Below are 72,089 nucleotides of genomic sequence, written 5' to 3'. Positions count from 1 at the left end.
ACCCGCTGGAAGGTTTGGCACCCTGAGCCTGCTGTCGTCCCATTGGACACCTGTTTCTGATCGAACTTAGAAGGTCTGCAAATGTGCTTCAACCCTTTGGAATAGTGGGACTAACTGTTGTCGGCACCTACACCTTAACCTGAAAGCAAGCCTTCTCGGAAGTGTTCCTGGGCCAACCAGTGAACTGACCAGCTTGCACGGGACCTTTGCCCTGGAACCGCTGCTGTCTTGAGTTGACAGCTGAGCATTTGGAGACTGTAAACTCTGGGTAAAAGGCACTCTCCTGCCGAGTTTCGAATACCTAGCATTCCTAGGTATGGAATTAGGAGAGTACACCTGAACCCGAGCATACGCGGTCGCTGTGTCACCCAGCTGTGGTGACAAACTTTGTAGTTGCCTTGCTGCTGTGCCCCCCCTGTGCACTCAGACCCGCTGCAGTGGATTTGGCCTGATCCCTGCATCAGGAGCAGAGTAATCCCCACTGTCCCGCAACAGATTCATCCCTGGAACGCAGCCCCTGAAAGCCGCGGAGCCGCCCAATTGCAGAATTCGAACCTACAACCAAAGTCAACTCGACTGCCGAAGCTTGGTCCGGAGTGCGCCGAGGGTTGGTGAGTACTTGCAACCCTTACGGGTGGCCCCTGGTGCATCCATCCATTTTTACGCATAAGTGTCCCCTCAGGGCCTCCCTCCTTTATTGAGGTAGCCTGTGCTAACGAGCTAGTCCAACTCTTGGATCCTGTTATGCCCTCTTGGGGAGACCCTCCTCGAAATAGTGGGAACTTATTCTTCACTGCCTCACACACATTCCTGAGCTGCTACAGCCCCTGTAAGAGGCCCCGTTTTAGGCCCAACCGCACGATCGTGTGCATCAGCACCGAAAGTACTTTGTAGCACAAGGCTCCTCTCCTCATAGGGATTGGACTGCCTCTCAGTTAGGGTATGATAAGTGAAGGACTGCCTAAATGTTATTTGCACTGTATGCTCCCTTTGTTCACAGGTTCTGGACCCTTACTGTGCACTATTCCTTTAGGCCATTGGTAACTGTATATATGTTTGATAGTAGTGTTGTGTTGGTTTAGTTATTACTGCTGATATTTGCTTTGTAGTTGATTTAAAAGGCCTTTAATACCTATATATGTATTTTTGATATATACACCTGACTGAGAGTAATTTGTAGTGTTATTTACTGTGTGTGCTCATTGTGGGCTTTCGATCACTCTCACCCCTCGTGAGACCTAGTCTTGACCACTGCTAATACTACCCTCATTGGTATGGCTTATCCAGAAGGTTACCCTGTTCCAAGAAACAAGGCTGGCCTTCTGTACCTCTGCCCACCAGGTCAGAGTTCAGAAATCCATCTTAACACACATTGACAAAATGTGGCTCATTTTCAGATCTTAGCACTTCACACACACCCCACCTCGGGAAAACTATGCATATTAAAAACTTTGCTGCACAAGTGGCATCAGGGTGTGCACACTGATCTGCTTTGATACACCTGGAGAAGGGGCACGCAACCACTAATAGATACTTATATCCATTACATGTCAGCAGCATATCGACATAATCGATATATAAATGCTGAAATGGACCATTTGGTCAAGGTATTGCTCCTCAAATCATTCTCAGTGCATGTCCAGCAGTAAACTTTTAACACACAATGCAATTCACTGTAAATAGTGCAACATGCTCCAATAAATTAGGAATGAACCAGTCTTCTGAAATATTAGCATCAAGACTTTCTCTAGTTACATGCGCAGGGTAATGCAGCATTTCAAGCACGTCTTTTCACAAAGTTGCTGGAATCACTGGCTTTCCCAGTGCTTTCCTGTTGCCATAAAGCTTCCGTGGGGGATAAAGAACACCCCCTTCACTGCCACAGTTCTTGCTCTTCCTGTGTTGCACTTCCCTGAATCTCTATTAGTTGGGTTATTGACAGCATATTAAACCCCTCTTGTACTAACATGATTGTAGCCAAATTTTCTTTAATATCCCCAGTATCAAAACTTGAAATTTCTGGAGAATATGCAACCCTTTGGGCTTCGATATCTGTGGCTTCATTCCAGCCAGAGATAAAGTCAGTTTGTATGGGGTGTGCAGTGCATTTTACGACCGCTCTGGCTACTGGGAGTTGTAGTGCCTTAATGGGCCTATCCAATAAGAATGCATACTGAACTGGAGAACCGTCTGCGTAGAGATAGCCCCTCCTATTACAACATGCCAACCCTCCGTGTATGGTTGACGTTTTACATTTTACAATTTTAATCGTTGGTTTAGGAATCATTACTTCTTACGCTGAAGCTCTTTGGGATGTCCATGTGCCCTTGGGCTTCTCTAAAATGGCAAGCAGAGCATTCTCCTCGTAAAGAGTCAAAGAGCAGCCCATGACAATACTTGTGGTCTTCTCAATTGCAAATGCGACAGCTGCCAAAGATTGTTTGCAGGGGAATTGTTATCTCATTACTGGGTCTAAAATGCCACTGTAATATGCTAAAGATTTGTACACCAAGGTAATCCTTTGGGTAAGCACCCCTGTCATTACTAACCCATTCGTATGTGAGAAGAAAGCAAATTCTTCACTATAGTTGAGAATCCCTAAAACTGGAGCAGTACAAATTGCTCTTTTCAACTCCTCAAATCCTACCTCCATTTCTTCAGTCCATTCTAGTTTTGTTTTACCAACTTGTGCTTTCTTTAATGCTTACAGAAGTGGCCTTGTATACATGCTGTAATCAAACACCCAGGCTCCAACATAATTGCACAAATCCAAAAACTGTTGCATTTGTCTCACTGTGCTCCATTTTGGTGTTTTCATGATTGCCTTAGTTCTCTCAGGTGTTACTTTATTTCCTTCATGCGAGATTAACTGACCTATGTACAACACCTCGTCCTGGCAATACTGTAATTTCTTCTTGTCAACTTTATATCCTTTGCCTGCAGAACTAGTCATTAGTTGGGTAGAGTCCTGCCTGCACTCATCCTCTGTGGTACTGCAAATTAATAGGTCATCTACGTACTGTATCACTGCACTCTTAAGATCCATATTATTGCCTAGATCCATCTGTAGGACTCTATTAAAGATCGATAGGGACTCACAGTACCCTTGAGGCAAACCAGTATGTTTTAGTCTCCTTTGTCTAAACATAAAGGAAGTCAAGTCTTGTGAGTCCTTGTGCAACAGTATCAAGAAAAACGCATTTGTCAAATCGATCACTGTGAAGTACTGAACATCTACTGGGATACTACGCAATAGTGTCACAGGATTAGGAACTAACGGAAGCATCTACAATCTGGTTAAGAGGTCTCAAATCCTGGCTAAATCTCCATGACCCTCCTTTAGATTTTTTAATTGGATAAACTGCAGTATTGCACGATGCCTCTGATGGCAACAGAATCCCCTGATTCATCAGTGCTGAAATAGTCTGAAATATATCTTTATCAGCTTCTCAAGACATGGGGTACTGTTTTGCTTGTGGTAAAATTGCTCCTGGCTTAAGTTTCATTGAACCTCCCCTATACCCTTCAATAAACCTACGTCAGAGGGGCTTGTGGTCCGTAGGGTACTCGGCACCTTTTCAAGATCCTCCGGAAAGAATGCTGGTCATTTCTGCATTATCGCCATTCTTTGTGGGACTTCCCTTTTTTCTATCCTAATCGAGTATATAATACTCATGAAGAACACCACTTGGTCATCGCTTTGGTCTTCCGTGAACATGTTGCCAGTGCAAGAGAATGTTAACCTACTGAGACAGGATGTTAAGAAAATATCGGAGTGCACTGGCGAACTGGAGAAAGATGTAAACTCAAATACAGCTGCCTGAAGCAACAAGTGAGCAACCTGGAAAACAGAGCAGAGGAAGCGGAAGGATGGGCCCGTAGAAACCACATACACATCGTGGTGCTCCCGGAAGGAGAAGAAGGACCGAACCCCACAGAGTACTTTGAGACCATGCTGCTACAAGAAATCGGGGGAGGGGCGCTTACTCAAGGGTTTGCGGTGGAGAGTGCACACAGAGCCCTGACAAGAAAACCCCCGCCAGGAGTCCTCCCCACCCCCCGAGGCCGATAATTGCCAACATTTTGAGCTACCGAGATAGGGAGAAGATCCTGGAATTCTTCCGGAAAGGGGGCACAATACAAAGGACATCCGTGTCTCTTAGGGCGTACCCGGACTATACACTCCTGACTCCTGGTGCAAAGGTGGCGACTGCACTAACAGTGAAGAAGAGGCTGAGAGAGGCAGGCTTCAAGTACATGTTGATGTACCCAGCAAAACTGAAAGTGCTCCACAAGAACAGGGCACTGTTTTTCGAAACCCCAGAAGATGCGACGGAGTGCCTGGATGCACAGAATTGCCTGTCGGAGCCCAACAAAAAGGTGGAGGACGGAACATAGAAGTGGAGCAGTGGATCCAAGGGCCGAGGTGCTGTATAAATTGGGATATTGGGACTTGAATATAAGATAGAGCAAACATAAGCTAAGAGACAAGCTAAGTGCTGCATAGAAGAATACTGGCGTGCATAGCATATTGTGGCATGATAGCGGGACATACAGCGGATCTAATCCCATACCCCTATAGATAGTTCAGATATGTTACCTGTAGTGAGGTAACCCCCTGCTGAGCTCCTAGTACCGGCTTGCTGAGAAAGGACTAAATGTGGGATCGCCTGAGATCCAGGGATGGAGCTGGGCAACAGTTGAGGACGGGAAGGGTGGAGGGAGGGAGGGGAGTTGGGGGTTTTGTTGTGTTATTAGTTAGAGAACGAGCCTACACACACACGCTGCTGTGCTTGAAGCGGAATATGAGGAGGGTCAGAGGGGGACTGGGTATAGCTGAAACATGGGAGACCTTAGGATAATGACCAGGAATTTCAGGGGGCTCAACAGTTACTTGAAGAGAAACACGATCATGATGTACTTAAAGAGACAGAAAATAGATATTGCCCTAATACAGGAAACACATCTCACGAAAGAGAAACTAGAGGTAATAAAAAGGAAATGGAAAGGAACCCTCATAGGTGCAACGTGCTCAGTTTATACCAGAGGGGTGATCACCTGGGTGGCACCACATGTCCCCTTCCAGCTACTACAGTCCACGGCTGAGGCGGACGGGAGGATAGTAGTAATACGGGGATTGATAGAAAATAGAGAAATATGCATTGTTAATACATATGCCCCGAACCAAGATACAGTGGCCTATTTTAGGACCCTATATAGTAGAATGAGCCCGTACCTGGGGGCCGCGGTTATATGGGGTGGCGATTTTAACTGCACCCTGGACCCAAGGGTAGATAGGTCGGACAGGAAATTTGAAAAACCCACCCCCACTGCCAGAGCCCTCAGGACCCTGCTGGGAGACCTTCGACTGGAGGATACTTGGAGGCTACATCACACACATGATAGACATTACTCACATTACTCAGCCCCACAAAACTTGTACACACAGCTAGATTATATGTTCACCTCACAGGAGATGATGGGAGAAATAGTGTGATCAGAATATAAAGCGAGGGTCCTCTCGGACCACTCGCCATTGGTCTTAACATGGCAATATGTGCCTCCGAGGGCTAATGGTGGCTTAGAGCCGAAGTATTGAAAGACACGATGTTCAGGGAGGACCGCAGAGGAGAAATTATAGAATACTTTGGAAATAACACTGGGACTTTAGAGTTAGCTGGAACCCTATGGGAAGTATTTAAGTTGGTGGTGAGAGGAGCAGCTATAGCCAAATCTAAAGTGCTGCAGGGAGGCATACTACGGAGGCTACAGAAGGCAGAGGCGGAACTAGAGACAATCCTAGGTAGAGGAGGAAACTCCCGGGAGGAGGCTGAAACCATCAATCAATTGCAGCAGGAATGTGTGAGGCACTGGAAGAGATTATGCAATTTAAACTATAAGAAATACATAGAAAGGCAACACACTGGGGGAGACAAGTCGGGGAGATTGCTCACATGGCTGTATAAAAGTGAGACCCCCCAGACCAACAATCAGAGCTGTACTGGGGGAGAGTGGACACATATTAGATACCCAAGAGAGTGTGAACGGAGAGTTCCTTGAATTCTATAAATGATTGTACAGGGACGTAGGAGGTGGTGGAGGGAGCGAGATAACGGAAACACTAGAGGATATCGGCTTACCAAAAATAAGTGCTGAAGAGCGAGAAAACCTAGAAGCCCCAATTACACTGGAAGAACTAGAGGCGGTGGTCGAGCAACTACCTACCAGTAAGACCCCGGGAGCGGATGGACTCCCCAGTGAATTTTACAAAATGTATACGAAGGAAGTGCTCCCCCCACTAATGGCAATGTTAAATGAAGCATTTGAAACAGGGATATTGCCAGAATCCCTTAGAGAAGCGATCATTATCCCACTCCTCAAACCTAATAAGCCAAGCATGGACTGCGGGTTGTAAAGAGCGCTATCTATGCTGAAAAAGGACAGCAAGATACTCATGGCTGTATTAGCAAACATAATGAAACAGGTAATAGGCAGACTAATACATCCTGATCAGACTGGTTATGTTCCACACAGAAGCATATCCGACAACCTCAGACGGCTCCACCGTGTCATAGAGCAAACAGAAGGATATTCGTGCGAGATGGCAATTGTATCACTAGACGCAGTGAAGGCCTTTGACTCTGTCAAATGGCCTTGGCTGCTGGCAGCCCTAAAAGAATATGGGATGGGACCCGGGTACCTGAGGTGGGTGAAATTACTATACAGTTCACCATTAGCCAGAGTCAGGATGGGAGCGATCATTTTGGAGAGGTGGCAACTCAGTAGGGGCACTAGACAGGGATGCCCATGGTCCCCGATGCTGTACATTCTCGCACTGGAACCCCTAGCGATATACCTGAGACAACAATACGAGGAAGTTTGTATCTATACAAAAGTGGGACCACGCCTAGTATCGTTATATGCAGATAACATGTTGTTATACTTGAGGTACCCTGAAGAAAATCTGAAATACATTCTAGAAGTGATAGAGCGATTTGCATTGCTCTGCAGCATTGCAGTCAATCCTAAGAAGTTGTGCATATTCTCCCTGGGAAGGTATATAGGGGTCCCGCGAGAACAACTGCCAGTATTGCAAATATCCTGGGAGACCAGTACCTTTAAATACCTGGGGATTGACATCTATCACACGGTGGAAGCAGAATATAAATATAATACTGAGAAAGCAGTGACAAATATCGAGAATAGCATGAAGTTCTGTGCTAGGCTCCCCCTGGCCATGATAGGGAGGGGGGCGCTGCTGAAGATGGTCGCATTACCCAGGCTACTACACTTTTTTGGGAACATAACATACAAGATACCCAAGCGATTCTTCGTTAAACTTCAAGGCATATGCAGGAGCTTCCTCTGGGCTGGAACCAGGAATAGGATAGCCCTATGGAAACTATGGAACACATATGACAAAGGGGGTATTAAGCTACCTAACTTTGAGATCTATTATTTGGCCAGTCAACTGCAATACGTGACTAAGTGGTTAGCGGAAGACTCAACATCAGAATCCAGACTATTGAGATCTGAATGTGCCTTGTTCTTCTTGAAAGAATGGATATGGCTGCCTAAACAAGGGATAAAAGGGTGCCCGGGATCCTGGAACTAGGATGGAAAATATGGCGTAAGGCTTGCCAGACCATAGAGAACCCGACCCCATGTTGCCCGCAAGTACCGCTAGTGGCATTGACCGGAGGAGATGCGCAACTGAGGAAGACGATTCGTAAGGCATTGGGAACTGGTGGGAATTGCAACAGTGGGAGACATATGGCAAGAGGGAGAAATAAAGGAATTTAATGTGCTGATGAAAGAAACGGGTTTACACCTGGGGAAGTATATCACGTATACCAGACTGGGATGGCGGGTAAGAGAGACATGGACGGAAATAATGCTAGAAGAACAACCAGACACGGCCATCAAAACATTATATGATGTCGCAGAGGGAGGGCACAAGGTTTCCTGAATTTAGAATTGCTGATGTCCAGGGTTGGAAAGGAAGCGACCCAGCTCAGGCGGGACTGGGAGGAAGAAGCAGGGGAACTTATGACTGATGGGTTGTGAGAGCGAGTTCAAGGGTATCATAAAAAGATTTCTAGGAACACGAGGCTACAACAAATACAGCTATATATAACCCACAGCGCATATATGACCCCCCTATAGAATTGCCCAATTTAAAAGCGCAGAACGACAAACATGCGCCAAGTGTGGCAAAGAAAACACTGTGATGATACACATGTTTTGGGCATGCCCGGAAATTAGGAAGTTCTGGGGAGAAGCAGCCCACCGATTAAACGAGAAAGGGATCAATTTAAACGTGGAATCAGTGTGGGCATGCATGGTAGGGGGGGTTTCCTAGACCGCGTCAATTGAAACATGTCAGTAAACTCAAAGATTTGGTTTACATACTTGCCAAGCGCAGAATTGCCATGGGGTGGAAAGCATATAAAAGACCTAAGATAGAGGTCTGGTGGAATGTTCTCCATAAATGGACTGAAGCAGAAACAGTAGTAAGGAAAGAAGCGGCCAATAGGGGAGAGGAGGAAGAAGCGGAAACCCTGATGGCCTGGAAACATCTAGTGGCCACACTGTCGGGGTCCACCCAGGACAGCTCAAGCAATGATACCTCTGAGAATACAGATGAGGAGGTACCCCCAGAAGAAAAAGAGGCAGAGGCCGAAGTGGAGTACGCTCGAGTTGGAGAGCAGGTTAAGGGAAAGCAGCAGATACTTAATGATATTTTCATGATTTTTAATATGTTATGACGAAGCACTGCTGGGGTTCTTTATTGTTGTGGTCACATCGACCCTTGGTTCCTCTTGAGGGTCTCGTGTCACAGATAGTACTGAACACATCAGGTCACCCGGACAGCTGTCCTATTGCTGGTACAAGCTCATCCCCGTCCCTGTGAAAGGATCTCCTCCTACCACAGTGACACCTTCTATTCTAGGCGTCAATACTTGTCCTGTATTTGAATACTGCTGTGTCTGCATTGGGGCTTGTTGCGTCTGCCCCTGTGGTGGATGCATTTGAGCTTGTCCCTGCAGTGGCACCCGTTGTACTTGCGGGGCTTGCATCTGATAAGATGTGTGATTTTGGGCAAAGCCCTCCCTTGTCTGTGTGTTGTATGGCGGAGGATAGGCTGTCCCCGCTCTGGTAAACTGGTAATTTTGTACATTCCCTAGGCTGTCGCATATGCGTGCAATATGTGTCCTGTCATTCTACAATTCCAACATACTGGGGAGCCCTTCTGAAAATCCCTCATTGGTTATATCCTCCCTGAGCACTCTGATTCTCGTTCTGTGCATTGGTAAACCCACCTTGGTTATTCTGAAATCTGCCTCCTCTTCCCCTATAACCCATACCTCTGCCTCATGGCCTAAACCCATACCAGCCTTGGTCCATCGGGTGAAGATTATTTTCCATTGACGTACCCATTGCTTCCTGCATTCCCATTCCTTCTCAGCTTGTCAATACCACCCCTTCTATGGCAAATGTTGACAGCTTTTTCTGAACCAACTTGGCTTCCTCAATTTTTCTATTTTCATCTTTCTTTTTGTTGTTCTCTTGTAATAACCAGCAGTGGTGTACTATTCTCAACTGTATCTCAGCCCATGGCTTCGCTTCCATCCCCACTTGTTTTTTTCATTCTGGCTCTGTACTTGTTCTGGCAACCCCTGACATAAAATATAGTATACAAATGCCACTGTCTTTTCCCCCGTCTCGCGAGTTTCATGCTGCCATTTCTCCTGATTATCTTGAATGTAAGCAAAAGGCTCTTCATCTTCTTTCATTTTACGTGTCATAATTGCACCCACATCCCATGTGTCAGTATACTGTACGCTGAGAGCCCTCCAAACATCTGCCCTACAATTATTGAATGGCGCTCCATCATGCGCTGTGTTTTGTGCAGTTATAATTGAATATCCTACTCTCCTCCATATGTCATCAGCCCTCTCTACAATAATGGCTGCAAGGAGATCTTTTATGCACCCTATGGCTGGCGGATTTCCTCCTGTCATTTTTTCTAATTCATATATCCATTTCCCAGACCCCGAAGTCAAACTAGGGAGCTTACATTTTAAGTTATCCTTGTCCATCTTTGCCCATGGAACATATTGTGGTCTTGCTCCCCATTCTATAAAAAGGGGAACTGTGTGAACCCCATTCCATATTCGGATGCCACTATTAGTCTATCCATAGCAGGGATAATCATCCCTGTCTGTCTACTTGCCGGCAATGACCTTAACCTGCTTACATATGGTGGAGACTCACTCTTCTCACTATATGATCATCCATGGGAACGCTCAGGATATGCTATGGGATCTGGCATTCCTTTTTTTTAGGATGTTCCAGTTCCTACCATCTCACTTCCTCATCCATTTGTTGGCTTCCTTCAGGGGTGCACGTTATCCGTCCTTCTGCCCCTAGACCGAACTCTCTGTCCTCGTCTGACATTTCCAGACCCCAACTACTATGAATTTCATCCTCCTCTCCTTTGTCTAGGCTTAATCTGCTCAAAGACAATGCTCGACGTTCATCACTAAACAGGTTTCCTTCCTCACTTTGTGATTAAGGTACTGGGGATCACTCATCGTTCCCTCGAGCTCCATACTCGCTATCTCATCTTAATTGCTGATAGACCCTATTCATCCTTTCTCCAATGCTTTCTGCATCATCTCTTTCTTCTTCTAGCGCTACTCTAGATGCTGCTGGTTTTACTTCCTTTATCGGGAAAATCTCTCCCACTCTGTCCCATCAAATTTCTGGGCACGGCCTCATTTGTTCTTTATGAATAAGACTAGTTTCAGAACCTCGCTGTCTACTTTTCCGCTCTATTTCTTCATCTACTTCCCTTTGCTTTCTCGCATCTCTTCTAACACTTTCTTCCTCCTGCCTTCATTCTTCCTTACTCCTTCCCATCTTTCCTCTTCTTCTTTCCTCTTCGTCCCTTCGTCTCTGTAATCTTGTAGCCCTCACCTCTTGCATCCCTCACCCTTCCTCTTCTTTGTTTCCTTTCTATCCTTCACTTCTACCATTCTTTGTCTTTTGTCGTATTTTCTTTGTTCCTCTGCCCATTTTGTTTCTTTCTCTTGCTCCTCGGATATATCTGTTCTCGTCGATTCTTACTTTTCCTTCTTTTCTCATCCTCCTTTAATCTCCTATCTTGTTCCTTATCCTTCCTCTCTTGTTCATCCTTATCTTCTCTTTGCCTAACTTCTTCAATACTTTCCCCATCTATTTTAAGTAATATCTGTCCTTCCATCTATTTGTTTTGCATGAGTGCTACCTCGTCAGCCTTATCTTTTTCTCCTTTCTATGTCTTGATTTCTCTGTCTATTTCTGTTGACAAATTCGACCGTTCGCTTCTATCTTCCTTGTCTTGAATACTTTTTAAAATATCGTGCTTTCTTTTATTCTCTTCTGGACTATCATCACTACTGTAAGCAGGGGGGTTCATATATTGGATTACTATACCCAGTTGCTGCTCTTAATTCCTTTAAAGGAGACACCCCGTAGCAGCACTCTTTGCTTCAGGCAAGAAAGGGGAGCTGAGGGCTCAATGCCTTCCCTTTTATGCTGATTAAGCATCCACTCCTCAGGTGGCGGGTCTTCTCTTTCTTCTTGGTATATCTTCCAAAGTTCTAAAATTGCTAATATTTTCTCTGATTTCTTCCCTGTGTGCGCGGCTTGTAAGTATGTGTTCATGTGTTGCAATACTGCTTTTGCCAATGATCCCCCTTGTGGCCATGGCATGAACATTTTATCTGCTCTGCCCATTACCCATTCTGGACGGTACTGTTTGAGCTTGGGTGCATGTTTTGGCAGTGTCTTGCATAGGTGCATCAGAGGAGTCTCCTCCATAACGCCAAGTCTCAATTGACTGGCAATACTGTAATAAAGCACTGTCCACTCTGCTTTAGGTTGCTTCTTGATAAGTTTACTTCAGTTCTTTAGTTACATGTTACAAGTTCTAGATATCAGGTATAAGACATATTAACACCGGCACCCATCACCCAGGAAGGGAGGGACCAACCGACTTCACATAAAACACTTACCACAGCATTCTCCCACTCATACATCAACATTCCACAGGCACTCACATGACATCATCAATCACATGACCAGCTACATCAGACTCAAACAAGTACTTCACAACACATCTCCCTCCTTACCGAGCACACACACAGACAAAGCATGTAATCACATAAACACTGACAAGCACAACACCCAGTCCAAACTACCGTGCATATTCTACAAGAAAATCCCACAGCTATGAGATTCCAAAACTACCCCTCAACCTCTCCAAACACAATCATTATAAATACTAATCTCCTTCCATCTGCCCCTGCCACGGACAGACTCTAGACTCACACTCTAGGCACATAACAGCCCAGATCCAAGGCTATACCTACCCAACAATCCAATAACCTACAAAATAAAACTTTTGTCCTTCCACCCGCCCCCGCCAGAGGTGAGCCATCAGGCTGCCACCCTGAAGCACCACCTGCCATCCTGACGCAATACTAGACATCCAGGATGACAACGTAATCACCATAACCAGACAGAAAAACTCTGTAAAACACTACAACTACCATTAGAAAAAACCCATCACTATGCATGCCACACATACTCAAATACAAAGATGGACTAAGCCAATCGAGCAAAACCCAACCACGCCATGATATACAGACCCTCTAACAACTTGAAAATGCTGGCCAGTCATCTTCAAGTCCACCTACAAAACATGGGGTTGACCTAACCACTCATCTCAATGGCAGAACTATCCACTCCCATAATCAAACCCTGACCATAAGAACAATAGCCAGGATTGACACATAACACATAAAGATAAATAAATCACCATGCGACTCTTCATCTTGAACAGCATCTTTAACTTTCGCCATTGTATTTACCAGAGGGAGTCCCTTACCAGCAACACACTTCATCTAAACTCAACCAACTGTCCCTTAATATAAGAGTCGACTTCTCCTAACAGTGCAGTACTGCCATACCTAAAGTCACTCGACTTACAACTCCCATTCTCCTTAGTGCAGTTCTCCCATACCGCTCACTAACATTCCTGACAAGGGCGGTACCCCCAGGAATTACCTTACTCACAAATATACTTTAAAAAATGCTACCTTACAATAGTTACTTTTCCAAAACGCTACCTCCATACTCGAGTAGTGCATACCACACTAAAACCTACAAATTACTAAAGGAGGACACTACTATCGGGGCGCTACCAACTAACACTACTCAACATCAATACAGAGGCAACAACCTCATGTCAACTCCAACGGAGGCGCTATCTCCCTAATCACTGTAGAAAATACCACATGATAACCCATCCATGCTGTAGGAAAGGTTACAATCCAGCAACATTCATAAACGGAGGCGCTACCTCCTGTCAACTTCAATGGAGGTGCTACCTCCAGCACTTACCACAAACCATAATGCACAACCAGAAAAGGTGCTACCTCATCATGGTTTACTTCCACAGAGGCGCTACGTCCCTAAGCCTAATGATGCATACCGCACATTAACCCAAAATTTCAATAATAGTCGCTACCTCCAGCAATATTATTAAACTATGTCAGAGGCGCTACCTCCTAAATTGAGAGGTGCCATCCACTCTCACATACATACATACCTCAGTATTATTCACTCCCATACTTCTTGACATATGTGAATAATAAAACACATCACTCCTCCAAAATATTTTAACATTCCATACTGAACATTTTCTCCAGCACAAAATGCGAAATTTCTTTAACATTAACATTTTAAACTAAATGACGTCACCATTCTCCATACGGTAACGAAAGACGAAAGAAGTCTTACTCTGCTTAGTGACCCAACGGTCTCTTCGCTGGCATAGCCATACTAACTTAGCACTTTCCATCATTTGAACGCAGGCCGCTTCTGGAGCTTGTAATGTGTTCATAAAATAAAACGGTGCAACCACAATCTGACTTCTGCGCCCAAAAGTAACTTCTCAACGTGACCATACAAAAGGTACTTCTCAGGGTCACCCTACCACTGGATCGTCTGACACTGCGCTGCTAATCTTAACACATATTTAGCTCGCTCTGGGTCAGCTTCTATGCCGAGCTCCTTTAAGCTCCTTTAACCATTTCATCCTCTAGGGTCCCTTTGAATGCAGCACTCCCACCTTCCTACGGGCTGCTGATCCACACTACTAAGGACCCTTTAACCTCTTCCCTATTACGCCCTGGGTGATGGGGTTTCTTACTTGGGGGGGGGGTTTAGTCCATTTCTTGCTTTCTGGTCCTGATGTCTCCTGCACCCCCCGCAGCAGTCCCCGTCTTTTCACCTTTGCTGCACCAGGGTTCTTCTTTCCAGAGATCCTCGTCGCCAATGTAATAAAGCACTGTCCACTCTGCTTTAGGTTGCTTCTTGATAAGTTTACTTCAGTTCTTAAGTTACATGTTACAAGTTCTAGATATTAGGTATAAGACATATTAACACCGGCACCCATCACCCAGAAAGGGAGGGACCAACTGACTTCACATAGAACATTCTCCCAATCATAAATCAACATTCCACAGGCTCTCACATGACATCATCAATCACATGACCAGCTACATCAGACTTAAACAATTACTTCACAACACATCTCACTCATTACCGAACACACACACAAACAAGTACTTCACAACAAATACTTACCAGATTGTTAAATAAAACCTTTTACTTTGACTTAAATCACCACTTTTAACTATTTAAAACAACAATTATGAGCTGCTCAATCCTCTTATTTCAATGACCTATCTATTCTTTTGATTGACGACAATCGTTTCCCTCTACTTTATACTTAATCACTGTTATTTTTCAATTCTACACAATTCTATCACTCCTCCATACTTTATTCAACAAACAACATTTAGACTAGTCACACATTACGCATTATAAAACACTGTGATCAACTTTCCACTTATGTATCTCATTTATAAATATGAGGTACTCTTCTCTCACTTTTACTTTACCATATGCAGGGTTTCAGACATCACCTTACACGGTCCTGACTCTTGCGTTTTTCTCTATTTCTATTCCCGTTGGAGTTTGAATTGTCTCCTTCTAATTCCTTTGAATTAGACTCATAGGCGGTATCCCTTAGCTTCACAATATTTCCAGTTACTCAAGATTATCACAATCCCGTCCCCCTATTGCCATTCCCCTTAGTCTACTTACCATTCATTAAACAACTCGAGGCCTTGTTATCGACACCTCCTTCAATCCACCACTTCGCTTTTCGTCCGCAGATCTTCCAGCTAATGGTGGAGGATGCTCAATTGTCCGAAACTGGAAGGAGATCATGGAAGGGATCATACATAGTAATTCTGAGTCCAAATAACTGAACCAACTCAGGAAGAAGGAAAAGTACTGTTTTATTAACAATTATCTAAAATAGGGTGTTTACGATGAACAACAAAGGATGTACGTACGCTCAGTCTCGCAGCAATCTTCACCCAAATCATAGCTTTTATATCAAAAATACATCAGAGGTGACGTCCTACTACGTGGCAATACTGAACAACCTATCAAGTGTCGAGATTGGCTAAGGGGAACATCTAAGACTGCTTTTCTATAGGGACCAGGATTGTGATTGGCTGCCCACTATCAGGTGGACAACATATGCCTACCTCTAAAACATGTCATATTCAGAAACATTAGATACACAGTTTCTCATTGGTCTTCAAACTATAAGGTCCTTTGTTATATGGACTAATACAATTGGTTGGCACGCTTGTGCCAAGTCTGGAACATTCGGTTCACTTAGCAGCACGTATGCCCGGACCCAGTTGCAAGGAGATGGAGCATGACGCTACTCTACCACCCAATTAGCCCAACATCTCTCATCAACCATGCCTTCTTCCACGAAGATTGTCTTTGAACTTGGCCTCGCAAAGTATCATTGTCTTTTACAATACATGGGAGTGAGAGCACTCACTATCGTGTTCTGGGACACCAAGTTCAAACTCTATTTTCATCCTTGGCTCATGTGAGACCATGATTCGGTCCATTTTGCAGCTGTTAAATGCTTTAAATGAATTATACTTAGCACTCTTTGTGTTATTTCTTTGCACCTTAACAAGGGATGATTCATTCATCACATGTTTGCTCATTTCCAGAATAGATAGCTGACCTTGGCTGCTTCAGTCTTGACTCCAGGCCGGACAGCCATGTCTTGCAACTTCATGAGTCTGCTTATTCTTGCTGTAACACAGTTTTCCCTTCCCGCTTCATGGTCCATGGCTTACTAAATGCATGATACCGATGTCTAGCTTCAATATAATGGCGGATTTGCCTGCGTCTATTCACTACACATAGCCAGCTTCTATGATGACTTGGTCTACCTTGCATTTCAGCGCCTGTACATTTATAAAACGGTTGATTTCCAGCAGCACTTTGTGCACTTGTAATCTTCTTTTTGGTATTTAAAAGTTCACTTGATTCTTTACTTCGCCATTAGTTTCTTTAGGATCCATACATCCTCTTCAGCCAGTATTTTATGGATGTCGTTCATACTTTTTGTGACGTGACTAGCTTCTTTTCTTTGTTCCTGCTCATATGCCTTCAGGGAGTTTCTCCCTTAGGTTGTCATCGCTTTGGGGATACATTCGATAGGGTTGTCTCAACGGGTATCTTCTCTCAAACACACATTGCGCTATTGGCACAACAGCTGGTGTCAAACAGGCACGGTCTCATGTCTCCAATATATGGGAGGAAAGGGGCAAAACCTGCAGAGGTATGCAGCTGCTCCTCTACACCACTATGGTGGAGTGGGGTACAGTGTCTTTGCTCTTCCCTTGCCCCTCACTGTTCACATTGATCTGCTGCCTACATATGTAAAACAAGTAGTGGAAGGTGGGGAGACTGCCAGATAGGGGAGGGGAGGTAATGAGCATCTCTGCTATTCCCAAGCACCTGTCCAGCTCCTGCCACTGGTACCTGAGCGTAGGATGCCCATACCTTGAACATAGTGTTCATTCATCACCATAGGCTGTTCGTAGGTGGGGAAAGTTGTACTTGGGCATATGGGACCAAAAGATGCCAAATTCCATGTGTACATGAGCATATGATGCCAATACATGAAACATTATGGTATTCCATGGGCATTAGATGGTAATAGCTGAGAAATGGTTTCAGCACCTGGGGAGGTAATGGCAATATCTGGCAAATGACAGCGATGTTTAGCTGGGCATTTGTTGGCAAAAACCAGTAAATGTTGTGAATGCTTAGCTCTAAATGATGCCAATACCCTGCAATAGTGGAAGTGCCTAGCCTTATGATACCAATACCTGGGTTAGTAATGGCACAATCTCTCGGGATCTACTTGAACCTATCATGGCAATACCTGGCATATGATGTCAATGGTTCTAGGTCCAAAGACCGCAATCATAAGACCCACTTTACAGAAGGCAGGTTGTAGCTTGTGAAGGCCGCCTGATCCCCCAAAGCCCAGTAACTTCAGTCTCTTGCCTCTACATTTGCCCACTTATGTGTACCGGCACCACTGCCCTCTCCGTCCACTCTCCAGGCCGCTTTGCCCGAGCCTTGGTGCACTGTGCTTTGTGCAACGTGACAGTCTTTTGTGCATCGGGCTTCCAGGGAAGCGGCCTAGAGACCACAACCGGATGTCAACACCTGTCAAATCGGAAAACATTTTCACTATTCAAAAGGCCAAACCAATTGCTTTGCTAATGCTTGTTTATTTTTCACTTAATTTCTGGCCATATTTCAGGATGCCGTTTCCAACATTTAGGCAAATGAGACTGAGATTAAAATGAACACGTGTATGCGTGCTCTCTTTTGTAATCAAATTCCTGAAATGCTCAGCTGTTTCCCAGTAGCATAGGGCGCATGCTGTGTATGTGTGTTTTCGACTCCACCCTTCCGTTGCCAAGCAGATGCTCCATGTTAGAAGACTTGTCACTTCTGAACAGCTACAGTACGAAGGTCCACTGCAAACAGCCTGATTCGGAGGCATGTCTCGTGTGCTTATAGCTCTTTAGAGGAAGAGTGAAAAACTGCATGAGTACTGATGATAGCCAAAACGCATTACTTAACAAAATCCAATCTCAAAACTGTGCATGCCTGTGCCTCTGGTGCACGTTAAGTGTTCCTCTGTGTGAACTGTTCAGTCTTTTCTCTCGATGTGATCTTTCAACGTTAACACAAGGGCTTTTCCCTGACATTGACAGGTATGTAAGGGTACAAGCAGCAGCTGTGTCTAGCTCTCGCTTCTGACCCGTTTCCATGTGCTTATTTGATTTTTTCTGGTTTCGCATGGAGCAAGGGCCAGTGTTTGGTGAAGCACATCACACAACATGCTGTTCAGTTTAGCTACAACCACTCACAACTTTTGAAAGACCAATGCCAGATGGAGAGGAAAATGAACACTGCATGCATAGCCTAACGCCTGTGCAGCTCTCCACCGTTTCCTGTGCACTTTTGTCCTGCATCCAGACTAGAACCCAAATCACTCCTACAATTGGGGCAGAGTCTGAGTCTCAGCTTTTTTTTCTTCTAAATTAATTTTCTTGTGCCATATAGGGTTCTTTGTTCCCTACACAACAGCTCATGTTTTTCTTTATATTCATAGCCGACTGTCGCAATTAACGTTTCATTGACATGAAGGTATGTAAGGTTTTTGAAAATAACTCAGCTATCCTAAGATCACCGTCACAGTGTCGCTATTTAGAGCATTTCCAACTGGTTATCTCCTGCGCTCTGCGTGTAGCGATAGCTTGTACTGTCTGAAGCAAATGGGAAACAAAGGCAAACCTTCTCAAGAATATTTGACACCTGTAATGAACTGTGAGTGACTCCCCATAAACAGAAGTGATTTGGCACCGGGCTTCACGTTGCTGCTGTGCTCGGTCCGCATAATGGCAAGCAAGGGCCCTCCCCCTTCATAGTAGCCAATGGATCCTTTAAGTCTTGGAAAAGGTGTTAAAACCTGCTTGGTGCTACCTGTACCTGCCTTTCTTTAAAGCTTCCCACCCACCTGTTCAGACCCCATGAACGGCATCTGCTTAACAGCTCCTTCGTGTATTTCTATGATCCCTCCAAGAAGTACAGGTTACATATTTCAACATTCAGCGAAAATCCAAACGAGGAACATTCTAAACTCAGCGTGGATAACAGGGCGAGGCTTTTTGCCATGTTATCGATTGTCTTTTTGCCTAAGAGGCCTGCGTCAGACATGAAGAATCTTATTTTTTTATTTTCATGATCACTTCTTAACCTGTAAGAGATTCATATTATGTACCTACTGAACAAGAGCGGTATTGCAGATGTGATAGTGGGGCCTGGTCTGAGCCTCATGGTGAAAGGTCCTTGAAACAAAGGGAAGCAGCAGACATGTGCAGTGATACCCGTGCCTGGTCTGACACCTCAGATTCTCTGGCACATCTGAAACAGCAACAGGATCCATTTATGAGATCGGTTTAATATGTTGTCTAGATAAGGACCACAGCCCCTTGAGGGGATTTGGTTTTAGCACATAGGAAACATAGAATCCTTTCTGCAAGACATGTTCATCATGTTGCCAGTGGCCAAGGTAACATCAGCCAGTTTTGCACGCTTTAAGAAGGCTCATTGCATGTGCTATCCTTCTAACCCCAAGTTTGTTAAGTCAGGGACTAACCATTTATTCGTCAAAACCCTGCAGAAAGGCCATACAAACTTAACAAAAACATCAGATCCACCTTGTGAATGCAGACCAGGCATTTGGAAGACTGGGTGGAGTGCCACAAAGCATAGGGAAACCATACATGCACAGTCGACAGGGGAGTTGCTAGGGCTGCAAAAGGCCCGGGGCTACGCTGATATCGGAAATGTTGGGACTGGGGGCTAGCTAGTCTTTTGGCTGTAGCTCCTGAGATTCTATCCGGGGCTACAACCAAAAGATCAGGGGCTATAGCCCCCTTAGACCCCCCCTTAGCCCCCCCCTGACAGGCGATATCACTGTTTACCACAACACAATGATAACGTATCTCTGCCATACAGTGATGGCATGTAAGCAGAAAAAAATGAATGTCATTGCACAAGAGCAGGAACACACAGACCATGTAAATGCACAATAACAGCCTTACCGCCCACAGGTGCAAGTTCATAACTGCACAGCATTGGAACTAGCATCCTCAACTGCTTACACCTGCAAGCTGATCCGGGCTTGCAGTCCATTTCTCTCCGAAACCAGCGGCATCACTTTGGCTAATGCCCTTATAATGTCCAGACTGAACTATTGTAACGCCTTGTACTTAGGCGCTAACAAATACATCACTGACAAAATCCAAAGGTTGCAAAACAATGCCCTAAGAGCAGCCCTAAATATCCCGAACAGAGAGCACATCTCCAAATTCAGAAGAGATGTCCATTGGTTAAAAATAAATGATAGGATCCTTCTTAAAACAGCTTTACTTACGTCCAAGTGCCTGAACAACGCAGCACCATCATATCTCTCAGAAAGAATAAACAGGAGAACCTCAACACGACCAACTAGATCTGCCAATGCCCACCTCCTAGAGATTCCTAGATTCAAACTAACCACAGCTGGTGGTCAAGGGTGGACTGGCCCATAGGGAACTCTGGAGATTTCCCGTTAGGCCTCTGCACCCTGGGCCTCTTTTGTGTGGTAACTTCTTTTATTTCCACATTTTCTCATAGGAAGCTGTTGAAAATGTGTAATATGGGGCCACTTTGATAATTATTTCCAGGGCCTCCTTTTGTTCCCAGTCCACCCTGCTGGTGATTCCAGCTTCCCGGTCAAAGCAGCCCTATCCTGGAATACACTGCCTTTAGACATTAGAACTGAACAGCCTTACCCTAAATTCAGATGCAACATGTTAAATTGGTTACGTACAAATGACTGCTAACACCCACCCTACCTCACTAGTACTGCACCTGATACTTGCTACCCTATCTCTGTTCCACTGCTATCTTGCTGCCTCATGGCAGTCTCGGCCTATGGTTCTGCCACACTTACTGTACCTGTTATGTACTGTAGTACTTGACTGTATTATGTAATATGTGACCTACAGCACCATGCCCTCATTGTAACCTGCAAGTGGAAGCATGCTATATCTCTGTATGCCTGTACTCACTGCATCTGCTGTAACTAAGCTTTAAGTATACTTGTCCTGTTGCACCCAGCTACCTAAGGGTTGGTGCGCATTACCAAATAAATAAACAAACAAACAAACAAAACAAACAACAAAGTCGGCATGTACATTGCAAATTACCGTCACACGGTATGAATGTCACAACTGTCAGATGAGAGATGTGCAAAAGGGGCATCCCAAAGTGATATTACATATGTACCGCCCGGGAACAAGATGCTTTAAGTAGGTAGAGTGAAATACAACCCTGTTATTCAACTATGCACCCTAAAGTCATCTACATAGTGCAGAGGAACATGCCATAGACAAATGTAGCACAGCCTCATGGTACTGTTACTGACACCTGTGCCCTCTGCCCGTGCCAGTGACGCTGGATACCCACAGTTCCCATGGCTCATGACACTTGTGCGCAATCCACGCACACCACAGGAGGTGGCCTACAACGAGGCCCACATCCAGACCAGGCTGTGCATCGAGCATACCTTTGGCCTATTGAAGGGACGTTTCAGGTGTCTTCACATGACTGCAGGGACCCTCATCGACAGCCAAGAGAAGGTGGGGAAAATATTTGTTGTCTGTACCATGCTGCCTAACGTGCATCAGGCGACATGTCCTCCTGCCCCCAGATGTGGCCATGCCTCCCCTAGATGACAACACACATGCAGATGACAAAGTGCTGCCATGCAGTCAGCGTGATGAAGGCAGGGACTGCCGTCTGGTATGGCAAGAACTCATAGACAATTATTTTTAGTCATATTTCTTTGCACCTGCTTCACTCTTTTGAATCTAGCCACCAATCAAATGGTACACTATAACTCAATAAGCATTGTCCTCGCCTGTGTTAAGGTGAACAAGTGGCAAAACACCCATGCCCTCCCCATACCCACATCCAAAACACCGTACTTTCCCCACACCCTTATTCCCAACACCATACCATCCCAAACCCTCCTCCCCAATGCAATATCTTCCCCACACCCTCATACCCAACGCCATACCCTCCCCACACTAGTGATCTACAGTCAGTCACAATGAGTCCATTACCTCCTTCTCTTGCCACGTTTTTGTGTTGGAATGGTGGGGTAACTGGTGTGGCGCTGCTAGTGCCTTGGTGGCATGCTCTCCACAGATCTCTCATTTGCGGTGGACGACACAGAACTAGATAGTTCACTGCCCTGGACGTACTGCGGGTGAGGGTTATGGCTCCAAAAACGTTCCCGTTGCTGGCAGACATATTCTCTGCTAACTCCTGCACCCTTCAGCTCATTAGAGTGTTGCTTCCTGCCCCATCAGCAGCTGACCGACAGACACAGTATAGGGCAGTGGCCACCCACCTAGAGGTACCCTGCCCAGCATACCACATTGCCTGGGAGTGGCCCAGTTGTTCCTAGGCAATCCTCTCCATCCTCTCCTTGCACTGCTCTATCTGAGAGAGTCTCTTCCAGGTAGAATCAAGGGTGTGTTGTTGTATTAGGCCAGATGTATGAAGGTGGCACCTTCCTTGACTGCTAGACACCATGTCTCATTGTGCTCCTCATCCTCAGGAGGGCATTCTGTTTCCTCCGGGTAGTGCCAACTGAGGGCACTGCAAGCTGATAAGGGGCAGGGACTGGTGTGAATGGACGAGATGCTGGACAGGGGGATGAATCCAAGGACATCTGCCTCACACAGGCATCTGGAATGGTGGAGTCAGTGGTACCTAACACTGATGCTGCTATGTCAGCAGGTAAGGTGCTTGTGTCCTGTGCAGTGACCTGCTCCACAGCTGCATTGATATCTGCAGTAGTGTCAGTGGATTGCACCCTGGACACAGTGCCAATAGTGGGGGAAGGTGGCTGGGTGGTTGGTAGCCTGCAGGCTCTGTAATGGCCGGAGTTAGGGCCATGACAGTGGCAGTTGTGCCTGTGCCCCCAGAGGTGCCCGCAGAGGTGCCCTCGGACTAAAGGTTTCTGGAGGTCTCCTTCTTCCCAAATCCCTTCCTGGGTGCAGCAGTCCTGGGCCGTGCAGCAGGACTGGGCCGTGCAGCAAGTCCACATGCCTTTTTTGCATTTCTACGGGCAGGTGTGCCAGAACCGCTGGTGTATTCCATGGGTTTCTGGCTGTGTTGTGTGCCTGTTGGGATACAGAAACCATTCCATTGTTAGGCTTGTAGACAAGTAGCAGGGTGTGATTTCATGAGGCATGCTATGTGCTCTGGGATCCCAGGGTGCTACAGCCCCATGGGTGCCTTGTTCAAAAGGCAGCCAGTATCATGGTTTACTGGCTTGATGATTGGGTGTCATTCTTTGCTGTTGGGAATGTGTACCGAGCCTGGACTGTGGTCCCATGTGCAAGGTCATGGGTGCCCATGTAGGGCAGGCCCTAAGGTGTATATGTAACCTGTACTATTGTCACCTGAGGGGTGCCCTGCTAGGCATAGTGGTGCGAGTGCCACATTTGGTGGAACACACTCTTCATTGATGCCTTGCAGCTACTGTTCTGTTGCCCTAGTTTTCTTGTCTCTTTCTCGATGGTAGGTCTTTTAGGAGGTTCACACCTGCTGTGCCTCCTGGTGCTCACTCCTGAGAGGTTTCATGTGTTGCTTGTGCATTGGCTGGGGAATTATGTGCTAGGTAACTGCCAGTGTGTACTTTGAGATTCTATTAGTGTTGTTGTGAAATCGGCCCATGATTCACTCATCTACTCACCGGGGTCTTCTTGGCTGCTGGCTTAGACCTCTGCTACTCCCACACCCTCAAGGCCCGCCATGTGAAGGATGCTCCTCTCCGTCTCCTCCCAGAGTGTGAGCTGCAGTGGATCTACAGAACCTCCCTTAGTTCTGTCTCCCGACGATGGTTGGTGATGAGGCGGCAGACCCTGTTCTTGAGGTTGTTCCACCTTTTTCGGATGTCCTTGCAGTCCCATGGGGCATTCCTGATTGCCACCACTTTGTCAAGGATGTCACTCCAGTTGGTGTTCATCCACTGCTATGAGGTCTTCCTATTTTGTGACCCATGCAGCTCCTCTGAATGGGCCCCCACCTGCTCTGCAAGGCCACTGAGCTCCTGCTGAATGAAGTTAGGCTTTCTAAGGCGCATTTTGGGCACCTTGCCTTTGCCTCCAGACATTTTTCGGATGTGTTCCAGGGTTTAATGGAACTTCCAGAATGTTGATTTTGAGAAGATTGAGTTTTTAAAGATGGCCACCACTGAACTTCCACTCTAGATTCATTCAAAATCAATTTTCTCAGACATCTGCGATGCCAGCGATAAAGGCCCTTGATCAACTTAGAATAAACATAGAGATGATAATCAAGAATGTCAATGGGGTGGGGGTCCGGGCATTGTAGCAGTGGACAGACCAAAATACATGAATGAGTTCCTGAACCTGTTGGATGTTAGATCCAGCTATGAATCTCTCGAAATAGACCGTACACTGACGCAGAGCATGGTGTAGTGTGTGGCACAGTGTGTCTTGTGGTTACCTGTAGCTGGAAGTCTGTTCACCCTATTCATTGCAAGCAGGAGGAGGAGCTAACCTATTTAATCTCTACAATGAATAGAGTGTGACTACAGTGTGTCTTGTGTCTGCTGCCTGCTGACTGCGGTGGGATACAGTACGACCGGTAACACCAGACCCAAGTATTTGCGGCTTGAGGACTGCAAGGAAAGTTTCCAACTGGTAACGCTATTGTAATTGTTACCACGCTGCTTTGAATACCAGGGGCTAACTTCTTTGACTGTCTTGAAGCTGGCGGCGACCTCCCCTGTTAAACTAACTGTGCCCTGCGAGTGATAGACGCCGCTTTGAACGGTTTTGAACCACTTAACATCAAAACATGCATTCATTCACTCTTTCCGAGTTTTCTGAGTTTTAGCAACGACCAGTATATCACCAAAATAATACAGATGACAAGCCTCTGGGGTTGGAATAAGCCAGTGTGCCTGAACTGGGGAAATATACTTAAAATCTTTGGGGAAATTTCGAACCTAAGCATTTTATCCTCTTGCGATCTTAACAGGATACAATTCCCAGAAGGTGACCAATGCGAGAAATTAAACATCTTCTTCAACCCCCAAATGGTACTGAATCTGGCTATGGCAGAAATTGATTCCTTGGGAAAATTGTGTTTTGAGGTTAAACTAATTGAGAGTGAACAACATAATGCAAAAGACGATTCAAAATATGATGGGAATCTGAAAGTGGTGTTCCATCCAGATAGGCATAACTTGTGGCAAGCGAGGCAACCCTATAGAGGCCTTTATCGACAGAATGAAGATTGTGCCCAAATTAAAGAAGCCCTTTGGAACTAACACTCACGTAATACATTTTGATGCTAAACGGCTGATCGAGGAGGATTTAAAATTGAAATTGCTGTCCTGGAATACAAGGGGGAATCTCCACTTGCTAGCTAATATCAAAACCACTGCCATGCAAATAGAGAGTAATTGTATCTTTCTTCAAGAAACATGGCTTGTGGACAATCTGTCTATTGATGCTTTTGACATGTTCTCCCAATTTGCAAAACATAATGAGGTGGGGAGCCTTTCGGTGGGTTTTTTGATAGTAATTAAGGGGACATTAGGCATTACATCTAGATCTGTGTCTGATCACCCAGTGGGGATTATGGCAGTTAAAGTATCTTCCATGACAGTTGACCTTGAAATTCTACTTGTTAATGTCTACTGGCATAAGGGTATTGCCGAACCTAACAGCTTTCTGGAAACAACTACGACCCTCATTTGGGATTGGCAGAGGGATGTTCCTAATGGTAAGGTTATACTGGCTGGGGATTTAAACTCAGATTGTTGTACATCAATTAATGACAATGACCCATGGGAGACTTTACCAGATATGGTTAAGGGAAATCCAAAGATTTATCACTTGAGTCTATGGGTTTGGTCTGCCTGAATGGGGGATTGGATGCCTCGGACTCCATAATACCTACATGGAAAAGAGGAGATAGCTCATCAACTATAGATAAAATATTTGTCAACGCCTTTCTATACAACTTGAATTCAGGCATTAGAGTTCTCCTGAATGCATTGACCGATCATAGTGCTGAGAAAGCAGGCTTTGATATATTGGTAATCAGGGCGGTCAAAGGGGACATAACCGGCCTTAGTACAGTGGGACAGGGTAAAGGAATTAGGTGGTCCGCTCAAAATATAGGAATCCTCAATTCCAAATTAGTTTCGCTAATGGGAACTAGTACCCTAGAATGGGAACTTCAGGTCTTCAACCCTACTAGGTTTTACTCCTTTTTGGGCTGCCTGATTGATAAGGCAAGATCCAATCCTAGTATGAGGTTGGGTACATCATGCCGTAGACATAGGCATATTTTTAACCAGGAGTTGGCAAGTGCAAGAGCTTTTATGCATCGATCCTTGAGTTCAATCTGCTGCTCTAATTAGGACCAATTCCCAAAAAATAACAGATCTAGACAGGTTAAACAAAGGTATAAAAACGACTGTAGGTCCAGGAAAGCAGCGTGATGCAAAGGGATGCCAAAACTATGTTATGTACCCTAATTAAAAGAGATTTAATGACTTTCTGGGCCCTGATTAATGGTCAAGAGTTTTCTACCATTGTTGGACAACTTAATGCGGTCTCAGAAACTCAATGGGTTGACTTTTCTCTAATTTGTACGGGGGACATGGATGAGGATATCAGCTGTTAGATCATGAACTGTGTTGAGTGTGGCAGCCCATTATCGGTTATGAAGTGGTGATGGGTCTCATTAAAAGTGCAAAAACCTCCTGGGCTGCGGTCTGACCAATAACACCTTTAAGAGTCAGATGTTTGTTTGGGCACATGTTCTCACCATGCTCTTTAAAAGTATTGTGAAAAATTGAGTCCTTCCCCACAGATGAGGGACTATACCTTTTCTTCATCAGTACACGGCATATCGTCCGCATCGATATGGTTTTAATATCCAGCTTACTCGCGGGAAAGTACTTGACACCGATATTAAGCCTCACACATTGTCTGATCACTCCCCGGTGACACTTTCAATGAAATTGGGCAGGAACAGCTTGAGGGGTGCTTGGAGATTTAAGTCAGAGGCTTTGAAAGATGTAGTGTTCCAGGCGGAAATTAAGGCTGACATTGAGCCTTTTTTGCCTGTAACGCGGTATTAGATGGCAGGCCTTCAAAGTCTACATTAGGGGTATGGCGATGTCGAGAGAAGCCAGAGTCCTCAAAAGCATTAGGAAGGACGTGGGGGAGTCTGAGGCCACACTTAAAAAGCTTGAGATTTAATACTCCAGTTCCCCAGATCCCTGGCTGCTACTACAAATGTGGACAGATTTGGAAAAATTTGAAGCACACTCTCAGAGGGAAATCCATTATTTCTGCCGCCCGCAGGGGGCTAGAAGATACGGGGAGGGCAACAGACCAGCTGAAACTCTGGTGAGACTAGTACAGGCAGAGAGAGGGCAGACTCAGGTGGACTGTATTCTGGATGAACGTGGTAACACTAAATGGACAGATACTGAGGTGGTCGGGACATTCTGTGACTTATACAAAACACTATACACTGCAGGCACGTTAAGTGGGGAACAAGCTATTCAGTCATTGCTAGAAGATATCCAATGTCACACCTTAATGCTCAGACAAGAGCGTAACTTGAGGCCCCCATTACACTTGAGGAGATCATGGCGGTAATCACCAAGTTGCCCAAAGGGAAACTCCAGTCCTGGATGGTCTCACTACAGAGTTTTATGAAGAATATATGACAGTGTTGGCCCCCAACCTCCTCCAGGTTTGGCAGGAATCACTTTGTGACTCTATTCTGGCTGAGTCGCTCCGTGAGGCCGCTTAAAAGGTAATGCACACTCTCCATTTGCTCGAAGAAGGGGGCCCAAATCCAAGCCTGCATGTCTGGGGCCACTAACAACACAGCAAACTGTTTAAAATCTGCAAGGAACTTGCCAATCCTTTTGCAGTCTCCACTTCTCCCCTGCCATCTCTGACCCTCTGTACTTCACTGGCCTCCAACCTCATAACCAAAATTCAGGACATCCTGTCCTCACTATCCTCTACTACCTTTCCTGGCTCCTTTCTGCTACCCCTCAAGCACTCCTTTCTTCATCCTCTCCTCAAAAAGCCCTCAGTCGACCCCTCCTACCCTGTTAACTACCGCCCTTTCTCCATTTACCCCTTCCTGGGCAAACCCCTGGAGAAGCTGGTCCTCTCCCAACTGATCCATCAAACTGAAAATGTTGTTTATCTCCATGACCACCAGTCTGGCTTCAGAGCAGACAGAGGCACGGAAACTGCTCTACTGAACACCCATGAAGACTTGCTCTCAAATCCTGATTCCAAATCTCCATCCGTTCTTATCCTTCTGGATCTTTCCTCTGCCTTCGACACAGTCAATCATACCACCCTGACTAATCGGCTCAGTGACACCCTTGGCATCAAGGGCCTGGCACTTGACTGGTAGACCTCATTCCTCTCTGACCATCCTTCCCAGGTTCTACTGGGCCCTTTTCTCACCCCTATCTCACTCTCCACCTGCGGCATCCCTCAAGGCTCTGTCCTCTCGTCATGGCTCTTCAACATCTACCTTGCCCCTCTGGCCAACCTGATCGCCTCCTTCTCTCCTCACTTCCAGTGTTATACAAACACAGCTCTCCTTAAACCTTCCCTCTACTGCCTCCTCTTCCTCCTCTTCCTCCTCTCTCATCCCTGACTGTCTGACTGCTATTCAGGCATGGTGCACTGCCAATAATCTCTGCCTTAATGCCATTTAGACTGAGATCCTTCTCATTGGAACTCCCGCTCCCCCCTTCCCTCCTACCCTCTGGCCGCCCTCTATGCGTCCCCTCCACTCACACGCTTGTGTGGCAAAAACAACCTTGGTGTCATCTTTGACTCCTCTCTCTCCTTCTTTCCTCACATTGCGGACCTTGCCAAGAAGGCCCACTATCAGCTACACCTCCTCAGATGCATTCTCCCTTTCCTCACCTTCCCCCAGAAACTCAATGTCTCCAGAGCTCTGGTCCTCTCTAGGCTGGACTACTGCAACAGCCCCTTCCCCAATCTTCTTTTTTCCTCCCTCTGGACCCTTCAACTAATACAGAATAGAACTCCAAGACTTATCCTTGGCCTCAAGCCCAGGGACCGCATCTCCCCATCCCTAAAATCTCTCCACTGGCTCCTGGTTGCTGCTAGGATCAAATTCAAGACCCTCTGCATCATCCACAAGGCTTTCTGGGACCTGGGACTCCAGCTACATCCAACGCTCTCTCTATAAATACCTCCCTACTAGAGCCTTTCGGTCTTCTACCTCAAACTCTCTGCAAATTAGATGCTTCTCTAAGCAGAGAGTGGAGGGTAGATCTCTCCACTCCACAGGAGCCTCCCTCTGGAATGGTCTCTGGGCCCCTTCTCAGGCTTGAGTTGGATCTCCTTAAGTTCCGGAAACTCCTTGAGGTCCCCCTTTTCTCTTCTTCCTTCCCTCTCCCCTGCTAACACCCCCTTCTGCCACAGTGACCAGTTGTCTGGTTCCCTATGAGTTCTACAGGGTACTGGGGACCCCCTGCCCAGTCAACCACCCTCCACCCACTTAGCATGTGGACCCTCACCCCTCCACCCCATACAATTCCCTGGCACTTGCCCTCCTGAGCTCCCCTTAGCACTCGCCTAGCCCCTGTTGCCCTCCACCCCCTTTCACTTGCACCCTCTCCTCTCTACCCTTCACTTCCCGTGACATAAAACAGAACCACATTGAAAAGAACATCACAAATACAATCACAGAAATGTGGGCCATACATCCACTACTGGATAACACCCATGTAGGATGTTTTAAATTCACAAAAAATACATTAAAGGTAGACATTGGGCTACTGTGGGCCTGGACACAAAGTGAATATACCCACTGTAATTTAGGAAATTGGTGCATATGTAAACAGCTTTACATTGTCAAAACGAAAAGGAAAGTAAAAAGGTGCATATGTGAATTGCAGCTGCTTTTGTAACCAAATCGTCACAGCTCCATTAGTGCCACTATTATGTTGATAAACATCATACAGCAAGAGTTGTATAATAAAATGTAATAAAACTAATTTGCACCTGGGAAAGGGTGCTCAGCCAATATGGTGGCTGGAAGAGCAGGTGAAAATGCACTGTGTACTGCCCGCTCTTTTCAGCCACCTGAAACCTTATGACGGGTGGTGGCATCTCCACCCCCTCCTTGCCCCCAATGACATCTGAACCCTTTCCCCACCCCTCTCCTCCTTCCTCACTTACTTGCTGGATCAGATGCTCCAGTCACAGGGCTCCACCCGTCCTCAGCTACCATGGAAATGGAAAAAGGACAACCCATCTCCTGCAAAAAGTAAAATATTAAACCATTTGCACCCCAGATGAACCCCGGGTTGTGCCCCGGGTTACGAATGGCTTTGACCCCCATGTCGGACCTGCCTAGTCTCAGGCTGGTGGGTCATTATCAGCCATGTACCTCCTCCCCCCGATGCAGGGGTTATTACTATATGCACAATGCAGATGCAAAGATAGCAGAAAGAATTATGGGGCATATGAAAAAAAAATATCTTCCTGACTAAAGGTCTTGTGAATTGGCTTAAGAACTTTATCAAACACAACACATATAGCTGCCTAGCCTGCAAATCTCCTTCTTGCAGACCATTAATGTGCAGGTTTGACAGATTAGACTGTACACTTTTTCAGTATACATCCTTGGACTATCCAAGCCACGATCTGCTTATAAATATGTGTAATTCGTAGATAGAGTAGTGTGAGGTGCCAGAAATGTGAGGCGGACAACTTTTGGATGATTTGTCAAAATACGCCATTTTATTAAATCATAAAAGTTATCAAACGCCTGACTATCCCTACTCAGACAAGGATTTCCCTGCCTATCAAAACTAAAGAAAACACTCTAACATAGGATATCTGGCCTGCACGCTTAAACATTAAATACATAATGAAATAAATGGCAATTCATAGTAACATCAACAATGATATACACAGTATCTCTTGGTAACCTGGGTGAACTCCCCTTCCCCAGGTTTCAAGGTGAGTCAGTTCAATTTTCAACAAGAAGGAAACACAGAAATCCATGTTTGTAATACAGTCTCAGTTCAGTTCTTGGCTCCTTCAATGTCAAAGTAAAGTTCTGTTAACCAAAGTTCAAACAACAGAAAAGCTTCTCTTCTTGGTGAAATAAAGACTTTCCACTTCCTCAAAATAGCATCAATGTCATTCCCAGACGCAATGCGTTGCCACAACTTCCAGTTGTCTAAGACGAAATACCACAGTTCTTTGTTAGATTAAAGTGAATTACAGCTTCTGCCAATATTAATGGAACAAAGTTGTTGGTTAACACTTAGTTTGTCTCTCTTTACAAGATTAGGAATCACAATAGGTATCTTTGTCAGGATAGCTTCACATCACTTCTACTTCCACTTCAACAACATCCAACTTTGAGCAACTTCTACAAAAGTTCACCATGAGTGTCTACTCCTCTGCCTCATAGCATTCCACCTTCAATTGAAGTCTCAGATCTACTGACAACCAAATACACCACCACAAGTTGAGTACTTTGCAACTCTAAACAGTTTTCAGTTATGACAAGATTCACTTTTGGGTACTTTCAACACCTTCAAGTAGGCAAGGCACTCTTCCTCTGAATATTCCTTTTGAAGAGGGGCAGCCTCTTTGCCTCTGTTATCTGTCTGCAACAATGTACTACCATAGCTTCAGTACTTTATCATTTTAAACAGTTTTCAGATAGAACAAGATTCACTTTCTGGTACTTCATAACCTTCAAGTAAGCGGGCACTCTTCCTAGAATTGCCTTTAGGACACATTTCTCTCTTCTTCCTATTGGCTTTGGCAATGTAGGTTGTATCAACTTTGAAGAACAATTAATGGTTGCAAGTTTCCATTCCCCAACCTTACATTTATCTCTCTGTCTACTGTTAGCCATAATAATTACCCAGCGGTTTTGTTTCCACTCTCTTAGATCCAGGTAATGGTTTTAGGCAATGCTAATGTTCTATTCTACTCACAACATTAATTAGACAGTGCTTTGTCACTGCGAAAGGCTACTTTCAGTCTTAATTGGGGAAATGTCTTGTTTGCTCTTGGCTTGGGCAATTCTTGCGTTCTCCTATTTATAATAATAATGTTTAAACACTTGGCTTCTCTTGGTATCATTTTTGACTGCTTTAACAAAAGATGTAGAGGTCACTCATCCTTTCAGAATCTTTATTAGGCACACACAACCACTCCTCTGTGTGCTTTTTACAACAATTTCAACAATCTTGTTTCACTGTGCTTTCTCTTTACGCGAGTGAAGAGCGAGAATACCTGATCACATGCGTGTGCTACAATTCAAGTGTTCCATTGTTAAAGACTCAATACTGCATCGCTTCTACTCTTACACAAGTGCTCATTTAGCTGGATACTGTTGACAGCAGTGTTTGCGCAAAGAAACAGAACTCCCGGTCAAACTCACCATCTTCTGTGTTCCTCTGTGGGCTTCACAACTTCTACGACTTCTGGCTTCACTGTGGACAGCCCAACTTCTACAACTTCTGGCTTCACTCTGGACTCACACCTTTCCTCGTTGAAAGCGTCTTTGGTCCGGCCATGTAATTACAGAACCCCTCTCGCTCCGGAGACTTTCGGCTTCAAAGCAACTTCGGGCCACGGGCTGCGACAGGCATCCTGCTGGGCAATCTCTGCAAGTAGGCTCACATGTGGATAGGCAGTTTTCCTTCACACCTTCCACTGTGCAGCCTGTGCACATCAGAGTCTGGGGGAACAAGACCCTCATAGGTGAAGCAGGTGAAATCTGCTTTATCAAAGTCGAGGCGTCCCTTCGGTTCTCCCACTTCTGCCTGAATTGCCAATACAATGCCTTCAACCGTCTACCACATGCACTCCACCCACAGTTACAGCTCCTTCCTATTGCCTGCACCTGAAGGGGCCTTTTAAGCATCTCAGCTTCTCTCAGGTGTGGACTATTAGGCTAAATTGCTTGACTGCTGCTTCAACATGCCTCTTCAACCCTCTTCCTCGTCCCAGTATTCTAGGACTTGTAGTCTTTGTCAGCAAAATCAGGTCTTTTTGACAACGGCTTAGTTTTAGGGGTATTTCTATTTCCCTAAACTGTATTCAGGGATGAATACTCTCTGGCTTTTCTCTCCCTGGCTTTTCAACCAATACCTGGCCCTCCTTGCCCACTGCATCCCCACTCTCTGCCCCAACTTCCAGTGCTATGCGGATGACACCCAGCTCCTCCTCCCCGTCCCTTATCTCTGACTGTCTGTCCGCTATCCAGGAGAGGTGTGCCGCCAATGACCTCTGCCTTAAAGCCAGCAAGACTGAGATTCTCCTCATCGGCACACCTGCTCCCTCCTTCCCTGTATCTCTATGGCCGGCCTCTCTTGGCCCTCCTCCTGCTCCCACCTTTGAGGCAAAAAAACTTGGGGTCATCTTCGACTCCACACTCTCCTTCTCTCCTCACATCTCTGACGTCGCTAAGAAGTCACACTACCAGCTGCACCTCCTCAGAGGTATTCTTCCCTTCCTCTTCTTCCCCCAGAAGCTCACTGTCTCCAGAGCCCTGGTTCTCTCTAGTCTGGGCTATTGTAACAGCTTCTATCTAAATCTGCCTTCCTCTACTCTCCGCCCTCTGCAACTTATCCAGAACAGGACTGCGAGACTTGTCCTTGGCCTCAAGCCCAGGGAACGTATCTGTCCAGGACTGAAATCTCTGCACTAGCTCCCAGTGGCTGCGAGGATAAAGTTAAAAACCCTCTGCATTGTCCACAAGGCCTTCTGGGGCCTGGGGCTGCAATACCTTCAACTTTCTCTTCCTAAATATCTTCCTTCTCGAGCCCTTCGCTCATCCGCCTCCAACTCCCTCAGGGTCAGTCGCTTCTCCAAGCAACGAGTTGGTGGTAGATCTCGCTCTTCGGCAGAGGCCTCCCTCCGGAACAGCCTTCCTACCTCCCTGAAACTTGAGGAGAACCATCTCCGGTTCCGGAAGCACCTCAAAACCTTCCTCTTTGCTTCTGCTTTCTCTCCCCCTCTCCCCTGCTGAATTCCTGGCTGAAACTGCACTGGTTATCTGGCCACCCTTTCTGATCTCGGTCCCAGGCCCCGTCAGTTGCACACCTGCACTGCCTCCCTGGCAACCCCTGCACCAGGGGACTGTTTTCTGTATCCCTTCAGTCCCTCTACCAGCACTATGGCTGCACTTACCTTGCACTTGCCACCATCTGGCTGTTTTATTATCTTATTTATTGTACTATCCCTTTTACTGCACTTTCCCCTCTCCCTTCCCCCACGCACTTTTCCCTTTCCCCCTTCCCATGCACTTGCGCGATCTGAATGACACCTGGCCTAGTATGATCATTGTCTGTCTTCCCGTTGTTCCCCCTCCCTCGCCTCATCGCGCTTTGAAACACTTGTGTATAGGCGTGTTATAAATGCCATATCATAACATATCATAACCATCAGAATTCAATTCATTGATACAGAGAAATACAGTTTGTTTACGGTGACATTTTAAATTCCCTTCCATTATTCCTTTAGGAGTAAGGAGGATTTGTATCCTCACATGTCTTCAATGGTCTTTCTGTTCTTAGGGTTTGTTCAGGTTTTATGTCCCTTGTGCCTATATCCACAGATTTTATATGTGGTTCAGATACATTATAACGACAATAGGCCATTACATGCTTTGGCAATTTTAAAAGGTTCTTCCTTTTAAAAGACAGATACAGCGTCTCACCCCACAAGATCTCCTCCCCACCCTGGGCCTTGTCTCCTCTCAGGTGATCCTCCTACAGACCACTACCCCCAAGGTCAGGATCAGGAAGCATCTGCCTTTCCCTGGCCACATGGGAGAAGACTTTAGGCACGGGTTCCATGAGGGATCCGTAGGATTCATCCCTGTAGCACATGTTGCCCTTTAGTGTACATTGTTCTCTAGAGTATATCATTACAGATGTACATTTGTATGCCCTCAGTTTTCTTAAAGTGCCCTCCTTCGGAAGTTCCCATGTAGCGCCATACTTAAAAGTATGGGTACATGTTAGCCAGATAGTGGGCCTCATTACGAGTCTGGAGGTAGCCATGCTGGTAAAACCGTCAGGCTCCAGGCAGACTTGTGAACTTTTCCGGCGCTTGGCTTCACGGAAACACCAGGGGATTATGACCCTGGTGTTCCTGGAAGTCAGGCGCCGGAAAATTGTTAATCCCCATTCCCATAACGGTGCCGGTGCTTCCGTGAAAGTCTGCGGGCGGGTGCCGTCCTGCCCGCTAGGTCAGCAGGTGGGACGGCACCTGCCCGCAGACTCAGAGTGTGCCGGTCTGGTGAACACTCGTAATGAGGTGCAGGGTCTTATTTTCTAATAAAAATATTTCAAAATGTTTGCAAAAAAACATTTGTTCCATGCAACATGGCCACACTCTAATGGCTAATGTGTTGATATCAAATGCTAAACCATGCAGTAAGAAAATACCTGCACACTCAGACACTGTGTGTTGGGGAAACCACTAGCCACATAGTCGGTGTGCTAGAAAAATGAGGTTGATTATTTTAATACTCTAAAATGCTTACCAAACCATAGACCTTAAGTGCATGATGAAAAAATGCATTAATCAGAGATATCATGTTCCCCTTCAGGTAGATTGATAATGTCGAGAGACAGATGAATACATCATTCATGGCAACTCCCTCTCCCCCGCCCCAACATCGTAAAGGTGAGAAACACTATGCACTAAGGTGACCATACCGGCCTTATCCTGGACATATACATGAAGAGATGGACCTGATGTAACCGGAGATGTCAAGAACAAACAAACTCACCATGAAGAAACACAGAGACTAGGACAAACGTGCATTTAGACACAAATAATATCGCTTACCACCATAAAGAAATGAAGAATATAACACAAGCAATGTATACGCTGAAACACAACACAAACAATATATATGCATATAGCTCACTAACATAGAAACGCAACAGTAAAAGGCAGTCATCTTTTACAAAATAGAAGTCGAAGTACTATTGAAATGAATGCATGCCTTGAGGCTTCTGAAAACTCAAACTGCTGAATTCACTGAAATACAGATTTAGGCACATTGCAGACAGCAGCTGTTACAAAGACATTAGGGAGTAATTGGATGGTTCTGAAGAAGAACATGAGATAACGATTCCCAAGGCACAAGGGTTTGGATGCTGGTGCACACCACGATTTTCATTAAGGATTTAGAGTATAGATATTATATCATTTTGAATTACATTTTTAGGTGCGGGGAGGAACTGGGATCATGGCACAAAACCCCTACAGAAGACAAATGAAAGAGAGAAGATTCGACCTAGGAATCCTCCTGTCCCCTTCACACTTTCAATTGTTTGGACAAAGGTCCAATACTGAAATTCATCAAAAAAAGTTTTTGGAAAATATCTAATATTGACTTGTACAATTATAATATAACGATTCCCAAGGCACAATACATATTTCTCTTAAATTAATTAAAAACAGCCAACCTTTGAATGCCAGGTACAGACTAATTGTAAGCTAAACCACCACAAGGAGAAGGACTGACCAAGTCCCTACTGGTTAGAAAACTAATAACACTCACATTCATATTAGCTAAAAACTCAATAAATGCACGGTGAAATAATTCAGAAGATGGTCCTCTCACACCTTACCTATAGATCAAGAACAATGTCGATGTATTAGTGCACACATGGATAAAACACCTGCCTTGCCCCTCATGTATATTTCCAGACACAAGGTTCCATACAAGGTTAACTAAAAAGCTGATTACTCTGGCTAGTGGCCTAGAAGATGAGGGATGGTATTCGTCTTGAAAAAAGCAAACAGCTTGTGGACCTAACTCCCCCTACTCCCATTTTGGCTCATGTGTTGATGACCTGTCACTGGCTCAAGGTTGGAAAGTAAGATGCCAACCAATAGAAACTTCCAATGTTGTGCCACCCAGTATATTTTACATCAAACAATCAACTACTTTACTATAATTCTCCATTATCAATTTAGAGGTGGTCTTAGATGGAGCCATCAGAGTAAAACCAATGAAGAGACTAACGCTAATAGCGTCCATATGTAGACAGTTCCCTTCACCAATCTCCGTAACCCGTAGGATTTTGTAACTAAAATTGTGGTGTCACGTCAATGATGACGTATGTTCTGGTTTTAAACCATTGTCATGCCTGAGAAAGGCAGAGAGCTTCAAGAATGATTTGCTTGTATGCTGTCCCTGCTTCATGTGAATTGTTAATGAAGCATGCTTTGCCATTTACCTTCACTATTTTCGTTTTTGGGTCTGGGATTTCGCAGCCTACCATTACCGCTTAAACTGGGGTTTTCCAGACCATCTTTACAATAATTAGCTGCTGACCAAATAGAAGTTAGACAGAATGCAACCACTGCTACGAGGATTTTTTGAAGTAATATCCTTATTTGCAAATTGTAATTTCATCGGTTCCCCAAGTTTCAGGTCAGACATTAAAAAATTCTGTGTTTCCCCGCAATGTGATCACTGCACACAATGTAGTGTCGAAACTGGCATGGATATGTGTATGTATCCTTACCTTTTCTGCAGATGGTGGTGTAGTGAATGTAATGTATATTTCCTGCAAGGATCAGGTGCCTTATATGTGATGGCGAAGTAATAAAGAAAATCGAACCAGTGGAAGTCTATCTAAAGAGAATAAGTGAGGTCCAAGTTGTTACAATCCTTATTACAGTCCACCAATAGTGAGGTATGAGAATCTGAGATCCAGCATATTCAGACACCTGAACTTATTGTACATTTGTGTACATATTGCTTGGTGGCAATTCGTGGGTCATGGAAGCAAGACAACGCTGAGCAACACAGGTTCAAATCCCGGATCAGTGCTTCAAACCAACAATTAACTTGCACTAACACGATCTGAATGTAGAAGGCCTAGTAGTATCGTTCCACCCTCAGCCCCCCCTTGCCGTGTTGTGCCTTGATACACACACGTGTATAGGTGCATAATAAATGACCTATTAAAAAAACGATATTACAGATCACATTGCTGAATCGCCTTGATGCATGTAGCAGAATTTCAAAAAGTACAAACAAGGAAGGAAACATGTCATGCTTAGAAGAGACTAAGGCACACAATTGTAATAACGAAAAGAAATATTAAAAGAACATTTTCTGCACACTATTTGTGATAGGATCTGCTTGTTCTCCATAAATATGTACCTTTTGGGGTATATAATGGAGATAGGCAGAACGTCACTGTACATAGAGTTGGAGGGTGTTACCATTTTTCGATTATTGGCGTTTTATGTGACTATATTAATAAACATTTTGTGCTTTACTTTTTTAAATCAGGATTTTCTTTTAGAAACCCGAGGTTAGTCTATTTTATCAAAGGGTCTCCCAATTAGCTGGTAGACAGTTAATGTGTCCAATGTGGGACATTCCCGATCCAAAGAAGATTGCCTGCATATATATTGAGTGCCCACGAGGTATAAATGGAGACTGCAGGCGCAATCACATATTTCTTGCAGGACAATAAGCTAGATAACACCTTTAGAGTAAGCAAGGACCTGGAGGATGGGAAATGTTTGACACTTGATTGACAAGCTGTTAATATGTTACTATGTGTCATGATTAGGCATGCGGCATCCTGGAATCGTAATGTGTCTATATCATGGTTCCTGTTCCGGACATTGGTTTTAATGGTGCAGCCATGGATGTTAGGTGCTGCATGGAAGGACAACAATTGCCATGGTAGTTCTGGTCAATGAGGTCTGTTAAGAAAGTGGTAGCAACCCTTTCTTGCTCTGATTTATACAAGTTCTTCTTTCCAGATATTCTCGACCAGGATCGCACAACCCAAGATAGTGCTTGAGCGCTTCCTGTATGTTACATGGGCCTGAGTTAGTTCATAAGGTGGCCAGTGATATTGCAAGGTCAGCTTTTAAGGCTCCCCACGTGCATGTTTGCTGCCTGATTCATTACTGCTTGGCCTATTTATTCCATTGTTATTTATTTGAACTTGTGTAACAACCAACACACAGAAACAAGCTTCTTCCAGGCCTGGATATGTTCCTTGATCTCAGAAGCCCGGCCCAAACCCAGACCGAGATCCAGAAGCATGGGGGTGTATGCCTTGTGCTTTACACCTTTAAAGGGGTGCTACATCTGGAGCAATCCTTATGCATCTGTGTGCATTATATCATCAGTAAAGAGTTGTCTACGAAAGGTCCCACATATCTGTGGACACAATAGGACAGAGGAGTTTTATACCCTGACCTTGACAGATGTAGACTCGGTAATCATTTTGTCTCTGGATTCCAAAAAGCTTTTCATTCGGCGGACGGATCATTCTTGGAGAGAACCTTGGACACAATGTGGGATAGGATACCCGTTTGCACATGGATCTTAGCAAATCACTGCATTCCAATCTCCTGAAGTCCCAATGAAGGGCTGATCTGTTTGCCTTCTCTTTTGGACCATGGCTGGTGTATTTCATTTCAACACTGCATTTCACAACGATGCAGGTTCCCTTGATATGGAGGTTTGGAGGGCATGGGGCACAGGGTGAAGGACTACAGCATGAAGGCATCAGGGTGGAATTACCATTGTTCCCAGATGTTTTCCTAATCCCTTTCTTCACTCCCAGCCTTAATCTCAGAGCTTTCAGCATTCCCAGCTGCTTATTTCCCACTCAATGGACCAAGAAGTCTAAAATCTGGGAGGGAATATCCTCCAATTAAAACAATATCTACGATCTGAATTATCAAAGATTATTATAATGTATATATGCATATATGTATTGGAATGTATATAGTGCCTTCCTAGCTGGTAAGCAGCCTATCACTGTACAACAAGAGGAAACAGTATTGGGCTACAATGATATCAATAACATTAGAAGAACTAATGTTGAGGGTTCAGTGAGAAGCATATGGATAGAGGGGATACAGAGGGCAACAGGCATGGGAGACATGTTAGGAAAAGAAAGATGGACAAAGTGTCGCTACGGGTGAATCGCTGAAATGGGATCTTCACAAACTAGCATGTCTTCAGGAACTTTAACTACAACAAGCTAGCACTTAGTGTATGAGCACAAAAACCGCATGAGATCCTATTGAAACAATAGTTCAACCATCTGATCTTCCAAATTGCACTGTTAGACTGTGTCTGTATCAGCAATTCCCTCCCTTGCTGCCCTCTGCTGTATGAGAGGAGGCAAATCAAAAATCCCTGAAGACACCAATTCATTGAGCATACCCTTCTGTATTTCCTGTCTTTCCTATGCCAACATTTACTGCTTTAAAAATATTATTTTTGTTTATAAACAAAGACCTACCTACCTACATGTCAGACACTGGAGATATATGGAGAAATGGGTTACCTAGTATTGCAAGTAGAATGGTTTGTTAGCAGAATCTCTTGGGTGCTTTAGTCTGTCCTGACATCTTAGATTATTTGAATGCAGTGCAATGGAGAATTATCGCAGAATAGTACAACGAATGGGGCAACAGTGGTGGGAAATGTATGAGCCAATGCTGCGAGATTGCTATGGGAGATCCTATGACCCTCAGAAAATGTGCTAGGTCCATGTCTCACTGTATCAACTTAGTGACATTGGAACGTATTACAAAGTTGCCAGTAGTGGTCAAGAATCCCATATTTATTGTATACCATAGGCTTTACCACAGCACTCTGCTAGGTTATGAGTTTTGTTACAAAACACTTTTTTCTGTCTGCTTTTGTGTGGAGGAAACTTCCTTCATAGAAAGCCATTACTGCATTCAGTAATACCACAAGACCCCAATGCAATCAGATTTCAAAATGGGGAATAACAGTAGGGCCCACATGACTCAAAATCATGCAGACTCATTATATTGCTACATGCTTACCACATGCAGTAATGATAAATGAGTTTGCGTCCCACCAAACTAGCAATTGGATCCTCAGTCTGTACTAAAAGAGTCGCAAAACAAAAGAGGTGATGGCTTGCAGGTTTGGAATTAATCATAACCACTGGAATTGCTCTGGGCAACCCTCCAGACCATTGTTCTTTGCATGTCAAGTCATTACAAAAGAGGAAAGACCATATGCAAATCGGGCTTGGTCCCACCCCAGAAGGGGCAGCCCAGCCCAAACTGCTTCTTCATATCCCTTCTGCATGAGACCACAATTATTCCTAAACATGTTTCAGCCTTGTTGGGCCTCATCAGTAAGGAGTAGCTTGTGTCTCTAGGCCCAGCAGGCAGAGGATCCACGTCTGGCCATACCCATCCCACTCGGGGTCTTTTACACAAAAATAAAGAGGTGATGTTTGGAAGGTTTGGAATTAATCCTAACCACTGCCAATGCTCTGAGCAACCCTCCAGACCGTCGTTCTTCACCTGCCCAGCCATTACAAAAGGGGATAGACCATATGCAAATCAGACTTGGTCCCACACCCAAAATGGGCAGTCAAGCCCAAACTGCTTGGTCACATCCCTTCTGCACAAGACCACAAGAATTCCCAAACATGTTTCAGCCTTGTTGGGCCTCAGTAGTGAGGAGTAGGGTGGGTCTCTAAGCCCAGCAGGCAAGGGACCCACGTCTGGGCATACCCGTCCCACTCAGCATGACTTACGCAAAACAAAAGAGGTAATGACTGGAAGGTTTGGAATTAATCCTAACCAATGGCATTGCTCTCGGCAACCCACCAGACCATCGCTCTTTGCCTGCCAAGCCTTTACAAAAGGGGAAAGACCATATGCAAATCAGGCTTGGTCCCACCCCAAAAGGGGCAGTCCAGCCCAAACTGCTTGGTCACATCCCTTCTGGACGAGACCACAAGCATTCCAAAACATGTTTAGGCCTTGTTGGGAACCAAGCTGCATCTCACTGAGAAGGCCCAAAAAGGCTGAAACATGTCTGGGGTTGCTTGTGTTTCTGTGAAGATGGGACCTGGCCTAGCAGTTCAGGTAGGGCTGCTCCCATTAGTGGCAGTGCCTGACTTATTGGCATATGGCTGGACACCTTCTGCAATGGTGCAGATGGGGTAAAGAATTGTAGTGTGGAAGGTTTCCCAGAGCAGTGCAAGTGGTTCCAGTTGATTCAAAACCTTCCACACATCAGTTTTTTGGTTTTAGTTTGTCTCCCTATGTGAGAAAGGGTATGCCCAGATGTGGGTCCCTTGCTTGCTGTGCCATAGGGTACCAAGCTGCACCTCAATGAAAAGGCCCAACAAGGCCGAAAAACATGTCTTTAGTTGCTTGTGTTTTTGTGCATATTGGACCTGGCCTAGCAGTTCGGGCAGGGCTGCTCCCATTGGTGGCCGTACTTGACTGATTTGCATATGGCTGGACCCCTTTTGCAATGGTGCAGGCGGGCTGAAAACGGTGATGTGGAAGGTTGCCCAGAGCAGTGCCAGTGGTTCAGATTAATTCAAAACCTTTCACCCATCCATTTTTTGGTTTTAGTTTGTCTCCCTATGTGATGGAGGGTATGCCCAGACGTGGGTCCCTTGCTCGCTGTGCCATAGGGAACCAAGCTGCACCTCACTGAGGAGGCCCAAAAAGGCCGAACCATGTCTGGGGTTGTTTGTTTTTCTGTGCAGAGCGGACTTGGCCTAGCAGTTCGGGCAGGGCTGCTCCCATTGGTGGCAGTACCTGACTGATTTGCAAATGGCTGGACCCCTCTTGCAATGGGGCAGATGGGCTAAACAACTGTGGTGTGGAAGGTTGCCCAGAGCAGTTCTAGTGGTTCAGATTAATTCAAAACCTTCCACCCATCCATTTTTTGGTTTTAGTTTGTACTAGAACAACTATCTCTTCACCCCTTATCCGAATACATGAGAATTGAGAATTCTCATCAGTTTACTTCACAAGATGGAAAGCAAATGTCTGCTTCACAATGGCAGACATGTTTGACAAGGGTTTAATAAAGAGGTTTAAAAATTGCAAAAATGTATTTTGTATCTTGCAGACTAGCAGGCTGAAATACTATCAAATTGGACACTTTATAAGGCAAGCACAGACTACAGAGTGTGCAACTCGCCAACACTACATCAGGGGCAATCTGGAGCAATTACTCAGCAACTTTGACAGCAAATTGTAATTATAAGTGGAAAGAGGCACCTTCTGATCCCCATGGTTAGTACACCTATCAACTTAAATTGAAGGCATTTCTTTGCAACCACAATCTTTAGCACTTCTTATGCAATACACTGCCACAGACTCCTTGGTGAAAACAAGCTCATCATCCCTCGCTCAGGTTGGATTTTATCCATGCACGCTTCTGTAGGGAATGTAATGTGCCTCGGATAAGTTAGTGAGTTTATAGCTTCAATTGCCTGAGGTCGGTTGGGTCCTGCGGCCACTCCCAGTGGCGCAACAAACCTTAATGCAACCAGTGCATCTGCAGTGAATCCCAAACTGGAGTACAGGAGCACAGTCCCAGTTACCCAGCAAATAATCCTGGTTACCGCTCACCATTCAAATGCTCTTGCACTGTAAGGATGCCAACATGTCTATGAAGTACACTGCACTTGAAGCAGCCCAAAGCAACCCGGAGATCCACCCCTCAAGGTACTTGCAACATTGTAACCATATTATTGGTGCTTGAGTTGTTCTCAGATGTGACTCTGAGACCATCAGCAGGTCAATCAGAGTTTGATTTCACTTTCACACCGTCACGCAGGCATTGCAGCAGGTACTTGTTGCTCATTTGCTGAGCCATGTACCATTAACAGCTAGCTAGGACTCGGAGGACCATGTCTGACCTGGTGGGCTGGGAACTGGAGTCATTTGTTGTAAGTGGTATTATATTTTCTATTGTATTTGGCAAGGAAATTCCAAACGGAGACACCTATATTTTTGGTGCAGCAGATATTGCAGAGAATGAATACTGTATTTGGTGTCAGTTGACAAACGTCATCTTGCGCTGTCCCTTGTCCCACTAACTGACCAAATTAAATTACAAGTCAAAGTGTGTGAAGTATTGAGAGATGTTTTATGGGTGCTGGCGAGATTGGGGGTTCGAGGGCATTGTATTGCTGGCATCAGAGTCCAGGAAACATTGTTACGCCCCTAGGCTCCTAGCACAGCTTGCCCGTGTGCCTCCAGTGCTAGTTTTGAATACAGTGGCGAGGATGTGTGCGGCTGTTGGCCACACTGTGCCCCACTAGCCTCTGTTGGGAACTCCCTGGGCTCCTTGCACAACTGCCCATGTGCCTCCCATGCTAGTTTTGAATGCAGTGGTGAGGATGTGTGTGGCTGTGGGCCTCACTATGCCCCACTCGGGGGTCTGTAATGATTTTGTTTGCCTAGCTGGTTCCTCCACTTTCTGAAAAGAGATGTGTGGTGTATTTACTTCGACTCACCCCCAGACAGTTTTATGGCATGCTCCTAATTGCCTTCTGTGCCAGCCTGGTTCAGCACTGAGGCATAGCTTTCTGTAGTCATTCTCAAATGTATTGGTAAGAAAAATGTATGTGCAACAATCAGAGACGATGGCAGAACAGTGAGGCATTTGTGAGTTGCTTTCTGGAAAGTTAACATCTAATGTTAAATGATGCTTTTTCTTTCAGGTTGTACCTGCTATTGTAAAACATGAGCTACACGTGAGCTGAATTGACTCTAGACTGGTTGTGTTAAATGTCCTGGGGCCCCAGCATCTGGAAGGTAAGAATCTTAATGTTCATGCATAATTGGACCTTGTGTCTGGTGTAAGTGAGTCCAAAACGATTACCTTGGAATATATTCGTTTTTAAAAGCAACATTTCTTTGCACTTGCTTTGCAACGTTTTCTGGGAAGGATGGGTTGCTCTAAACTGAGCAAAAAGGGAGAGTAGCGTTAAAAGGAGTTATGGTTTAACTCCCTTCTCTAATGAAATATGAGGTATTAGTTCATGCAAATGTCATATCCTGAACACAAAAATAGATATAGTTTGTATCACAACTATGGTCACACACAACAGAAAGGAAATCACAGTACTAGTTTATGAATGAAATATGAAACACTTCATCACCGTCGAGGGAAATGTACCCCGTAAACGTAAACAGCTCGTAAGGGTGGTAGCTTGCTTGCCATTCGTATTCAAGGTCATTGTACATCTGGAGTCTCATAGTACGGGCCAGACGTACGACAATTAGTGCCTTCACTGGCAAAGCGTGACTGGGTAGGTTCCTTGAGCGTTTTGAGACCCCATCACACTGTAGCAAGGGATAACAAGACGAATTCACTTTTTTTCTGACAACGGAGATGTAAGGATACAGGGCTCAGCATGGATGTCCATTTCTAGTATTGTGGGTGAATAATGAGGGGGTGAAAGGGAATGTTGAGCGATGTGATTATTGATGACTGTTGATTTTATGACAAGTAAGAGATCTGTCTACAGGGCACATGCAAGAGCCACAAGGAAAGTAAAGCGGGGTGGATATCGTCACCTGCCACATGATGCGGGATGCAGGGGCGGCATGGGGTGGATCTCCTCATCCACTCCACCCTCTCCCGCCACCTTGGCAGAGACTTGTAAAAAGGGCCTATCGGTTTCCATGGCTCCTTTTACAAGATCAATTTGGCCAGTAAAATTGCAGAATTGATGCTTGCAAATCCAGAAGTCCTGCTTACCCATACGTTGCTGTTTAGATTAACAAAGGCGCAGAAAGAAAAGAGCAGGGCCTGTGGTCCGCAAGACAATTCCTCCAATTGCTTGCACCATCCGAAATCGAAGATGATGGACGGATCCTAAGAAGGTTCAGTCGGCAGAGCGGAAAGGAAAGGGCTGGAAACTCAAATTCAGAGTAACGACAGCCAGGAAAATACCAATCTTAGTCGTAAACCACAGGTCTGGAGTACCCACAACTACAGCTAAGACCCATAGCACAAGGACCCGCCCCAGAGATGTGCTTGAAAGAGTTTTAAAAAGTAACTAGAAGAAGTTGACAGTGTGGGATTTTGGCGTGAGCACAGACAAGGAGAAGGAGCTATTTTAAGGAGAAGGTGGAAGACTAGGTGGGTGTTAAATGACCGAGTCGGGGAGAGGGAAGTATCCCACAACCGGAGGAGCATAGTTAGAATGAGGAAAGATAGGAAAAGAGGAAGCTATCCCAGGAGGGGCTCATAAGAAGGAAGTAGGCAGGTGGGAAGTAGGACCACACAGAGCGAGATCTATTAGGAGCTAAAGAAGACCAGAGGAAACCCATAGGCAGGGACAGAGAAACAAGGCCCTGCTGATCAGCACTACATTTGGAGGATCAGTGGGAGAGGGAAAAGTTACAAGCAGGTGGTGGTGGAGCATCAACAGTGGTAGCAGGAGTGAAGAGTAAGGAATGTGGAAGGAGTGCAGAGTGAGATTTCAGGTACAAGACTGACACAGGCGTGAGGAGGTCAGCCAGAGGGAGGGATTGTGGAGTAGTTGGCAAGTCCTGAAATATACATCAGATGTACCTCTCTCCAAAACCACAATTTTCACCTGTACATAACTGCACTGTCTGCAGTGAGCTAGCAATAGGTCATGTAATGTAAAGTGGTCGTGTACAGCACACGTCTGCCATTTCAGCAGACTTGTTGATTAATAGATATGTACGCTCACCCTAAGAAGCAGGTGCAAGGGACCATGCGTGTGCCTGCAACTTTAAAATAACCTGGCTTTGTTTGTTTGCAAAGCTTTGATACTGTGCCAAAGCAGCACAGTAGTGGTCCCAGAGCTCGGGTGGTTTTCTGGAAGTTGGCATATTTTGCCCCCGGTGCGGGTTTCCAAATTGTAGTATGCAGAGCAAGAGGGAAAGGGAGGATGGTGAGGGAGAAGGTAAAATACGCAGATAGTCAAGCATTTAGGGGTGAAGGTTAAGGCAAGAGGGATGATGTTGTGATAGATTGGATGCATGTTGATTCAGCCAATTTGGATAATGGAACAAAAGTGCAGAACATTTAGAGAGTAAATCCAAAGTTGTTTGTAGGAGCAGAGGATGTTTCAAGAATGACAAATACATATACCTTAATTCCACTGTGTGGCTATGTGATGGACTCGAGATGGGAACCTCTTGAGCATACACGATTTCTATTAGTAGGACATGTGGTTAATTTCTGAATGGGCAGAGGGAGAATTGACTTGTAGTGAAATTGCAACACAGTATCACCAGCTAAGGAATGTTCAGTCAGGAGATAACACATTAATAACTTTGTATCACATGTGAGTCTCCGAGGTTGACTGTGTCTCTTCAAGGGTTTGAAATAACATTGCTGACACAACTGCAGCATTATTAGACCTTGCTAATGTTTCATGAATGAAATTGATAAGGGCTGCGCACAGCAGACTTTTTTCAGTGCCAGAGTTTTGGGTGTGCCTAAAGAGGGCTTTAGGCTCTTAGTTAGGAAGAGTCTCATTATTGCTGTCCTCCATAGCCTAAATAAGCATCTGGGCAGGGTCAAGGTTACCAGGACTGTCTGGGGGCTGGCAGTGCCCCTGCCTTTTGAAGGGGTCAAGTGAGAATTAACTGGTGATCTTCCACATGGCACGCCTCTGCTCAACATCCACTGGACCAGGGTGGTTCTGTGTCACCCCTCTTATGACCATAGAAAAAGATAGGCGACTTCGACAAACGCAAGATGACAGGTCCTGGGAGGATAGCTCAGTGGCAACGTACTCGCCTTGGAAGCAAGACGACACGAAGCAATACAGGTTTGATCCCCGGGTCCGTGCTTAGAAACCTCCAGGTATTTAAGCGAGTTATAAATATACAACTAAGACAACAACAAAACCTTCTGTAACAGCGCCTCAATGCCCCCGGGCTGTGTGAGCGTTTTAAAAATGCAAATAAAAAAAACAGTGCCAGAAGTCCCGCACTGAAGGCCTGTGTGGACCTGTTTTATGAACTAATGTGGACCAGTTTTCCAACCTAGTGCTTTGTGCAGATTTTGGTTTTGACCAATGTCCCTCATCTAATCGGTTTTAGAATGTATGATTTGCTACACATTTTATCCAGCAGTATGGGACTGAACAATTTGTCATGAAAAGTCACAAACTGTGATTTGTGAATGTGGGCCCCTTTGATTCTAGCCTATTTTCTCTCCCTGTCCGACTGGTTCCACTTGCGACCCGTTGCCCAGCAGAGACTTTTCTTTGCAGGAGTCCTAAGGAATATCACATCAAAATGACCAGGTGGGTGTAACAATGGGTAATTCGGCTCTGTTTCACACTCATTCAGACAGCGTCAAATTACTGTCTGAAATGCCATTCCACAGTGGTCATTACCGACCCAGGTGAAGGGTAACTCACGTTGAATACTAGAAGTATTTCACCTGTCCATAAGCGGATTCCACTATCTCTGCTATTTTCATCTTGCTTTATGTCGTTTGTTAATGCTTTTTTGTTTTACGCCTTGCGTCACCACCGTCTGTGGGTGATGATATGAAGGAGGGATGCTGTTATATGGACATCAAGGGCTATGGTAATTACTTAGGCACTGACAGTACTTTCTATGCTCAATTGAAGTCTGTTTTTTTAGTAAAAGGTTCTACTAGTTGGCAGTTTGAGGCGTGTGCACATTTGGCAAAGTTACAATACATTTGGCCCATAACCTTGTTTCTGCATACAATGTTTCTTTGTTCCAGGCACCCTTTGACTTTTCTCAGTGAGTGGGAGCCCAGACAGTCCTACCCGGTGACACAAAGCGTGCCAGAGACTTTAGATGCTATCTTTTAACGGGGAGAGTCGTCTGAAGGCTTTGCCACACGCCTCTGTCGTTAGAACGCATTATACGCTTATCTCTTCTCCAGTCACCCTGCTGTCTTCCGGCAGCTGGCAGGGCCCACCAACCCTCGCCAAGTTTATGAATAAGGCATTTATCTGTCCGTGCCCTTGGTACCATGCCTCCTTTTCACAAATAAAGCAACACTTTGAACCAGTACATAAGCTTTCGTTTGTACAGGTAGGTTAATTTATGTAGGTGGTCCTTTCCTTAGTCAGGTGGGCGAGAAAAGGCAGAGTGAAAGCAGGAAACTAAGCAGTGAGTTAGTGTTTTCTTCCGAAGTGGCACTCTTGTAGATGAAAAATGCACGAACAAGGCAGAGAAAAAATACGCTTTTCCACTTATCAGTTATCGACCTGTCCAAATTCTTGTCCAATTTGAATAAAGTTACAGTACTTTGCATTTAAGTAAGGCGCACCCTCCGAGCCCTCCGTTCATTGGCCAGCCAGGAATGGGCTCATATGCTCAAGGTTCCTTTCAGCAGAAGGCCCATGACCTTCCACGCCCATCACGCTCACTTGCATACATTCAAGAATTAGCCCCTCCAAAGCAAAGATGAAAACCCTCCTCATTATAAAATATCTACACATTGTTCAAGTGCAGCTTCATCATTTTCAGAAATAAAACTAACAATGGCGGGGCTCATTTGTACCAAGTTCTATATGAAAATGTCCCATAACGAAGAGAGGTGAACCTGAATAAGCAAAGCCAATAGTTTTGAAATGTGGACGTGTATCTATGAATGCAGTACAGCCGTCGGCCCTTCTTCCGAGTAATTACTTGAAGTTTCATAAATATCTTCAAGTTGGTGTTTTCAGACAAGGGACATTAATAATAGACATAGAAAAAAGACTTCTGTTCATTACTAAAATACGTTTGGAAATGTAATGTACTGAGTAGGGAGGGTCAATGTGTTTACTGCATTCATGCCTATACATGTCAAACGTTATAAACGACTGCGGACATCAAAACATTGTTGCCTTTGCCAATGCGTGTTTTTGATGGAAGGGTTTTTCTATCTTTCAAATGGCTACTCATGAACCTTTGGGAATGTTATGGGTCACACGGTTTTGTCCTTACATAGCACAGTTTTAATTGTGCAAGCGGTTCAGCTGGAGTGCTTATTCTCTGTTTGACCGAATATAAGGTCAGACTTTAGCCGGGCACAGGAGACATAGATTCAACCGTCTCCCCATCTTACATTTTCACAGTGTGTTCTCCATTCTCAATGACACAGGACATTTTGATTTTCAAGTTGTTGGTTAGATACAAAATGATGAACCTAATTCTTATGTCACTGAGTACAGTTTCCTTTATATAGTGAATTTTTAACTATGTATTTTTTTTCATGAATGGACATCATGGATTGTTATGAAATGAAACAACTGGAATTTCTTGCAATATAAAGTTTATTTAAAAAAAAAAGCTCATAATAGAAAGTTAAATGATAAATTAAAATTCATTTTACATATATTTTTTAGTCATGTGTTTAGCATCAGCAAGTATGTTGTTTTCCTTTATGGTTGCCCAGAATGATATGTGTTCCCATTAAGGTCTAAATAACCAGTGTACACTGAATTTTCCCTGTACACCTCCTAGATTTATAGAGCGGAGGACAACCCCTTTGTTATATATTCTCTGTTAGAAGGCAGAGAGGCTTGTGTTACCGTTGGATGTTGGGCAGATAGCGGTTGAGAAGGGGAGTAGGCTGAGTGCCAGGTCTTCAGTGGAGAAGTCCTAGAAAGACCAGCGAATGTTGTGTATGTGTGGCTGCTGCCCTTTGTTGCCGGGTATCAAACAAGTGGGTTGGACTGGGATGGTGACATGGTAGGACCAATCCTGTTCAATGGCTGCCTGAGCAGTGATAAGGATAACGTCTCTGGTGCCTCTGAGGTGGGTAGGCCCTGCGACGTACTGTTCTATGTGTCACTGAAGCCCAAGAGTCTCATTCTGGCAGAATCCATGGCTGTGACGCTTGGTGGGTGTTAGGATGGATTTTTAGAACCAGCCCTGTCGGCCGGTTCTGAGAAGCAGGCCTTGTCAGTGACACTTAGTTTAGCCAACCGTAATCAAGACAACGTGAGCTGAGAAGTGAGGCCGACTTGAGAAGCTTTAGGGGTGGTGTGTAATAACAGTTAGCCACAGATAGTCTGTCAAGTATAAGTATAAAAGTCCACACAGAAGTACACAAATATACTAATTTATTAGGCATAAAAACACAAAGCAGGTAAACGTAATAGAAGGATATATTACACAACACACTATATACATATATACACAGTTGGTAATCTCAAAGTGATGTCACCTACACTTTACTACAGTAAAAGCAGTCAATTAAAGCTAAGCAATGAAACTATAGCAGAAAAGTGAAATTATATGCCCTGCCTTATAGACATAAGCCCCCCACTCAACTTTAACGGGCCTTCCACATCAGAGAAACAGGGCTGGTGCCTCAACAGATTGAGGGTTCCAGATAAGTACCTGAGAGGGGGGTAGGAAGTCTCAAGAGTTTCTCTGCACAAGCTTTGGAAAAACCAACATGTAGGTAAAACATGTAGTCTAAAAGCACTTTTGGATTTGACAGGTAAGTAAGAATGTTAGAGGTACACTCTTAATCCCAGTACACCAGGGGTTGCCTTTGAGGGGACCTTTGGCTAGAACTCTGCCTATCACAGCCAGGTAAGAGAATGTTAGGGAGTCGGCTTTGCACCCATTCAATCCATGAGACTGGAGTGAGGCACAAAAACTGGTAATTACACTTTCACCCCTTACCCAGATTTCCCAAGTGACCACCACTGGGTTACTCTCAATCATTGGGGTCACTTACGTCTGCCATTGGTCGCATCAATGGATATCCAGGGGTCGCATGTGCAGTGGCTGAAGAAAGTGTCAGGATTTGGTCTGGCTACATGGTGGTTTCCATCTCTCATTTTGGGACAGTTCTGGTAGACTCAGTGCTGGACTGGCCAGACAAATCAGGATAGCAGCCACAGCAGGTCTCATGACATGAAGAGACCTCCAGGAAACAGCAAGAGCAAGGCATCAGCAAAGAACCCTGGTCAGGTATTAGCGGGCAAGATTCGAGGTGGCGGTAAAGGTCAGACTCTAGGATGGCCCCCTTCATCCAGGAGACCAGCAACAGCATCAGAGACAATCTTAGGTCACAGGTCGATGACCTACAGAATCCCAGTCTCCAGCTCAGAACAGCGATCAGTGAAGCAGGGTGGCCTTGTCTTCAGATGGGCAGCCCACAGGATGCTCCATGGACACTCTCTACAAGAAAGCAGGCTTCCGGTGCAGGGTACGGGACTGATTGGACATACCAGCCCAACGGTTAAAGCAATTTTAAGCAATGCTTGTTTTAAATACAAAAACCAAGCCCAAGGTTTTGCACAATTACCTTCTACAACATCCTGAGTTGCTCATTTATAGTCAGACAATTCCAGGCTAGTTCAGATATTAATCCATAAAAAGGGCTGATTTAATTTGGGCTGTATATTCAATACAAAATTATCCAAGCTCACTTTTAACAGCATAGTTTGAAGTTCCAAGTGGCAATGGTAAGAGCTTTGTTTATAAAAATGTACTTTAATTAATTATTAGCTGATCAATTGTTCAATGCCTCCACAGTTCCGCACCATGGGAAGCCCACGCTTTCGTTTGTGCCTTATAAACCTCAATGGTAGGTTCCACCGCACAACCACCACATTTTTGGGAAAAGCTGAAGGCAGCAGAAGAGCATTTCCTTTTTTACCTAAACACTCTTCAGAAGTTGAGAATACTTGTCCCCTTTTGAGTTAAAACGAACCCACAGCTAGTCAAAGTGATACACATTGTTAATATTAACACCATCCAGCTCAATGGCTCTTGGTGGGAGCTCTTTTCTGTGACAAGTCATAAGTTTAGTGTTGGTGCCCTTAATAACTAGGTCATTGGCTCTACTTAAATGGATACCTTCTTTTAAAACTGTTCTTAATTTCTGTGGGGAAGTTGAGAGCAATATGGCGTGATCTGCAAATAATAAAATATTCAGTCTGCTCTTGTCAATCATAGGCAAACTTGCTTGGATTGTCAATAAAGCGGAAGCAAAGTTATTTATAAATAGGGAAAACAGATAGGGAGCCAGAACACACCCCTCACATACAGCCAGTGTTACAGGGAATGATTCAGTCTTTTCTCCTGCCTGACCTCATCTAAGAACTGCAGAAGTTTCCACCTATCAAGATTTAATACACGTCAACAATTCTAATGGAATCCGTGTTTATACAATACTTCCCAGAGCAAATTGTGATTTACATTATCGAATACCAAAGTCAACAAAAAAGGCATTTTTTTCTGAAAAACATATTTCTGCATTATTAAGGACAACCTAAAAGCCTGTTCAATGGTTCCGACACCCTTGCGAAAACACACTTCAATACAGTAGCAATTTGAGTAGGGGTGTATCAAACATCAGCTTCAAGTAAGTATTCTGCCGAATTCTGGCTGAAAAAGGTTTTTCAGCTCCTGCCAAATAGTTTTCTTGCTATTTGGCTCCTTCCAAATGCTTTGTCTTCTCATTGGAATCTAATGTACCATTTCAGACCGACAAAAATGGAGTGCAGAGTACAAAAGAAAAAAGGAGTTAAACACTGGTGCTCATTTTGCCAATCATGACAGTGCAAAAATGATATGTAAAAGCAAGATGTAAGCCATTTATGTTTCACTTTTACACATTTTCAGTGTATTGAAGGTGGAGATGGTTACAAAACAGAAGTAACATTTCTGCTGTTTATTCCTCCTCTGCATTTAAATACATCATGGTTAGAATCAGCATCTATTTTCATGCTGGTGTTTAAGTAATGGATTCCTAGGAAATATGCCTTCATGGAGCCCCTGTTGAAAGCAGGTGGGTTCCACTGGAATTCATTATGAATGCGGTCTGTCTGAAAGCGTAATTTGCAGGAGCTAAAATTAAAGAGTAAAGGCAATTTTGCCTGTTATTATTCTTTTATTTGACATTTCATTTTGTTCGCTTGTAAAGGGGCCCAATACCACGTAAGTGCTTTCATTAGCGCCCCCTGTGTACGACTTACACTTTATTGTTAGACATTGTTCCTGATAAAATGTGAGTCTGAGGTGCATTAAGTTTTTGTATTGGAGTGAAGGAGAGGAAAGCATACTTTTTCTTATAGGAAATATCGATCGAAAAACGTTAAGAATTTACAACAGGTAATGGAAAACAGTACGGATTTATATCAGGCACAATGATATGCCCCTCCTAAGAGGCCTCTCACAACGTCATGTTGGCAAATCTCTTCAAATTCCTTGGGGGCCAGTCCTCAAGAGGAAATATGGAGAGATAGATGTTTTACAAGTAAACATGATTGAGGGCGCAGGTGAGTGTTTGTAAATTGAAACACTTCCCAACTGGTGGGCTGCCTCTTGTAAAATGTCAACAAATAATAATAATTAATAACTCTATTTTGTTGAGTCTAACAAATAATGAAGCACCCAAACAGAGTATTAGTTTCTTTATGTTCAGCGAGCAAGAGTTTATTTTTTAACAGCTGCAGCTATTTACTCAGTTCGGTGTAAAGACACCCTCCAAGCTGAACTCTCGTACTTCTGTCCATTCAGAAAGCATGTATACAAGTTGAAACACAGATTACATTTCAACAACCATTGACTTTACTACAATTAAACTGCAGCCTGAGTCTCATATTCCCCTCTACAGCTGCTCCTAGCTATTTTACATTAGCTATTTTAACATTATCCTGTATGTGCTCTAAAACCCCAAGACCAACAGATGTAACCTGGCAAGGATGTTCTGTGTGTTTGCAGGCTGAAGCTATTTAAAACATGTTCGCAGGTAACTGTTTCAGAAGAGAATTTATGTTAAACACTTGCTAAAACGATAAATAAAATGCTTATTACTAACACTCTTCTAGGACAATAGGGCTGGCAGCAAGTCAGTTACATTTCAGGCAGTGCAAGATGTGTCTGGCATTTCCCAACACATATTGGCATCCTGGGAAAATATGCTTACTGGGAAATCACGTAAATAACATGTCAGGATAGTCTTCTCCAACAGGAAAGGAGTGAGAGGTGCAAGCACTTATTATGCAGCCATAGAGTGATAGGGGGCATGTTATCTGCTGAAGTGGTGGAGTAGTGGGTTGAAGAATGATACATACATAACAAATTGTAGAGCCTTTTATCTACTTGTGTGGTGGAAGGAGGTGGGCTGAGTAGAGATTTGGTGTAGCAGACAGAAACCATATATACATTTCGATATGAGTTTCAGTGAAGGTTTGCAACTCACTTCCCACCTAAGCTGATTTGCATATTGCATGAGATTGCACTGTGTGAGATATCGATGGCAATTACAAATTGCAATATTCATTTTGTTTATTGCAATTTAGCACATTCATGAAGCCACCCAACTTCAGTAGAGCAGATTTTCCATATGTAACATGCTTTCATACATATGATACCTCTTTATTTGTTAATTTGCTCTTTTATGGCTTGTATGCTTTAAATAAGGATGCTCCTTTGATAGAAAATGAAGAAAAAATAAATGAAACATGTGAACAAATAAAATAGTGCTTTAATTTTTTTAAGCAATATTTTTCAAGTTTGAGACATGATTTTTAAAAATAAAAAATCTTTTCGGCTTCACATTAGGCTTCGACTGAATACTTAACAAACTATTCAGTATTCAGCCGAGAGGTAGGAAATGTGTTGCACTAAGGTAAATTCGGGGAGGAGGGGGAAATGTGTTGCACTTAGATGCATTCCGGGAGTTTGTGGTGTGTTGAACGTAGATGAATTCTAGGGGTAGGAAATTTGTTGCACTTAGATGCATTCTGTGGATAAGTAATGGGTTGCACTTGTGAAGATTAGCAATGCATCACATTTTAGAAAGAACAGTGAAAATGAGTCATGCACCACGTTTAGAAGAACTGTGAAGATTAGCCTTGCATCACATTTAGAAAGAACTGTGAAGATTAGCCTTCTGTTACACTTAGTAAGAACTGTGAAGATTCGCCTTGCGTCACATGTATAAGAAACAGTAAAGATTAGCCATGCTTCACAATTAGTAAGAACTGTGAAGATTAGCCTTGCGTCATATTTAGAAATAACTGTGAAGATTAGCCTTGCGTCACGTCTAGAAAGATCTGAAGATTAGACATGGGCCACACTTAGTAAGAACTAAGTGACCTCAGGGCCTTTCCGCAACCTATCCAATTCTCTCTCCCTCTCTATCTTACCCACTGGCTCCACACACATAGCGGGCCACACTTTGGATTCTCTCATCTCCACTGACAATTCTCTCTCTATCCCTCTCACTATCTCTCTCTCTCTCTTGGACAGACCACTCTCTTCTCTCTTCACGCTTGAAGCTCTCCTCTCCCCTTGCATCAGCACACCCGGTGCGGCCACTCAGTTTCAAAGTCACCAGACCCATGAAAAGAGTGATAGTGGCTGCCTTTTCCTAAACCTACTCTCTGCCTCCTAATCCTATGGCTGACTCCCCCCCGACACAATTTGCCCTCCACCACTTCTCCTCTCTTCTCTCACTCCCATCACACCTGATGAGGTCACCAGACAAGTCCAGTTTATGAACTCTTCATCCATACAGGTGGTCCCCTGCTGCTCCAAAACTATTAAGGACAACATTGACTCTCCAACCTTGGCTGATCTCTGCAATCTCTCTTTTGCCACTGGAGTTTTCCCAACTTCTCTTAAGCACACCTTTGTGCACCCTCTGATTAATAAACTCTCTACTGACCCCTCCATTCCGGCAAACTACCACCCTGCCTCTATCACTCTATTACTGGGCAAACTCCTAGAGAAGCTGGCTATCTCTCAGCTCACCCTCCACACTGAATCTGCTGGTTGCCTCCACGACCATCAGTCTGGCTTTAGTGCTTCAGAAACTACTCTTCTGAACACCTGTGAAGACCAGCTCTCAAATGTGACACTTACACCCCCTCTGTCCTCATTCTTCTTGACCTCTCTTTTGCCTACACAGTAAACCACAACATCCTGATCGCACGTCTCTGTGGCATGCTCGGAATCACAGGTCAGGCTCTGGCGTGGTTAACCTCCTTCCTTTCTGACCGCCCATCCCAGTTGGAACTTGGATCCTTTCGCTCTACTATCACTCTTTCAACCTGTGGCGTTCCCCAGGTTTCTAACCTATCCCCTGGTTCTTCAACATCTACATGGCTGCCCTGGCACATGTGACTGTCACTTTCATGTCTAACTTTTCGAGTGTTATGCAGATGACACGCAACTCTCCTTCAGACTACTCTCAGCCACCTCCTCTACCTCACTCATATCTGACTGTCTGTCTGGAATTCATTCATGGTGTGCTGTAAACAACCTCTGCCTCAATGCCAATACGACTGAGATTGTTTGCATTGGAACTCCTGCTCCCATTTTCCCACTCACACTCTGGCCGACCTCCCTTGGCCCTGCACCCGCACCCACCTGCGAGGCAAAAAACCTTGGAGTCATCTTTGACTCCACTCTCTCCTTCTCCACTCACATTTCGGACATCTCTAAAATGATCTACCAGCTGCTCCTTAGAGGTACTCTTCCTTTTCTCACCTTTGCCCAGTGGCTCAATGTCTCCAGAGCCTTGGTTCTCTCAAGGATGGACTACTGCAACATTCTCTTTCTCAACCTCCCTGCCTCTGCTTTGCGCCCTCTGCAACTCATCCAGAACAGTTATGCAAGACTTATCTTTGGGCTCAAGCCCAGGGACTGTATCTTTTCAGCGCTGAAATCCCTCCACTGGCTTCCTGTGGCTGCAAGGATCAAGTTCAAGACCCTCTGCGTTGTCCATAAGGCTTTCTGGGGCCTGGAACCTACCTATCTGCAACAATGCCTACCTAAATACTGTCCTTTGCAAGCCCACCACTCATCTACCTCCAACCTTTTGCGAGTGAGCCGGTTCACCAAGCAGAGATTTGGAGGGAGATCTTTATCCTCAGCAGGGGCCTCCCTATTGAATAGCCTCCCGCCGCTCTCCATCTTGAGCCTGATCTCCTTAAGTTCCGGAACTCCTTAAGATATTCCTCTTCTCTTCCTTCTCTCTCCCTCTACCCTTCTAACCTCTGTCTCCGCTCTATCCCTCTATCCCTCCTTTTACGCACAGCTTTCTGACTGGCCGCCAGGTGTACCTCAGAGTTTCACAGGTCCATAGCCCCCTCGCCAGTCCTCTTGTACTTGCATCCGGGCCTTGCACTTACCTCATCGTTACTGCACTTGGTAAATGGCCCATGAGAGTAGCATTTATCAGCACTTACCCCAGCTTATTACTCACTGGGTGCACTTGGATTCCCTCCTGCACTTGTCCTCCCTTCCCACCTCCCTCTCCTGTACCATCTGTGCACTTGCACAATCTGAATGTGTCATGCCCTGAAGATTCATCTATCTGTCTTCCCTTGTCCCCCCTCCTTGCATGGTGGTGCCTCAATGCACTTGGAAAAACTGTAGAATCGTCATCAGACCTATTCGCTGTTATCAACACTGTTAATTGTATTATATGCACTTACTCTACCTGTGCAGATTTGTATCGTTCAGAAATTCAAGGGCTCTGAATTACTGTTGTTTTTTCCCCTTGTTCCCTCCCTCCTTGAGTGCTTTGAAACACTTGCTTTGAGTATAGGCACTTTACAAATAAACATTACCATACCATACAATACCAACTGTGCGTCACATTAGCTGTTTAATCTTGCTGCACTAAGAAGTTCACTTTGTTTCTAGTAATCCTTGCTGCGCAAAGAGGGGCTAGTGGGAACAGCTAATGTATTGCACTTAGAGGCATTTTTGGGAGTGGCTAGTGTGTTGAGCTTGGAGGGGTTGACGGGGTGGCCAGTGTATTGCACGGGGATGAACTGGAGACTACCATTGTGTTGCAGATGGATGAGCTTTGAGGACATCCTTGGAAGAACTTTGAGAGTAGCCAATGTACTACCCTCCCAGCTCCTGCTCCCTTCCAGCATACTTTCCAAATACTATACAGGCCCTATGCGATAGCCAAACTACCCACAAACATACACCCAACATAACTAACATTTGTATACAATAAACAATCCCAGATACTGGACCTTACCCTTAAGGACACAACAAGCCAGTGTGCACGATGAAACTACCAGCCAAACTACACTTAAACACAGGAACACACACCTAACATAACAAATGCACGCATCCAACAAAGAACCCAGACACTCGACCTTACCCTTACAGGTACAACAGGGCAGTGCACGCAATCAACTCACCAACAAGCCAACATGCACAGATGCCAATTTCTCCTGTTTCTGGACTTATCTTATCACTCTTCTCTCACTAACCCACCCCTCCCTCTTTCTTGCAGATCCACCTGAGCACCAGGAGACCATAAAAAGAGTAAGCGGCATAAGACAAGATAACACAACATAAATATGCATTTCGGTACACTCCTGAATTTGAGTAACCTAAATGCTAAAATGTTGTCATAAACATTCCCCAAACAGTCCAACAGCGAGATTGTTTGGAAATTACAGGGATCGCTTCTGTCCCCTATCTTTAAGAGAGGAATAATTTGCACCGTGTGTCATGAGGCGGGAGGATTATTGTTTACATTTATATTAAAGGATTTCAGCAGAGCAGGTACTCAAATTTGACGATTCTTTTGAAAAAGATCCACAGGCATGTTATCAAGGCCTGGTGCTTTCCCGCTTTTCTGCTGGATAGAATAAATATAAAAACAAGGGGTGGTTCTCTTTCACTTTGTATTTGATTAGAAGGGATTCCTTATTTTCAGGCACACTCTACAGGTCTCTAAAATGCTCATTCCAAACATTGCCTGGAATATTCATCATCACTCACTGAGGCATTCCTAAAGGTTAACATTTTTCAAAATGTCCTCTGCGTCAATTTCAGTGTTCGTTTTTAGCACAATTGTGGCCTTGTATTGTTTGAACTCTAAAGTGTTCCCTTTCGTATTCAATTTAATATGATCTAAGAGGTCTACAATTTGACTGCTATATGTGGCATATTATCTGACTACCTGACATTTGATGGCAATGTGTGCCATGTGCAGGTTGTACCTGGCATTTATTAGTAATACCGTGCATGATATGTTTATTCAGGCGGTTCATAGGAACAACTGGCATGCAATGTGGGTAGTTGACATTTCATAACACTACATGGCATTTAATTAGGGTACCTGGGAATTTGATATCATCATCTTCCATACAATGCTGGTACCATGCTTTTGGTGGCAATAATTAATATGTGGTGTGATTAACTGAGTATGTGATTGATATGCCTGTCCTATAATCTGAGCGTGAGGCATATGTTGGTAATAGCTGACAATACATTGGGCAATTTAGTTTGCATGCACCAAATCACTTGCCTTTGCCAATGTGTGACTTATATTCTGTAGCCGTATGAGGTCACATGCTGTATGGTATATTGCCTGAAGACCGATCTTAATACAAGGATCCTGTGTGAAGTTAACAGGGCACGTTAACTTCTGAAATGAAAGCGTGTGTATATTTGAAGCCCTGTTGGCACATTTTGTTGGCGAATTTTGTGTGCTTGCATGTACGTGTATGCATAGACATAAGAAACAAAATCTTTCTCAAGAAACTAGATATATACGAAAGACAGAAAGCACTAGTTAGAGATAGTGACTTAGACTAAGGTATACATTGATAGATCACTACAGATAGAGCGAGCCAGACAGAGATGGATGGATAAAGATAGCGATAGATGGTGACAGACCCACAGATAGCGATAGACAGGGAGAGATGGAGATATATAATGGGAGAAAGATGGATAATTACCAGACACTTTACATTCAAACAATGCCTTTTCTCAGCCTACAGAAAGCAGTGTGAGGGATGTTTGACTAGACTCATAAACGGGGGTGCATGCCTTTTTTGCAGAAACTCCATCTATGATGCTGTACTTACATTTATTAGCCACATTACCACAAAAAAAGCATTATAAGGATACTGTGTGCACAATATATGTCATCCAAGATTCCCACTGTAAACCCTTTCCATGTTACAGGTCACACAATATAGGCCAGCATTCCCGCTCCAATCCCTTTTCATGATTCTGCACCCACACTGTATGCCAGAATTCATACTGTAAACTCTTCATGATGCACACCCACAAAAAATGCAAGCATTCCCACTACAAACCTGTTTCATGATGCAGCACCACAATATATACCAGAATGTCCATTGTAAACCCTTTTCATTATGCTGCTCTCACAATACATCATAGCATTTTCACTGTAAATCGCTTTCTTGTTGATGTGCAGCCACCCTCCCCACCAAATAAACACATGCATGTGTTACACTCTCTCTCACTCATACACACACACACACACACACACACACAATGTCATTCAAACACACACCTTCGTATGCATACACACAAAGCATACCATTCTAAACATGCACGCATGCTTACAGACACTTTGCAAAAAAAAACATACTTTTCCATGTGGTGATCAGTCTTTTCTTCCTGTCAGGAACAGCAGGATTCAGAAAGTCTGGCACAAGGGGCCTGGAAGCTGAACCAATAACACACATGAGTTGGACTGAAGAAGGGCAGCTGCAACAATAATTAGTTGGTCAAACACACATAGCCATGGGGTATTTATTGCTTAGCAGTTTCACTGAAAGGAGATGCAATATTTTAAGTGCATGGGAGCTTATTTATTGTTCAGGGGAATCTGAGCCATTTGCTTTAGACCAGCAATAAACCTAGGGTGAAGGGACGCCTGAAGCCAGCGTTGACCGATACTTCATGGGTTTCAGTAATTTTTTAAGATTGTGTTCAGAGGCCATGCGTGTTGAATTGTTAGCCGTTTAGATTAGAGTGTTGCAGGGATGCCAACAAGTCTAGGTGGGTGAGATGTTCAAAGGAAACATTTTTACTCTCCCCTACTCGTATTGTTTGAAATGTCCTTGCAAACCATCTGCAGTCACGCATGGGGTTAGGAGGTCCCAGGCAAGCTGAAACTTGCAATTCATTATGGATAATTAGATTTGTTCCATGTCCACGCGCTGGCATAAAAATAGTCAACATGTATATGCTGTGATGACAATATTTATTCCATGGTCAATACTGAGTGTGCCGACACGTGTTTCAACCACATCAGTCTTTTTCAAGGCACAAAGTGTATTCCAATATTCGCATGTGTCGTGGCCAATTAGCCCAATTTGCTGTCTGATTTAGGTGTCAGGTCATTTGCAAGTAAACTGTTAGGGCTGTAGAAAGGTTGGGAATGGAGAGCGGAAGGGGAATAACTCCCCTGGCTGCTAGGTTAGCAGAGAGCTTAAGGAGCGAGAGTGAGTGAAGCTGGCAGCCAGAAGGGGAGATGAAGAGTTGAAAAGGAGTGTAAAAGGGAGGTTATGCCTGTATCTGCTAGGATAGAGGATAGGCTGCGAATAGCAGTAGAGACACATGAGTGGAAAAAATTGGAAGAAGCACTGAGGCTAGCCTAACAAGAAGTATTGCTGTTACAACAGCAGAAAAGTGAAGAGCGGGAAGAAGTGAATAGACAAGCAAAGGATGTAGAGGAAGGAAGGTGGAAGCACAAACAAGTTCTTGTTAGGTTGGCTAAGTCAGTTGTCAAAGAGGTCAATGTGGACCTGAAGGATGAAAGTATTGCCATGGGTATAGGATTGGAGCAGGAGGAGCGGGAACTCACACCCTACGGTAGAGCTGAGTATGCTCCCTTGGCTATAAAAGTATCAGGGGAGGTGATAACAGGAGTAGGAGATGAAATGAGTGGGAATTAGATGTTGAGCAGGGAGAGCAGGGTGTAGCAGCTCCACCTCCTGTTCCAGTAGCAGCAACAGAGAGTAACCCATAGGGTCCTAGGGCGTGCCGTGGTACTCGCATGGCTGTAGTAAGTAATAGGAGAGAGATGGGGGAAGCCCCAGTAAATGCGGGTGTAACTCAATTTCGGTTGCTGCAGAAGGGCGTCTTATGTCCCGTGTTTACACATGGACTGTAATAGTTTAATTAAGACACTCCCTTTGCTCACGGCAGGGGTGGGGCAGTTGATTTATGCATTAGAGAGACATACTGCTGGTGTAATGTTGGCCATAGGCTCTAATGGGAGAACGGTCAGACAAGTTTTGGAGGCGGGCAAGGAGTTCAGTTGGATACAAAAACCCACAATGGAGCAGCCTTTAATAATTACAGGGTGCAGGTATGGGGGGCCGGTGGGTTATGTATCCCCATATGCCTGATAAATCTTGTAAGCGGATTCAATTCAACACTACAGCTAAGTCAATGCCTAGTCTGGGATGCTGATGGAAACCCTTATTGATATATTTGTATGTCCAGTTCATGTACTCTGGATGACAACCCTTATATCACACCCCTCTCTTAGAATCCCCCTGACCCCACTGAGCCAAGAAGTAGGTTTGTTTTGCAAATTAAAAGGTTTTATTTGAAAAATTAAACAGTATATATATATATCACTTTTATAATGAATTAATAATTGATATCACACTTATGAATATAATGTTGATCAACAATGGGTAATCTGACACCAGCACACCTCTTTACAATCAATGAGGAGTTGGTATAGGATGGATAAGGCAGCGAAAATAGTTTTATGGTTTCAAGGGAAAAGCAATGAGGAATGAAATGCAGTACAGAAATAACTTGATATGATTTTAGCAAAAGATAATATAATCACTTTTTCTCTGGCAATTCACCGCCCCCACCCCCTATGCAATGTAAGAAATGTAAGGAGGGCACACAGTCTTCAAGAATCCCAACAAACATGCAATACGAAATGCAGTTCCCCCTAGCAAGCTTAGAGAAAAACAGGTATGATTTTAAAACACAGGCCCAAAATGCTTTGAATGTGGTGGCAATGAAGTGAAATGATGCTAAAATTGATTTTAATTCCCTGTAGGAGGTTCAGGGTGAGTGGTAGACACTTTAAATCAGTTCAGGTCAGCCCTAACAATGATACAGGGATGGTTATTAGGTTGCAAACGAATTTTAGCAGTTCAAGCAAAAGCGGCTATCTTTTTACAGGTGAAGAAATCAGGCCAAATTGCGAATCGCGGTAATTTTTGCGAGTGCGTAAATCGCGATTGCGGAAAAAGTATAAGGAGTAGGAAGTCGGTTCTAGGTTCGTTGGAAAGCCTAGAATCTCAGCTTCTATCACAAACGGTTCAAGAGATACGGATGATTTCGTGAAGGTAGATTCTCAAAAGAAAAAGTCAAGCTCTGAATGACAGATGACAGTTTTCAGTTTTAAAGATGACAGAATGACACGAACGATTCTAGGAGGCACTTCTAATAGGCTAAAATAGTTTGGATTAGATTATTTTAAACTAAGAGATTAGTTCTGGCACAGTCCTAGCTGGGTACTCACACTATATTTTGGACAGGAATGCGACTTCGTCACGGATCGGGTCAGGATTGGCTGCGGTCCTCTCTCCACTTGGACTGGTTCTGCGCACAGCACTTCACAGCGATCTGGTCTGGGTCTGCTAGCGGCACTGCACAGCGGTCTGGATCACTGGTTCTGGCAAAAGTTCTTGGCAAAGAATTCAAACAGCTTGCCCGGCTGTTGAATAGTTTGGTTGGTTTTGAGGCCTGCTGAAGAGAACTCAGCTTGTGGTTTAGGCCTTTGCTTTAAGTTCTGAAACCCGAGTTCTAAGTTCTGGTTTCTGTCTTGCTTGGAAGTCTAAGTGCTGGATCTCTGGATGTGAAGTCGTTGGTCAGCGTGCTCCGCAAGGAAATGGAATTCAATGTCCCTACCTGGGTTTTAATGTTCCTTTTTATGTGTTTTGAAAATGGGTGTGTGCCTGGGCCTAGTTAAGCCTGCCCCTCTCACTTATCATTGGCCAGTTCCTCCTCTCTTCCTTGATTGGGGGAAAGAAATGGAGTGTCAGAGTGATGCTGTAGGTTTTATGGTCAGAGGAACCTCCCCTTGTCAAATTGCACACAAATCTATTTCTGATCCAAATACATGTTTCCTAGATACACAATTTGTTGAAATTACATGTACATATTACAGATTCCTTATGGTCCATGCTTGTCCGACTCTGATCTTCCTGGGGGCTTGCATTAACAAATGGCAACTTAATTTCGTTTTTAGTGGGTTTTGCAACATTGGTTTTTCATCAAAAATTACACAAATGTACACCATCCTTCTACACACATTCCAGCTATTTACTAGGTTTCTAGCAAAAACCCGGTGTCTGTAATATCAATAAATAGCGGGGTTTCCCCTCAGAACATGGTACAAAGTTGAATCAAGTCTTGAATTGTGGGTACATTTCTTAGATTGAGGTTCTCCAAATTGCACATTTTTGTAAGCTTAATACAATATTTTAGAAGCATTTAACTTAAACATATATTTGCTGCAATATGATTCCACAAAAGTGTCTGAGCCCACCCCCCAGAAGCTTGGGTGGGTCAGGGATCACATGTCTCCCCTCCCAGGCAGCTCTGTTTACAGTCCACACTCAAAATTAGCATATCCTATTCAAAGGAAAGAGTCTATTGTGTGGGCTTGGGTCAGCAAACCAGGGGGCCACGCTGCATTTGGTTAGCAGGTCCATGTGATCTCCGGGGCTGTTGCTGGTAAGGGCTGGTGTGAATGCTTCCCATGGACAGAGGCCCATGATGTGTTTTAATTGAATCAGCCTGCCTCCTGGGAACAAACCTTTGAAGTCCCAGTTAGCTCAGGATCCTCTTGCATTCCTGAGGTACGGTTCTACTGTCAGAGTTTAGACCGCTAACGCCGGTTTGTGGACAAAGCTGGTACTGCACCCATTTTTGGGATCTGTCTTGAATTAATGCATTTGAATAGAGTGGTCTTTTGCTTGATAGTATAGGACCCTTGCTTAACATTGTTTTGATGGCATCCTTACAGTAGAGTGGTGATGTGGAACCCCCCCACAAGAAGGTTGTATCTTTAGAGTGGTCTTGTGCCCATGATTTTAGCAACTTTTTGACATAAAAAAACAGATTTTGAACAGAACCACCTTTCTTTGCACTGGTGGGTGGCAGATTAGGTGACCATTTTGGTGTGCGCAAACTACGCAGTTCTCCTGGATTCTGGCGTGAATGTGGGCGGCGACAGCTCATCCCCACATCTACCCAGTCCATTGATTTAGTTTGTTCTGGGATAGAATATTGGGCGGCGACAGCTCATCCCCACACCTACCCAGTCTATTGATTCAACATGGGTCAAAACCCTTGACAAGCCCCCCCGCCCGACTGCGCTTTGATTTCGAGTCGAGGGGAGTCGGGCGCAAAGGATGTTTTGATCCACGCGCTGGTATGTCCGCATCATCTTCTTCCAATTCTGTAGATGGCATAGTTCACCATGTTTTCCTCAATCCAGTTGGATCGATCGGTTCTCCTCGCCGGTCCTGATGGGAATATTGGGCGGTACCCTATGCCCCTCGGATCTCTGCTCCCGGTCCCCGGATCGTTCTCCTTGGTCAGTCTCCGTGGTTTCATCTCTCCTAGGATGATAAAGCAAAAGCGGATATACCTATTCGTAGACATTTCTCCACCACCATTAATGGTGTGGCGAACACGTACATTTTATACATCCGGTTACATTTTTCAGTCTTATTTTAAAACAAGATATAACATGAAACATTTTTTTTTTCCAATCATAATATTTTAGAGACTATATGTGGGATATTTTAGGATGGGAACTGAATTAATCTGGAGCGGTCCCCTCTGGTATTGCAGAGGACTCCTCCAGTTGCTGCAGAGTGTGCCTGGGGTGGCAACACTTAAGCTGATTTATATGTACCCACTTGTCTTCCCCTTCCGCCAGACTACCTTTGGGAATGCGGATCTTATACGCTACTGGGGAGACCTTGTCTATAATTTCAAACGGTCCCTTCCATGTAGGCAAAAATGTTCGCTGTTTGGCCTGGTTCCTTTGGAAATTGTATAGATAGAACCGGTCTCCCACAGTATATTCCTTCCTGGTGGTCTTCAGGTCGTAGTGGGTTTTCATGCTAACAGCTGATCTTTCTAGATTCCGCTGAGCATAGGCAAAAGCATGTTGCAGGTGTTTCCTTAAATTCTCCACATACTCATGAGTTGTGGAGGCATTTATCAATGTCTGCTCTTGGGTCCTGTAGAGCAAATGCTGGGGAAGCACCATCTTGCGTCCGGTCATCAACTCAAATGGTGACATTTTAGTTGCAGATGAAGGGGTAGATCGGATGGCCATTAGGACCAGAGGTAATCGGATATCCCAACTTGGCCCAGAATCTGACACAAACTTTTTTAAGATGCTCACAATGGTTCGGTTGTATCTCTCCACTGCTCCAGAAGAAGCTGGCCTGTAAGCAATGTGTAGCTTCCTTTTAACCCCAGTATCTTCCACATCTTTGTCATTACTTCACTGGTGAAGTGTTTACCTCTGCTTGACTCAATCCTTTGAGGTAGACCAAAATGGGAAAAGATGTGGTTAATCATCAGGGCAGCTGCTGTTTCTGCCTTGCAATTTGGGGCTGGGAGACATTCCACCCACTTGGTAAACAAGCATGTGACGGTCAACATGTACTTGTTTCCTCTAGACGAGCGAATTACAGGGCCTACGAAGTCGATTTGCAAATCTGACCATGGCAGTGTCATCCCCCTCTTTTGGAGAGGTGCATGGTGTGTGAGGGATGATGGCTGAAATTGTGCACACACAAGACACCCCTTCAAGTATTGGTTGAGGTCCTGGCCCATATGTGGCCAGTATGCAATCTCTCTTAAGATTTCAAGTGTTGTATGAAACCCCCTATGACCGGCGGTGGCCGCATCATGGGCGTGACTTAACATCAGGCTTCGGAATGAGGTAGGAACCACCCACTGATCATGGCCAGCTTGGGATTTCCTTACCAACAAACCGTCTTGGATTCAGAACATCTTTGGATATTTCATCAACACTCTAAGGTCCTCCTTCCCAATGTAATCGGTATCAGTCAGGGGAAAGTTCTCAGGGTCCTCAATGTGTTGGTAAAACTTACCAATTATTGGATCCCCCTTCTGAGTTGTAATCAAATTAGCATCAGGGGTCTCCTTACTCCATTGTGCAGTTGAAAAATCATTGTGAGCATTTGTCTGGGACCTAGTGATAGCAGTGACCTGGATTTCCCCCAACAGGGACTCTATTTCTACTAGATCCCCTTGGATGGCCCCGGTTTTGGCCAGCTGATCAGCTAAGTCATTTCCAGTTTTGTCTGGTCCCTCTACTTTGGAATGACCTTTGATCTTTTTCCAGTAGATGGTCATCCCATTCGATGTGAGCAGATCATCAATATTTTGGATTAGCTTCCCATGTTTCAGGGGTTTGTTATTAGCAGATAACATGCCTCTGGTTTTCCAATTGACCAGGTGCTCCACGAACCCGTTCCGTACATAATCTGAATCTGTGATTATGACCAGTTTGTTGAGTTGATGTTGGACAGCAGTGAGGATGGCCTGATGCACAGCCATCAATTCTGCCACCTGACTACTTCGGGGACCAATTTTGTACCCAGCGGAGGGTTCTGGAAACTCCTTCACCCATGCATTCCCTACGCCGGCCACAAGTTCTTTTTCCCCGTTGTTGTCAACATGGTAAGAGCATCCATCCACATAGACAGTGGGCATTCCCTCACACTTGTCTTCTTCAAAGACTTTGTGTGGGGAATTAAGGTATGCCTCCATGTTGTCCTTGATTTTTAGACTGTCATCCTCGGGACAGTTTTCTCTGGCACAATCATGCAAGTCAGCCAGACCTTGTTTTGGCCATATCTGACCTCCACAGGAAAGCCTTGCATAGACAGAATGCAGGAAATAATTCGGGAATTACTCACATTTCCGGCTCAGATTCTGTCACTTTGGAGATATTGCAGAGGCTGATGTGGAGTCTCCACTATGATGTGTTCCCCCTGGATAAAGGGGCGGTAATTCTTCTATGCCCACACCGTTGCCAGGAGTGCCTTCTCACAATCGTTGATTTTTTCCTCCACAGAGGATAAAGTTTTGCTCGCATAGGAGATCACTTTATTGACCTTGTCATGCTTTTGGTATAATACTGCCGTCAAGCACGTATTAGAAAACCCTGTCTCCAGGAAGAACTCCTTGTTTCTGACAGGGTAAGCTAGGCAAGGCGCTTGTGAGAGGCTTCTCTTGAGTTGTTTTACTGCCTTGGATTGTTCTGGACCCCATTCCCACTTGACCCCCCCTTCAAGTGATGAATCAGGGGTCTGGTGATCTCTGCGTAGCCCTCAATGAACTTTCTGCTGTAATTAGTCAGTCCAAGGAGGCTACTTAGTTCCCGCAGAGTTGTGGGATCCTTCAGTTTCTGAAGTGCTTCCACTTTCTTTTCTTGGGGACAGAAACCCTGAGGAGTAATCTCATGCCCCAAGAAATTAACATGGGTTCTACACCACTGTGCTTTCTGAAAGGAAAGTTTTGCTCCGGCGGCCCTCAACTGTGTCAGAACATAACGGATCTCCGCTATGTGTTCCTCCACAGATGAACTTTTGATGAGGACATCATCTACATAAGCCAGGTTACCCCTCGCACCCAGGTTGGGCATGGCCTTATGTAGGAAAATGTTGAATTCATTGCCGGAGTTGAGGTATCCGAAGGGAGTCCAGGTCCATGTGTACTGCTGGCCCCCAAAGGTAAAAGCCAGTTTGTATTGGTTCTCCCTACTGACAGGCACGGTCCAGTATCCATTGGTCAGGTCTATTGCAGTGAATACCTGTGACCCCTGGATCTGGGCCAGCCCTTGGTCAATGTAGGGCAGAAGCCATCGGGAAGTATGGACCCGTTTGTTGAGCTCCCTAAGGTCGGCGCAGAGTCTCCACTGGCCGTTTGGCTTCAATATTCCCAGCACCGGATTATTGAAGGTGCTGTGTACTGGATGGATTATTCCCCGGGACACAAGGTTCTTAATTATTTCAGTAAGGGACTCCATGGATGCGAGAGGCAAACGATATTGCTTCACAAACACTGGAGTCATTCCAGGGTCCGTAGGAATTGTTGTGGTGTGGATGTCGGTGCGACCACAGTCATATGAGTCTACCGCAAAGAGATCTTGGAAATCCAAGAAAACTTGTTTCAACTTTTGCTTCTGTTCCAGAGTCACACAGGCATCAGCTAGATTGACTCTCTCTTCCACGATCTGCCTGAAGCCTGGAAAGACTTCTGGTTTGGCTATCTCAGCGGCCTCCTCCAGCTGGGTGAAGTCCCTGGTCAGAGTGCTGATTTGGACTGGAGGCTTCAGGTGGGAAAGGCAGCCCTCATGGACCTGGAAAATCACCTCATCCCTCCTGACATCACAAGTCACATCTTCCTTACCATAAGGGCAAGAAGTGTACACCAGGAAGTTCCCCCCATGCCGGGTAAAGATCCTGTATGGTATTGTATTGTCATCACTGTCACAGTCAAAACAGTCCTTGGGGATTGGTCCTAACAGTTCATTTCTTAAATCAATGGAGAAATGTCGGTCATCAACCGCCATTCCAATAATGGTGCCTGCGGCTAGAGTAATACTCTGTAAGTCGCTGTTATCCACCTCTATTGGAATGGTGTCATGTTCTATGTTGACTAATGGTGTTGGGTTTACCCCTAACCCTTGTTGTTGGAGAGATGCATTTAGATGAATATAAGCATCAGGGTTTTTCAATTTTTGTCCTCTTTTAACTTTTACTTCCAGGGAGAATTGTCGGGTCCTTTCTGGATAGTGACTTCCTCTTTAAGCTGAATTTCAACTGCATAAGGTAGCAATTGAGCTGACCTAAATGCTTTTTCTTGATCATCAAAGCCCATGGGATTATCCGCTAATCGGGACCAAGCTTTGAAGTTTATTAGGTCCAAACTAATGGCAAAGCGATTGAGAATGTCACTGCCTAAGTAAAAGGCGGTAGTGACGTCTCGCACGACCCAACAATTATGGACTATGCTCTTGTTGCCAATGGAGATTTTGAGCATACACCTGCTTGGCAGGAGATGTTTGGAATTGGGTGTTTCCAGATCCATTTCCCATTTGTCTATCAGTTTGAATGTGGGAATGGCTGGATCTTTTGGGAGTTGGCGGAACATGGCTTCGCTGATGAAGCTCTTACGTTGTTCACACACACTCGAGCGAGAACAGAGTCCTTCCCATCATTTAACTGAACAGGGATGAACAACTGCCCTCCAATTTGCTGAATATCAGCCAGGCTCTGAGCTGATTTCACATCTTTCTGGACAATAGGAGTGCGAGTGTCTGATTGTGGATTGGTAAAGAATTTCAGAGTATTTCCTTCCAGTGTGGAATACCACCTTAAACTGGAAGGAAGGTTGATTTTCAGAAATAGAGAGGACCCCCCATCACCAGTCTGTTGTCCTACTGCTATTACTGTCACGTCTGGAATTTGGTTGTTCTGGAAGTGAAATTCTACTTGGTCAGATTTTTGTTCAACCATGTGGCAGGTGCCATTTAAACTAACATGGTTGACACTCTTTTTTAATTTTATTGGTCAGCTAGTCTGGGTCCAGAGGACCTTGTTTACACAATCTATTAGGGGTGACAACCTTCTCAGGAGGTCATTCCCTAGTAAACAAGGGGTGCCCTCTGGAGTTACTACTATGACCGGGTGTTTCACCTTGTGTCGCCCAATTTTAATGTCCAAATCTGCAGTCCCCTCGACAGGAATTTCCTTCCCGTCAAAGTTCTGCAGTTGTCCAGGAAGAGAGGTGAGAGGAATACGGTAATTTTCCCCCTTCCTGCATTTAGTTCATCAAAGGCCCTTTTGGACAGAAGGGTAGCTTGGGATCCAGTGTCCACCAGCGCCAAAATTGTACCCTGCCCCTGTACTTGTACCGGGGCATAGTATCTTTCCTCCTCCTCAAGGGGGCACAGATAATGCACATTTTTGGACAACTGGTGGGCTAACTTTCTGGTTTTTGACATGGCGAGAGAAGAGATTTGGGCAGAATTCTGTGGAGAGCCTGGGGAATCTGAAAGAAAATGTTGGCAACTGGAAATTAGGCCCCCTAAGGGCATCCTAAAAACCTCTGCCCAGTTAGGTCACTGGGGGGGGGGGTACCCATCAAATCCTGGTAGCAAGGAGGGATCTGAAGACTCCTCTGAGCGTCACAGGACACAGAAGACCAGGTCCCCACATTCTGCCAGTTATTCCCAGGGCCCAGTTCAGGTCAGCCCTAACAATGATT

Source organism: Ambystoma mexicanum, chromosome 7q, assembly GCF_040938575.1.
Source record: "Ambystoma mexicanum isolate Mex_15411 chromosome 7q, UKY_AmexF1_1, whole genome shotgun sequence".
NCBI classification, from domain to species: Eukaryota; Metazoa; Chordata; class Amphibia; order Caudata; family Ambystomatidae; genus Ambystoma; species Ambystoma mexicanum.
The sequence above is the reverse complement of the archived record's forward strand: the minus strand, read 5'-3'. Positions refer to the sequence as shown.